At 50.9% G+C, this 66,950-nt stretch overlaps 2 protein-coding genes and 1 non-coding gene across 4 annotated transcripts; all 3 read left to right on the top strand.

The window, feature by feature from the left end:
• The first annotated feature begins 6,477 nt into the window (after positions 1-6,477).
• RPL18A (ribosomal protein L18a) lies at positions 6,478-10,017 on the top strand. Of its 2 annotated transcripts, none has more exons than XM_009193847.3 (5): positions 6,478-6,596; positions 8,002-8,181; positions 8,794-8,923; positions 9,618-9,727; positions 9,872-10,017. In XM_009193847.3, the coding sequence occupies exons 1-5, from the start codon at positions 6,579-6,581 to the stop codon at positions 9,962-9,964; spliced, it is 531 nt and encodes a 176-aa protein (XP_009192111.1). In that variant the 5' UTR covers positions 6,478-6,578; the 3' UTR covers positions 9,965-10,017. The 2 variants fall into 2 exon arrangements, with proteins under 2 accessions (XP_009192111.1, XP_021786576.1); XM_021930884.1 differs by lacking the exon at positions 6,478-6,596 and adding an exon at positions 6,958-7,093.
• Positions 9,285-9,417, top strand: LOC116271777. The gene has a single exon (XR_004180527.1). It is a non-coding gene; the product is annotated as a small nucleolar RNA SNORA68 (small nucleolar RNA).
• Positions 10,018-18,344: 8,327 nt separating the features above from the next.
• Positions 18,345-40,659, top strand: SLC5A5 (solute carrier family 5 member 5). Its single transcript, XM_003915152.5, has 15 exons — positions 18,345-19,040; positions 20,497-20,562; positions 20,850-20,901; positions 21,029-21,096; positions 22,690-22,844; positions 24,893-25,033; positions 25,133-25,262; positions 27,744-27,832; positions 28,837-28,949; positions 29,026-29,096; positions 30,363-30,449; positions 30,534-30,730; positions 34,703-34,827; positions 37,252-37,367; positions 40,168-40,659. The coding sequence occupies exons 1-15, from the start codon at positions 18,684-18,686 to the stop codon at positions 40,330-40,332; spliced, it is 1,932 nt and encodes a 643-aa protein (XP_003915201.1). The 5' UTR covers positions 18,345-18,683; the 3' UTR covers positions 40,333-40,659.
• Positions 40,660-66,950: the final 26,291 nt, after the last annotated feature.

Raw genomic sequence — 66,950 nt, 5'->3', positions numbered from 1 at the left:
AGAGAAAGAAAGAAAGAAAAGAAAAGAAAAGAAAAAAAAAGACAAGACAGACAAAAACAAGTAAAAAAGGCCCCAAAGAGATGCCTTGACCCTTCTACCATGTGAGGGCACAGTGAGAAGCCACCATCTATGAACTAGAATGTGGGACCTCAGCAGACACTGAATGTGCTTTGATCTTGGACTTCCCAGACTCCAGAACTGTGAGAAATAAATTTTTGTTGTTTGTAAATTTCTTTCTTCTTTTCTTTCTTTCTTTTTTTTTTTTTTTTTTTTTTTGAGACAGAGTCTCCCCGCCATTGCCCAGGCTGGAGTGCAGTGGCTCAATCTTGGCTCACTGCAACCTCCGCCTCCCGGGTTCCAGCAATTCTCCTGTCTCAGCCTCCTGAGTAGCTGGGACTACAGGTGCACACCACCACACCTGGCTAATTTTTTGTATTTTTAGTAGAGATGGGGTTTCACTTTGTTGGTCAGGCCGGTCTTGAACTCCTGACCTTGGGTGATCCACCCATCTCTCCAGACCTGGCCGAAACTCTTTTTTTTACAGATGGGATCTCACTATGTTGCCCAGGCTAGTCTTGAACTCCTGGCCTGAAATAATCTTCCCGTTTCAGCCTTCCGAGTCACTGGGATGACAGTGAGAGCCACCATGCCTGGCTCATTTTTCTTATGTATCTTGTTTTTCCCGTTTCCCCCATCCTTTTCCCTTTCAACTCTCCCAGGTCTGGGATTTTTGTTTGTCCCAGTCACAGCTGTGTCCCCTGTGCCATGTGTCCACACAGTAAGTACTCAATGAATGAATGAATGAAATGAATTCAGAGGAGGACTCTTGGGAGAGATGGGAGCAGGGATCAGGGACAATTGGAGGCAGAAGAGGACGAGGTGGAAGGTCAGGGCCTGGGCCGGGCACAGTGGCTCATTCCTGTAATTCCAGCACTTTGGGAGGTTGAGGCAGGCAGATCACTTGAGGTCAGGGGTTCCAGACCAGACTGGCCAACATAGTGAAACCCAACCTCTACTAAAAATACAAAAACTGGGCCGGGCACGGTGGCTCACACCTGTAATCCCAGCACTTTGGGAGGCTGAGGCAGGCAGATCATGAGGTCAGGAGATTGAAATCATCCTGACTAACACAGTGAAACCCCGTCTCTACTAAAAATACAAAAAATTAGCCAGATGTGGTGGCGGGCACTTGTAGTCCCAGCCACTCTGGAGGCTGAGGCAGGAGAATGGTGTGGACCTGGGAGGCAGAGCTTGCAGTGAGCGGAGATCGCGCCACTGCACTCCAGCCTGGGTGACAGAGCCGGACTCTGTCTCAAAAAAAAAAAAAACATAAAAAAACAAAAACTAGCCTGGTGTGGTGATGGGTACCTGTAATCCCAGGGACTCGGGATGCTGAGACACGAAAATTGCTGGAACTGGGGAGGCAGAGGTTGCAGTGAGCCGAGATCACGCCACTACACTCCAGCCTGGGTGACAGTGAGACTCTGTATTTAAAAAAAAAAAAAAGGCTGGGCACTGTGTCTCACGCCTGTAATCCCAGCACTTTGGGAGGCCCAGGTGGGCGGATTACCTGAGGTCTAGAGTTCGAGGCCAGCCTGACCAACATGGAGAAACCCCATCTCTACTGAAAAAACAAAATTAGCTGGACGTGGCGGTGCATGCCTGTAATCCCAGCTACTCGGGAGGCTGAGGCGGGAGAATCACTTGAACCCAGGAGGTAGAGGCTGCGGTGAGCCGAGATCACACCATTGCATTCCAGCCTGGGCAACAAGAGCAAAACTCGGTCAAGCAAAACTTGAGGCTCCATCTCAAAAAAAAACAAAACTAAAGAAAAATAATAAAGTTTTGAAACAAAGAGTCAGTACATCACAACCCGTGCCCTTCCCCACCCTGGCATGCCCTCCCTCTGCTCCAACCCAGGCCTTGAAGGCAGAAGCACCAGGCCCCAAGGCCAGGGCTGGGTCTCGGGGATCTCCCTCTCCTCTTCCTCCTCCCCATCCTCTCTAAATTCCTTTTCCTGCCCCTCTCCTGCTGTTCTAGGATCCAATTTGTGCTCCAGGCTGCGCTCTGCCCTTTCCAGGTTCTCCTTCCACCTGCTTGTAGCCTAACTAAGGCCAGAATGGTGAGTTCCAGCACAGAGGGAGGGACAGGGCCTCAACAGGGACAGGCTCCCCCGTCCAAACAATCATACGCCATTTAAATCTCACAACAACCCTAAAAGCTGGCGACTATTATTGGTCTCACTGTGTGGAAGGGGAAACTGAGGCCCAGAGCGGCGACGTGGCCAGCGAACCATCGGTGGGATTTGAACCTCATTGTATATCATTCTACCGACTCCCTCTTGGCCTCAGCTGGGCCACCGCAGATGGGACGTGGTTCTGCTGCCACCTGGTGGACATTCGCAGCAGCGCTGTTCGGATAGAGTCGCCTCTCACCTGACATCCTTCCTGCCCAGAAGACCCCAGCCAGAGGAGGGTTGACCTGCTCCTCTGGCCTCCCTGTCTCCCATCATACCCATCAGTTTTCCGAATTTTCACAGTCTAAGTGTCCATCAGGAAGGGACTGGGTAACTAACCACCTGTGTTACAGTTGGGCTAAAGATTTTAGTGCAAAAGTTAATTTGCCCACCTTACAAGAAATACCAATCTTTTTTTTTTTTTTGAGACAGAGTCTCACTCTATTGCCCAGGCTGGAGTGCAGTGGCGTGATCTCGGCTCACTGCAACCTCCGCCTCCCAGGCTCAAGCGATTCTCATGCCTCAGTCTCTCAAGTAGCTGGGACTACAGGCGCCTGCCACCACACCCAGCTAATTTTTGTATTTTTTAATAGAAGCAGGGTTTCACCATGATGGCCAGGCTGATCTCAAGCTCCTGACCTCAGGTGACCCACCCACCTAGGTCTCGAAAAGACCTGGGATTATAGGCGAGAGCCACCGCACCCGCCCAAAAGAAATTCTTTAGGCTGAAAACAAGCGACCCCAGACATTTATTCCAATCCATGCGAAAATCTGAAGAACACATACAAAGGTAATGTATGTAATTTTAAAAGATTGCATAAGGCCGGGTGCTTTGGCTCACACCTATAATCCCAACACTTCGGGAGGCTGAGGTAGGCGGATCAATTGAGCCCAGGAGTTTAAGACCAGCCTGGGCAACATAGAGAGACCCTGTCTCTACAAAAAATACAAAACTTGGTCGGGTGTGGTGGCTCATGCCTGTAATCCCAGCAGTTTGGGAGGCTGAGGCAGGTGGATCACGAGGTCAGGAGTTCAAGAAAACAAATACAAAACGTAGCTGGGTTTCATGGCACACGTCCTAACTACTCGGGAGGTCTGAGGTGGGAGAATCTCTTGAGCCTGGGAGTTTGAGGCTGCAGTGAACAGAGATCTCGCCACTGCACTCCAGCCTGGGCAACAGAGTGAGATCCTGTATTAAAAAAATAAAAGGCCGGGCGCGGTGGCTCAAGCCTGTAATCCCAGCACTTTGGGAGGCCGAGACGGGCGGATCACGAGGTCAGGAGATCGAGACCATCCTGGCTAACACAGTGAAACCCCGTCTCTACTAAAAAATACAAAAAAAATAGCCGGGCGAGGTGGCGGGCGCCTGTAGTCCCAGCTATAGGGAGGCTGAGGCAGGAGAATGGCGTAAACCTGGGAGGCGGAGCTTGCAGTGAGCTGAGATCCGGCCACTGCACTCCAGCCTGGGCGACAGTGCGAGACTCCCTCTCAAAAAAAAAAATAAATAAAAAATAAAAATAAAAAAAAATAAAAAATAAAAATAGGCCGGGCGCGGTGGCTCACGCCTGTAATCCCAGCACTTTGGGAGGCCGAGGCGGGCGGATCACAAGGTCAGGAGATCGAGACCACGGTGAAACCCCGTCTCTACTAAAAATACAAAAAAAAAATTAGCCGGGCGCGGTTGTGGGCGCCTGTAGTCCCAGCTACTCGGGAGGCTGAGGTAGGAGAATGGCGTGAACCCGGGAGGCGGAGCTTGCAGTGAGCCGAGATCGCGCCACTGCACTCCAGCTTGGGTGACAGAGCGAGACTCCGTCTCAAAAAAAAAAAAAAAAATAAATAAATAAATAAATAAATAAATAAAAATAAAATCTGCCAGCTACAGTGGCTCATGCCTGTAATCCCAGTATGTTGGGAGGCCACGACGGGCAGACCACTTGAGGTCAGGAGTTCAAGACCAGCCATAGCCAAAACAGAGAAACCCTGTCTCTACTAAAAATTAAAAATAAAATTAGCCAGGCATGGTGGCGCACACCTGTAATTTCAGCTACTTGGGAGGCTGAGGCAGGAGAATCATTTGATTCTGGCAGGCAGAGGTTGCAGTTAGCCAATATTGCGCCACTGCCCTCCAGCCTGGGTAGCAGAGCGAGACCCTGTCTCAAAATAAATAAAAATAAAATCTAGCATAAATGCAAATTTCTTCTACCTTTGCTTCTTAACACATTTAAAAAGCAATTGTACAAAACTATATATTGGCCAGGCCTGGTGGCTCATGTCTGTAATCCCAGCACTTTGGGAGGCCGAGGGGGTGGTTCACCTGAGGTCAGGAATTCGAGACCAGCCTAGCCAACATGGTAAAACCTGTCTCTACTAAAAATACAAAAAATTAGCCAGGCGTGGTGGTGCACGCCTGTAGTCCCAGCTACTCGGGAGGCTGAGGCAGAATTGCTTGAACCTGGGAGGTGGAGGTTGCAGTGCAACTCGCGCCACTGCACTCCAGCCTGGGCGACAGAGTTAGACTCCATCTCAAAACAACAACAACAAAAACTATATATTAATTGTATTGTTGGGTCTATAATACAGAGAAAGGTAATATGTTTGACATTAACAGCACAAAGGAGGTGAAGGGAGCCAAGCCATACTGGAATAAGAAAATCATTGGGCCGGGCGTGGTGGCTCACGCCTGTAATCCCAACACTTTGGGAGGCCACGGCAGGCGGATTACTTGAGGTCAGGAGTTCGAGACCAGCCGAACCAACATAGTGAAACCCCGTCTCTACTAAAAATACAAAAATTAGCCGGGCATGGTGGTGGGCACCTGTAATCCCAGCTACTCTGGAGGCTGAGGCGGGAGAATTGCTTGAACCCAGGAGGCAGAGGTTGTAGTGAGCCGAGATCTCACCACTGCACTGCAGCCTGAGGAACACGGTAAGACTCTGTCTCAAAAAAAAAAAAAAGTAAAGAAAAGAAAATCACACCCAGTAGTGACTTGAATCCACAAAACCAGATTCAGAGAACCTGAAATGCAAAATAAGAAAATGAAAATAAAAAATTGCATACTTGCTGTCCTTTTTCTTTCTTTTTTTCTTTTTGTTTTTTTCCGAGTCGGATCTCGCCCTGTCTCCCAGGCTGGAGTGCAATGGCGTGATCTCGGCTCACTGCAGCCTCCATCTCCCAGCTTCAAGCGATTCTCCTGCCTCAGCCTCCTGAGTAGCTATAATTACAGGCACCGGCCAGCACGCCTGGCTGATTTTTGTATTTTTAGTAGAGACGGGGTTTCGCCATGTTGGCCAGGCTGGTCTTGAACGCCTGACCTCGTGATCCACCCACCTCGGCCTCCGAAAGTGCTGGGATTACAGGCGTGAGCCACCGCACCTACCCGGCTTTTTTTTTTTTTTTTTTTTTTGAGACACAGTCTTACTCTGCCGCCTAGGCTGGAGTGCAAAGGCGCGATCTCAGCTCACTGCAACCTCTGGCTCCTGAATACAAACGATTCTCATGCCTCAGCCTCCTGCCTCTTTCCTCTTAATTTTACTTCACAGCCTTGTCATCAGGGAGTTGTTTGAGGCTCTTTTTTCATATCTGGTCTCCGTCCTCATCCCCAGGAGGGCTTCTTTCTGTCCGAGCCCCTCAAAGTGGGCAGCTGGATCTTGATCCATTCTCGCGTTCTCCGCGCGCTCTCCCCCAACCCCCGCTCCCCCAGGTTCTTTATGAACTGGAGGCAGGCAGACAGGGTTTGAAACCCACCTACTACGAAACACAAATCGGACCCCAAATAAAAACGGCATTCCAGCGCTTACTCAATATTCGTGCTGCAACATCGCTAGGAGAAAAACATATAATTTGTATTCCAGTTTTACAGATGAGAACCCTCAGGTATCTGGCTGGAGACCTCCGTAACACACCTCCCCGGAGGACGAGGCCAAGAGTGTGAAGCATCGGCATCTCATCGTAAACACCGCAGCCACCCGAGGTCCAGTTCAATGCTTAGGCATCTTGCAGGCGGCGCGCGCCCCCGCCCCTAGTTGCAGCCGGGACTGGCGGAGTGACTACAACTCCCGGCGTGCCGCGCGCGCCGACGCTCCGTTACGGTCGTGATGGAACAGGTGGTGCTTGCCTCGTTGCCTTCTGGGAAACGAAGTCTCGCTGTGAAGCGAGGACGAGCTTTGAGTAGTAGGTGGATCCGTAGCCAATGAAGACGCGGGTCGCGTTGAGTGCGGGGCAGAGAAGCCAATGGGCGTGCGGCATTGAGAGGGCGGGTCTTCCGGTAATGAAGGCCTGGTGAACGGCTGCGCGAAAGAGGGTACTTCCTTTTGCTGGTGGCTGGTAGAGCGGAGAGGACGCCATGAAGGCTTCTGGCACAGTAAGGCGAGCGCGACGCAGCAGGGGCCAAGAGATGGGGCACGGGCCCCATCGGGGGTCTGCAGAGGTGGCGTGGGTCGGGTTGGTGGCGCGCGCTCCTGTCGGTCCTGCTTGGCCGCGCGCCGCGTTCTCTTGTTGCAGTCAACATGGCGGCCATCGTGGGCGCCGCGTGGAGAGAGCGATGCGTGGCCTGGGCCAGCTCAGGGATCGCGGTGGCCCAAGGACCCCGGGTCTTCTTCCGGGGAATAAGTCGCGCAGTGTGGAGGCCCGAGCCCCGGCACCTCGTCAAGCCGCCAAGTTTCTGTTTTCTTGTCTGCAATGTGGACGTGGCGGTGGAGCAGTAGTATTTTCTTTTTCCCAGAATGGCTGTGAGAAGCAGATGAAAATTGCTGACAATGAGCCGAAACGGGGAGCGTGAGGCTTAACGCCGTGACACATACTGGATAGAACCAAACGGCGTTATGGCGCAGAGATAGAACCCGGACTCCCATGGAGTGGGTGTGTTATGTCCAGATCTCCAGCCTCAGTTTCCTTGCTGTTAAAGGGGCGGGCCCCATTGCCAGGGGCAAATGCCAGAGGCTACCAGGGCAGGAGAGTCTCAGAGCTGGTGGCGGGGCACAGGAAGACGAGAGGATGCCCCGGGCCCCAGATGCTTCCTGAACGTGTGGTGCCGAGGCCGGTGGGTCAGGTTCACAGTAAAAGTAGGAACTGAGTCTGCGATAATTTGTGACTATTTTTCATTGATACTAGTGAAAAGCTGACGAGTCAGTTACAGAGGTGGTTTCTTTATGCCATATCACAGAGCCTGGGCTTGACCAAAGATTCTCACCTCTGCATCTGTAAACCAGGAGCCTTCCCTGGGCCAAACGTTTGGATTGCAGTTGGGAAAAGGAGGCAGCCGCAGCTCGCATGGCGACAGTGCAGGGATCCCAGGACTGGGGAGAGACCTGAGGTCTTGTCCTAGTTCTGCCTGGAATGGGCTGTGAGATCCCATACTGGTCACTGCCTGTGGGCCTCGGGGTGAAAGAAGATGTTGGCTGGATGTTATTAGGTGCAGAGTGGCTGTTTGACGGGGACTGCAAAGCAGTTCAGGACTGCAGCATGAAGAAGGGAGACTGTGGATCTAACTAAGCCTCAGCTTTCCTGGTCTGAAACCCTTAGCCCAGGCAAAGGAGAAACAGGCAACTTAATCCTCCCTGGAGACCTCTCTCTCCTCAGTTCATTTTGTGGATAAAGCTGTGTTGGGGAGTGTGACCCACAGTCACCAGGAATCCACATGGAGGCCCTGGGGTGGCCCTGCCTCCTGCTGCCCGAATCTGTGGTCATCAGTTGCAGGCAAGGGAGTGAGGTGAATCTCCACAGTTACCGGGTATGCTGGCCTTAACCTCAGTCCTGTTTCCTTTCAGCTACGAGAGTACAAGGTGGTGGGTCGCTGTCTGCCCACCCCCAAATGCCACACACCACCCCTCTACCGCATGCGAATCTTTGCGCCTAATCATGTCGTCGCCAAGTCCCGCTTCTGGTACTTCGTATCTCAGTTAAAGAAGATGAAGAAGTCTTCAGGGGAGATTGTCTACTGTGGGCAGGTATGGGGAGGCTGGGGCCATGTGGGTCTGGAGTGGATTTGCGCCTCATGGGGCATAATGCATCTCAAGAATTAATCAGACATGGACCGGGCACGGTGGCTCACGCCTGTAATGCCAGCACATCAGACATCAGAGCCACGGGTCGTGTTTCTCTCTGGGTCATGGGACTGGAGCAGAGCTTATGTGCCATTTCCCTGACTAGAAAGCCAGGGATGCAGGGAGGGGGTGGGTGGCATGGTGGGATACCTTGGTTGGTGCTGTCTTCTCTGGGCCCTGTTTTATCAAGTGAGGAGAGGCTATGGCTATCCGGTCAGTGGTGGTAGCTAACTTGACCCAGACAGGTCCCAGGAGACCTGAGTTCAGGGACTGCATCTGGGGTGGGTTGGTCTCCGTGGAGGAAGCCTGGACTTCAGGCTGTTGGCATGGAAAGTTCCCTTACCTGGCAGGCTCCCCAAGGGTTCCTGAAGGTGGATGGGGCTGGGAAACTGAGGCACAACAGTCTGGCCATAGAGTAAGCCTAGAGGCTGGGGTGTGCTTTAGAGGCCGAGGGTTCAGTGAGGATGGGGCTAGGGCGGATCTGGCTCACCTCTCCCTGTGGCCTCTCCTCGGCAGGTGTTTGAGAAGTCCCCACTGCGGGTGAAGAACTTCGGAATCTGGTTGCGCTATGACTCCCGGAGCGGCACCCACAACATGTACCGGGAATACCGGGACCTGACCACTGCGGGCGCTGTCACCCAGTGCTGTAAGCTGTGCTTCCCGCCTCTGGTTTTAGATGCTCCTTGATTCCCTCACACTGAGGCAGGGCAAATGCCAAAGGCTACCAGGGCAGGAGAGACTCAGAGCTGGTGGCGGGGCACAGGAAGACGAGAGGATGCCCTGGGCCCCAGATGCCCTTTTCTGAGAGCCCTACCAGGCTCAGTTGTAAATCACATCGCATCCGGAAACTCCCATTTTGGGTCTGCACCTTGTTTAGACTGGGGTCCGCTTCACCACTGTCTTCTGGGACCCACTTATAACCGAGTTCAACCCCTGCCCACTGTTAAGAGCTGTCACTTTTTCCTTGGCTCACCCACCAGGGTCTGTGAGACCCCCACGCCTCCCTGATTGCACCTAAACCCAAGAATCACTGTTTCTTATAGCGGTGGTTTAAACAGAGGTGCAAACAGCAAGCGGATCTCGTCGCCTTTGGGGGGCTGTGGCTGTGCCCCTCAAAGTGAATTTGGAGGTTCTACAACTCTAGTGGCCAGTGCCTGCTGGGACCCAGGCCTTGGGCTATCTCGCTTCCTCCCTACCACCTTCCCGTGAGCCCTGAGCCCTCAGGCAGTTGCCGTGACCAACAGGATGTGCCAGGTCATTGGGCAGGCACTGAGCAGGAGGTTTGCTGAATGCCCAGAGCCCAGGCAACACCGTTACACTGCTCCTCCTCCTTTCCACAGACCGAGACATGGGTGCCCGGCACCGCGCCCGGGCCCACTCCATTCAGATCATGAAGGTGGAGGAGATCGCGGCCAGCAAGTGCCGTCGGCCGGCTGTCAAGCAGTTCCATGTAAGTGCCCTGGGGGACTCCCCTGGAGGGAAGTACCTGCTCTGACGCAGGAGCCCAGCGGGGGGCGGCTACGCCTCGGTGACCCCACAGGGATGGGGTGTTAAGAGACTTCTAACCTCCTCAACCTGCCTCCCCTCCTCACAGGACTCCAAGATCAAGTTCCCGCTGCCCCACCGGGTCCTGCGCCGTCAGCACAAGCCACGCTTCACCACCAAGAGGCCCAACACCTTCTTTTAGGTGCAGGGCTTTCGCCTGGGTATGCCCCAAATAAACTCAGGAATGCCCTGGTGCTCACCGCATGTTTTCTTTGCACACACTGCAGAGCTCAAAGGGATGCTATGAGAGGCCGGCCCAGTCACCTCCTGGGGCGCAGCTGAGCTGCTGTTTCTGTGTCCTAGGAGGGGTTTTCAGTGCAAACAAACCCTCGCATTCTCCTCTCCTGGAGTGGGCCCTCCAGGAGCCCCCACCCCTGAGCTCCCTCTTGCTTGGTCAGTTCTTAGCCCTGCTCATCCCTGGGCTATTAGCTTCAGGGGTACTGTCTGTCCTGGGCCCCTAAATCTGTCCCAACTGCCTTGTCAGACACAGGCCTCTGAGGCTTCCCTCCTGAGTCTGGACCAGGGAGAGTCTCCCTAGATAGTGGGATTGGGGGTCGCTCCCTGGGGATTCTCCTAAGTCCCCAAAGTTCTCAGAGTAGACACAAGAGGGCACCCAAGGGGCGCGCTCTGCTGCTTGGAGGCTGTTTTTCTCTTTGGCTGGTTGGGGGCCTCTTAGATGACACCCTAATCTTGCCCAAGGAGGTCAAGGACTCACCACAGGTACTTGTCTCCAGGAAACCGCTTCAGGCCTGGAAAATTCCAGGCATGACACTAATCCCATCCTGGCTGAGTCCGTCTTGTCAGGTGGAGGCTAAGCTGGCGTTGGAGAAGCTTGAGACACAGCCAAGAGCTCAGGCCCCCACCCATCCTTTGTTGTGTGACCTTGGGCAACCCTGTTCTGGGCCAGTCTTGATCTGGGACTTGCCGTCTTGATCTGAACATCAGGTTCCGCACTGATGTGGGAGGTGCTGCTGTGCAGTTGCTGCGGGCAGCCTGTGGGGCCCTCCTTTGTCCCAGGGAGCGCAGGATCAGGAGAAAGCCAGGACTTAGATAGCAGTTATGGCTTTTTGAAAGAGGGTCTTGCTCTGTCATCCTGACTAGAGTGCAGTGGAGAGATCATGGCCCACTGTAGCCTTGACCTCCTGGGCTCAAGTGATCCTCCTGCCTCAGCCTCCAAGTAGCTGGGACTAGAGGGGCACCACCACACTCAGGGCAAGGGCAGTCTTCCACATGTGGAGTTGCCGTGTGGTTTCCAGGAAACCAGGCCTTTTTCAGCCTCACCTGAGAGGCGCCCAGAGCCTGGGCAGGGCCAGCACACAAGCAACCATATGAGTAAGACCCAGGCCTGGGGACAGCCCTGCAGACCATAGAACCCTGTGGGTCCCCAACAACTGGTTCCTTCCCACGTTAGGGTCTTTGTACTTGCCTGGAATACCACGGATTCCCCCAGGCTGGCCTCACTGGAGTTTGTGAAACTGTTCATGGGTTCCTGGGACTGGGCTATATTTGATTTCTATCCCCCACTAGTTCTGAGGGCAGGGGCCATGTGTGTCACCCAGTGTATCCAGGAGGGACTCAACTTTCCTATGGTATCTTTTTTTATTTTGTAAAAGTTCTTTACATATGCGGGCAAAAGCTTGGAGAAAATCATGTTTTTCCAGAATTACTTTTGTTTTTGAGATGGACTCTCGCCGTGTTCCCCAGGCTGGAGTGCAGTGGCACGGTCTCGGCTCACTGCAATCTCTGCCTCCCAGGTTCAAGGGATTCTCCGGCCTCAGCCTCCAGAGTAGCTAGAATTACAGGTGCCTACCACCATGCCTGACTAATTTTTTGTATTTTTAGCACAGATGGGGTTTCACCATGTGGGCCAGGCTAGTCTGGAACTCCTGACCTTGTGATCCACCCGCCACGGCCTCCAAAGTGTTGGGATTACAGGCATGAGCCACCCTGCCTGGCCCAGGATATCTTTTGATGTTCCTCAGAGTATATTGGGTGGCGGGGAGGTGATAACTGGAAATTTCAAAATTTTGCCTGAATTTCATCTTTTGTGGTTTCTAGTACAAACTCTCCTTTCTTCGTAAGGGAATCTTCATACTTAAGTGCCACCCAGAAAAGAAAATACATTTTGTGGTCTCCATAGCAGTGGCCAGGTGTGGCTTGTGACTCAGCAGTTTGGAAGGCTGAGGTAGGAGGATCACTTGAGGCCAGGAGTTTGAGACCAGACTGGTAGACTTGCGAGACCCTGTCTTTACCAAGTAACATTAGCTGGCTGTAGTGCACACCTGTAGTCCCAGCTACTTGGGGGGGCCTGAGGTATGAGAACCACTTGAGCCTGGAGGTTGAGGCTGCAGTGAACCACCATCGTGCCACTGTACTCCAGCCTGGCAACAGGGCGAGACCAAACAAAACAAAAATACAGCAGTGATGGGCCATTTCCAAGAAAGAACGTGTCTGGCTGGTGTGTGGGCATGATGGCCAGTGCTCCAGCAGTCATTTTGGACCATGAAGAAGCAACACAGGAGCAGCGAGGGAGAAGGACCTCGGGTACCTGACCCTGTGCAATGCTGCCCCCCTCCCTAAGGCTTGACCCTTCTACCCCCTTGATTAGCACACGGGGAGGAAACATGAGTCCTGCTTAGGCTGTAATGGAGCTGCTCTGTTAGATGTGACCTTATCTTGAGCTGGGCCTGAAGCAGGGTGTGGCACTGTGAACTCAGGCCATAAGTGCCTGGAAGTCCCTGCCCACTCTGAGCCATTTCTTCCTGTATACAGTGAGGGCGGTGATCCCTCTAGGCTGCGGGGCAGGCGAGGTGATAATGAGTGAGTTGGAGGATGAGAGATCAGGAGAGTGGAAGGCTCAGGGCCCCACCAAAGCTCACTGCACACCTGCGTCTCCACCTCAGTCCCCTCCCTGTGCCTTGGAGCCCCTCCAGGGCTTCAACCACGTGGCAGCAGCCTGGGAACCAGTTGGGAGAGCTCTGCCCCAACCAGCTGAGACATGGAGGCCAATCCCATTGTTGAGGAGCCATTGACAGGATGAATGCACTTACAGAACACCAACCTGCCATCTACTCAGCCTGTGGGTAAATGTGCCCAGAAGCTCCTCTACCACCGAATTCGCCCACCCCCAGTGAATCACCATCCTTCCATTCAGTCACATTCCTCCACCATCCTACCAGCTACCTGTCCATCCATTCGTCCACTCAATCCACCCACCCCATTCATTCATCCATCCATCCACCCATCCACTCACCCATGCATTCATCCATCCATCCATCCACCCATCTACCCACCCACCCATCCATCCATCCACCTACCCACCCACTCATCCATCCATCCATTCACCCATCCACCCACCAGTCCACACATAAATATATCTATCCATGCATTCATCCATCCATCCATTTACCCACCCACCCATCTGTCATATCCAGTCCTCTACCCAAACTCCACGCACCCACCCTCACCCCACACACACCATCCTTCCATTCAGTCACATTCCTCCACCATCCTACCAGCTACCTGTCCATCCATTTGCCCACCCATCCACCCACCCACGCATTCATCCATCCATCCATCTACCCACCCACCCATTCATCCATCCACCCATTCACCCATCCATCCATCCATCCACCAACCTGTCCGTCCAACCATCCACCCCATCCTCCATCCAACTATCCACCATTCACTCCATTCCCACCTCCATGCAACCACCCATCAGTCCATACATACATACATCTATCCTTCCATTCATCCATCCATCCATTTACCCATCCACCCATCTGTCATATCCAATCCTCTACCCAAACTCCACGCGCCCGCCCTCACCCCACACACACCATCCCTTTGTTGCAGCCTCAATCGTCCTTGAGCCCCTACTTTGTGCAGGGGCGTGTGTTAATTCCGGTGTGGGTGCTTGAAGGAATAGACAGCCCCTGGTTCTTTCTCAGGAGGGAAAAGAGAGTCACAATCCCATGCAGAGGCTGGGTGTGGTGGTGGTGCGCCCGTAGGCCCAGCTACTTGGGAGTCCGAGGCAGGAGGATCACGTGAGCCCAGAAGATTGAGGTTGCAGTGAGCCATAACCTCCACTGCACTCCAGCCTGGGCAACAGAGTGAGCCCTTGCCTCAGAAAAACAAATACAAAAATAAACAAGAACTGCTCCTGGCTGTTGAGGAGAGGAGGTACAACACCAACCAGAGCGAAAGCCCTGGGGCTGGGCAGCAATGGGTCATTTCGCGTGGGTGTGAGTGGGGCCGATAAGGCAGAGGCTGGCCAGGGAGAGCCTGGATGTCTGCTGGGGTCTGGAGCAGGACAGGTCCTACCCAGGCTCATCCAGTTAACCCAAGGATAAGCAAGGGCAGGAATCCAGGAACTCCTCCCACCTCCTCAGGTGCCGAGGCGCTCCTGGGTCTTATTCCTGGGCTTGTCAAGGTGCCAGGTGTCACCTCGGTAGGGCTGTGATCCGTGGGGGAGCGACATTCAAAGCCTCCCCTCCCTGACCCGCCCTGCACCTCTGCTCCTGAGTCAGAACCAATGGGGACAAGGGCAGTGCCAAAGCAGGACAGACGAGTAGGGACCCCAAGAGACCCCAGCCCCAGTTCCTGCAACCAAGAGAGATTATGTAAGAATCACAGAATCTAAGACTCACAGTTGGGTATCAGGACTTAGAATTAGGGAATTTTTTTTTTTTTTTTTTTTTTTTTTGAGATAGAGTTTCACTCTTGCTGCCCAGGCTGGAGTGCAATGGCACGATCTCGGCTCACTGCAACCTCTGCCTCTCAGGTTCAAGCGATTCTCCTACTTCAACCTTCCGAGTAGCTGGGATCACACGTGCCCGCCAGCATGCCTGGTTAGTTTTTTGTGTTTTTAGTAGACATCATGTTGGCCAGGATTGGCTTGAACGCCTGACCTCAGGTGATCCACCTGCCTGGGTCTCCCAAAGTGTTGGGATTACAAGCGTGAATCACCGTGGCCATTTGAATTATGGAATCTTACAGACAGCAGCAGCAACAAGGAAAAATAGTTTGCATTTATTTATTTTTTTAGAGACAGGGTCTCCCTCTGTCGCCCAGGCTAAAGTGCAGTGGCGCAATCACCGTTCACTGCAGCCTCAACCTCCCCAGCTCAAGCAATCCTTCTGCTTAAGCCTCCTAAGTAGCTGGGACCACAGGGGCACACCACCAAACTCAGCTAATTTTTAAAAATTTTTGGCTGGGCACAGTGGCTCACACCTGTAATCCTAGCACTTTGGGAGGCAGAGTGGGGTGGATCACGTGAGGTCAGGAGTTCGAGACCAGCCTAGCCAACATGGTGAAACCCCTTCTCTACTAAAAATACTATATATATATATAGAGAGAGAGAGAGTACCATTGGGGTCTCACTATATTGCCCAGGCTGGTCTCCAACTCCTAGCCTCCAGCCTTCTTCCTGGCTTGGCCTCCCAAAGTGCTGAGATTACAGGCATGAGCCACTGAAACTGGCCTTTTTGCACTTGTTGAGTGCAGAGTTGAAGTTCAAGGACAGATTCTGGCTCCCCATGGCGTGGGTTCAAGTCCCACTGTGGCTCCTAGCTCGCAGAAGGAGAATTGATATCCAGGGCCACCCAGCAGGTCATGCTGCAGTCACAGCAGCTCACAACTTCTCACCCCAACCCCTGCTGCATCTCCCAGGGAACCAAGAGGCCCGGTACAGCTCCCCCACACTGCCGCCATTCTCCCATTCCTGCACATTCTGCTCACATTGTCTGCCGCGGCCTTAGGCCCTTCCCAACTCACATCCTGGGGTCCTGCTGCCCGCTCCTATGATTGGAATCACAGTCAAGGAAGGTGTGACCTGATTCTCCCCACTCTGCTGCTTTTCCTCTCCAGGCTCACAATTCCCTCCCCTAGGGCAGGAGATGGTCCCGCCCACTCTGCAGGGGCCCTCACTCCAGTCCTCCTTAGGAATTCCAAAGTGCGTTCTAAATGCACCCTCCTCTCCCCACCTGGCAGCCACCCCACTCCCGCCACTTGGATATGACCCATTTTTCAGAATCTAGAAATCTCATCGGACTTCTTACCTGCTCCAAACTCTCCTAGAGTTCCCCAGCACCCCCAGAATAAAATCCACACCCCTTACGAAGGCCCAGAAGATACCCCGTGATTGTCTGTCTCCGCTCGCCCCGTATCCAGGCTGGAATTCAGTGGTGTGATCACTGCTCACTGCAGCCTCCACCTCCCGGACTCTGGCGATCCTCCCACCTCAGCCTCCCAAAGTGCTGGGATTACAGGTGTGAGCCACAGCGCTGGTCTGAAATTAGTATTTATCTGCTGGTGAGGTTAGGGCCATCACCACCCTGGGGTGGGTCCACCTGGATCATGCTGTGTCCCCAGCACCTGGCGGAGGGCCCTGCATACAGTATGCACTCAATGAAGCGCCTCAGCCCAGGCCTCTGGCCACAGCCTGGACCCCCATGGTGGGAAGAAGAGAAGCTATGCCTTCCCAGAAGTTCCCTGGAGAGAAGGGGTCCATTTGCGTGTATTTGCATAATTTGCATATGTTCACATTGGTCGGCAGGGCTTTGCAAATAGGGGATCCCGCTGGGATCTCCCATTGATTGATTGATTGATTGATTGATTGAGACACAGTCTCTCTCTGTCACCAGGCTGGAGTGCAGTGGCACGATCGTGGCTCACTGCAACCTCCGCCTCCCAGGCTCAAGCGATTCTCCTGCCTCAGCCTCCTAGATTACAGGCGCCCTCCACCACGCCCGGCTAATTTTTGTATTTTTAGTAGAGAAGAGGTTTCACCATGTTAGCCAGACTGGTCTTGAATGGATCTCAAGAGATCCTTCCCCCTCGGCCCCCCAGAGTGCTGGGATTACAGGCGGGAGCTACCGCGCCTGGCCAGATCTCCCCTTTTCCAACCGGGTTTCCAGGAGGATGCCTGACCAGGGTGGAAGGAGAACTTGGTGCCCAACGCATTCTCCTGGCGAGGGCAGGAGGTATGCGTCAGCCGGCAACAGGTGCCCGTGTAGCAGCCTCAGTGTCACAGCCCCGGGAGGAGGGACAGGCCCACCTTGCACAGCGGAGGGGAGCAAGAGGACTGTCCGGGGGTTACGTGGGAACGCGTGGAGAAACGCTGGACCCAGCTGGAGCGGCCAGTGCAGGGTAGGCCAGAGGAGGCCACCAGGGGGCAACAGAGGATGGCGAGAAGCACTCGAACACAGCTCTTTTTTTTTTTGGAGACAGGGTCTTGCTGTACTGCCCAGGCTGGAGTGCAGTGCAGTTCTCGACCACAGCTCATTGCAGCCTCGGCCTCCCACGCTCAAGCGATCCTCCCTTGGATAAGTGACTCTCACCTCAGCCTCCTGAGTAGCTGGGATTACAGGCACGTGCCACCACGCCTTGCTAATTTTTGTGTTTTTCATACAGACAGGGTCTCACTATGTTGCTCAGGGTAGTCTCGAACTCTGGGACTCAAATGATCCTCCCACCTCAGCCTTCCAAAGTGCTGGGATTACAGACATAAGCCATCATGCCCAGCCTCTGATGCTGTTTCATTCAACCCCCAGGATTTCAGATTCCACCAGCTTATGGAGAAGGGAACCAAGTTTGAGATGCATGATCACCCAGAAAGTTGGAGGCTGAGCTGAGACTTGAACCCAGAGAGCAGAACCTCCAGAGGCCAAAGTCCTCCTGGGTCCCCCAGAGAAGGGCCCTGAGATGACAGCTCCTTGGTCCTCATGGTAGCATGATCCCCCTCAGTAGACTTTCTCCCACACCCAACCTTGGTTTATGAATGAAGCGGTAAATGAATAAAGGAATAAATGAATGAGGCACTTATCATGCACCAAGCTTTTGTTACCAGGTCCCAGTTATTCCTCTGAGGCAGGGTCTATTTTATTCTTGTTTACAGATGGGGAAACTGAGGCCCAGGGAGGAGCAAAGTCTTCCCCAAGTATGTACCCACTCAGGACTTGAGCTCTGAATGTCTCCCACCCAGCTAAGCCCAAGAGTGGGGTTCAGTGGTGCCCACCCCCTAAGGCTCTAGAGAAAGGGGGTAGGCCCATATGCCAGTTCAGGGTTGGTAAAGCCGGATAAGTTTTCTTTACGGGTCCCCTGAAACCCTGAAAGTGAACCCCAGTCCTGCATGAAAGTGAGCTCCCCATAGCTCAACGTATTCAAGCACAATGCGGCTTTGAGTGCTGAAGCAGGCTGTGCAGCCTTGGATAAGTGACATGCCCTCTCTAAGCCTCAATTTCTCCACCTGTCAACAGCAGTGACAGCTGTGATCAGGGGATCACAGTGCATGGGGATGGCTGAGTGCATGGGGATGGGGAGGCATTTGGGAGCCCTCCCCAATACCACCCCCTGCAGCCACCCAGGTAGCCTGTCCCGGCCTGTCTGTCCCAGTCCAGGGCGGAAAGGGTGCGGGTCCTGCCCGCCCCTAGGTCTGGAGGCGGAGTCGCGGTGACCTGGGAGCCCAATAAATCTGCAGTCCACAATCACGAGCTGCTCCCTAAGCCCCAAGGCGACCTCCAGCTGTCAGCGCTGAGCACAGCACCCAGGGAGAGGGACAGACAGCTGGCTGCATGGGACAGCGGAACCCAGAGTGAGAGGCGAGGTGGCCAGACAGACAGCAGGGGCAGACGCGGAGACAGCGGGGATAGGGAGGCGGACACGGACATCGACAACCCATAGATTCTTAACCCAGGGAGCCCCGGCCCCTCTCGTCGCTTCCCACCCCAGACGGAGCAGGGGCAGGCTGCCGAGCATCCTCCTACCCGTCCGCCCGGTCCTGCCTCCTCGGCTTCTGGCAGCTTCCCCGGCTTGAACACACACGGCGTCCGAGGACGCGCTGGGCCTCCGCACCCGCCCTCATGAAGGCCGTGGAGACCGGGGAACGGCCCACCTTCGGAGCCTGGGACTATGGGGTCTTTGCCCTCATGCTCCTGGTGTCCACTGGCATTGGTCTGTGGGTCGGGCTGGCTCGGGGCGGGCAGCGCAGCGCTGAGGACTTCTTCACCGGGGGCCGGCGCCTGGCGGCCCTGCCCGTGGGCCTGTCGTTGTCCGCCAGCTTCATGTCGGCGGTGCAGGTGCTAGGCGTGCCGTCGGAGGCCTATCGCTACGGCCTCAAGTTCCTCTGGATGTGCCTGGGCCAGCTTCTGAACTCGGTCCTCACCGCGCTGCTCTTCATGCCCGTCTTCTACCGCCTGGGCCTCACCAGCACCTACGAGGTACCGGACAGAGGCCCAGGGGCAGGACCCGCCCCACTGGCAGTGCTGGGACCCGGTGCGGGGGAGGCGCTGGGGCTTTGAGCCGCTGTGCAGGAGGAAGCGAATGGCACCTCGGTGCTTTAACGGAAGGGGCCCCTAGGCAGACACGTGGGGAGGTTTCTAGGAAAAGGCCCCAGGCGCCCGGAGAGGGGCAGGAGGGAGGAAGAGAGAGCCTGGCGTCCTGCTTCTTCGGTGGAAGCGCGCGAGGGGCGGGGCCCGGCTCCACCAGGTGTGTACTTATGTATGGACACACACCTGCCTCCCACCTGCCCGGGCGTGGAGACCCACGTTTGCGCGATAGAGGGGACTGCTGACGGCTCCGGGGTTCGAAACCCGGCTTCACTGCTTTCTTCTATCTTGGGCAAGGGGCGTGCCTCTGTTTGGGTTTCCCAGCTGTCAAATGGGCGAATTACAGGACCTCCCTTCAGGGGAGAGGGTAAAGCGATTAAAATCGTGGCTCACGCCTGTAATACCGGCACTTGTGGGAGGCCAAGGCCGGCGGATCATTTGAGGTCAGGAGTTCGAGACCAGCCTGGCCAACATGGTGAAACCCCGTCCCTACTAAAAATACAAAAATTAGCCGGATGTGGTGGTGGGCACCTGTAATCCCAGCTACTTGGGAGGCTGAGACAGGAGAACTGCTTGAACCCGGGAGGTTGCAGTGAGCCGATATCGCTCCATGCACTCCAGCCTGGGCGACAGAGCTAGACTCTTCTCTCAAAGGAAAAAAAAAAAAATTGTGGCAGGGCGCGGTGGCTCACGCCTGTAATCCCAGCACTTTGGGAGGCCGAGGTGGGTGGATCACGAGGTCAGGAGTTCAAGACCAGCCTGGCTAACATGGTGAAACCCCGTCTCTACTAAAAAGACAAAAATGAGCCGAGCGTGGTTGCGCGCGCCTGTAATCCTAGCTACTCAGGAGGCTGGGGCAGGAGAATTGCTTGAACCTGGGAGGTGAAGGTTGCAGTGAGCCGAGATCGTGCCACTGCACCCCAGCCTGGGCGACAGAGCGAGACTTCGTCTCAAAAAAAAAAAAAAAAAAAAAAAAAAAAAAAATCGTGACAGGTGTATCCTAGGCGGCCAACACCATTGGCCCCGGGCACTGTCTACACTGTGCGCTTGCGGGCCACGTTGGTGTCCGCTGAGCGGTGGCTGTTCCAGGAGCCCGCGCCCGTCAGGCGCAAGTGGGAGGGCGCGTGCACACGCATGGACCAGTCCTCCAGGTCCACGGGGTACGCACAGGCATGGGATGGCACCTGTAAACGGGTGTGTGCGTGCGACGGGGCCCCCACGTGCAAGAATCTGGCGAGCGCGGTTGGCTTCCGGAGGAACGGGCCCACCTAGAGAGCAGGCGAGGGACCCCAGAGGCCTCAGCTCCCGGGTAGGGACTGTCCAGGTGACCTCGAGTCCCTCCTTGCAGTATCTGGAGATGCGCTTCAGCCGCGCGGTGCGGCTCTGCGGGACGTTGCAGTACATTGTAGCCACGGTGAGTGGCCTCGGCCCCGCCCTCCGCGCAGGGTCCCGCGAGCGCCAGCCTTCACTAGCCCCGCCTCAACCATTCAAGACCCCGCGCAGACCCCGCCCCACGCTCCCGTTCTGACTCCGCCCCCACTAGTCCCGTCCCATCTACACCTAGCCTGACCCCGCCTCCACTCTGCTAGACCCGGTTTATCTGCCCCGCCCATATGCTGGGCCCACCCTTCTCCCTCCTCTCCCCATCCCCAACTCGCCCAGACGCCCTCCCCGTTCACCCGCTCCACACTCTGTCTACAGATGCTGTACACTGGCATCGTGATCTACGCACCGGCCCTCATCCTGAACCAAGGTGTGACTCTGGGAGATCAGGGGAGGGTGTCTGGGAGGAGAAAGGGAGGGAGAGGAGGACCCAAGACGCTGGGAACTAAGTTTGTGCCCCGCCCAGGGGCCTAACAGAGGGACCTCTTTTTGCATAGTGACCGGGCTGGACATCTGGGCGTCACTCCTATCCACCGGAATTATCTGCACCTTCTACACGGCTGTGGTGAGTGGCCCTGGGAACCTACTCCACACGGGGGATCGGGCCCACTGTGTCACTTGTGGGGAGACTCTGGGCTTGCCCCTTTCTCCCGAGGAAGCCTCTGTCCCAGCTGGGACCCAGTGTCCTCATCTTTATAGTGAAAAGTGAGCTGAAAAGCTTATTGCTGAGAATGTAGAGGTATAGTAGCTTCAGGTGTGGCTGGATTGAGGCACTCTGACCTCGTCCTCTGGGTCCCTCCCCCAGGCCCCATCAGCTGCAGGCTTCCACCTCTTCTGGCTTCCCGTCCAGCAGGAAGTGAGCTCCTGCTTCATCCTGGGGCTGGCTGAGGTCCCAGGGAGGGTTACCTTTGGCTGGCTCAGGTCTGACCTTGATAGTGATATTGTCATTATAGTGATAATAATAGTAATGGCGGCAGGGCACAATGGCTCAAGTCTGTAATCCCAGCACTTTGGGAAGCAGAGGCAGGCCGATCACCTGAGGTCAGGAGTTCAAGACCAGCCTGGCCAACACGGTGTAGTAGCACTTCTACTAAAAATACAAAAATTAGGTGGGCGCAGTGGCACATGCCTGTAATCTTAGCCTCTCAGAAGGCTGAGGCAGGAAAATCGCTTGAACCCGGGAGGCGGAGGTTGCGGTTCGCGGAGATTGCGCCATTGCACTCCAGCCTGGGCAATAGAGCTAGACTCCGTCTCAAAAAAGTAAAATAATAATAATAGTAATGGCAGCAGTCACTCACTGACGCTCATATATATCATGTCATGTTCCAAATCTTTTTCACTTATTAACTTGTTTAATTCCACTGAGCACAGTGGCTCATACCTGTAATCCCAGCACTTTGAGATGCCAAGGTGGGAGGATCACTTGAGGCCAAGGGTTCGAGACCAGCTTAGGCAACATAGTGAGACCCCCCCCATCTCTACAAAAAAAAATTTTTTTTTTTTTTTTTTTTTTTTGAGACGGAGTCTCGCTCTGCCGCCCAGGCTGGAGTGCAGTGGCCGGATCTCAGCTCACTGCAAGCTCCGCCTCCCGGGTTCACGCCATTCTCCGGCCTCAGCCTCCCGAGTAGCTGGGACTACAGGCACCCGCCACCTCGCCCGGCTAGTTTTTTGTATTTCTTAATAGAGACGGGGTTTCACCGTGTTAGCCAGGATGGTCTCGATCTCCTGACCTCGTGATTCGCCCGTCTCGGCCTCCCAAAGTGCTGGGATTACAGGCTTGAGCCACCGCGCCCGGCCAAAAAAAATTTTTTAAATTAATCGGGCATGTGGTGGTACCTGCTGTAGTTCCAGGTACTCTGCAGGCTGAGGCAGGAGGATCACTTGAGCCTAAGAGTTTCAGGTTGCAGTGAGCTGCGATCACACCACTGCACTCCAGCCTGGGCAATAGAGAGAAACCCTTTCTTTAAAAATAAAATAACTTACCTAATTCTTACAACAACACAGTAAGAAGGTATTATTATTAATCCCACTTTAGAGATGAGGAAACTGAGGAATAGAAAGGCATCAGTCCCAGGCACCACTGAAGGCCAGGTAGGGTTAGCCACGGCCAGGTCCCCCATCTAACCGTCCCTCTCCCTCTCTCTGTCCCATGCTGCAGGGCGGCATGAAGGCTGTGGTCTGGACTGATGTGTTCCAGGTCGTGGTGATGCTAAGTGGTTTCTGGGTTGTCCTGGCCCGCGGTGTCATGCTTGTGGGTGGGCCCCGCCAGGTGCTCACCCTGGCCCAGAACCATTCCCGGATCAACATAATGGAGTGAGTGAAAATGCAGAGGATACTGCAGCAGGATGGGGCTGGGACCAGCGTGGTGGCTCACGCTTGTAATCCCAGCACTTTGGGAGGCCGAGGCAGTCAAAGCACTGGAGCTCAGGAGTTCGAGACCAGCCTGGTCAACATGGTGAAACCCCATCTCTACAAAAATACAAAAATTAGCTGTGTGTGGTGGTGTGCATCTGTGGTCCCAGGTAGTCGGGAGGCTGAGGCTGGAGGGTTGCTTGAGCCCAGTAGGCCAAGGCTGCCGCGAGCTGAGATCACACTACCGCACTCCAGCCTGGATGAGGGAGCTAGACTCTGTCTCGGGAAAAAAAAAAAAAAGCAGGGGGGCGGCTGGGCGCGGTGGCTCATGCCTGTAATCCCAGCACTTTGGAAGGCCAAGGTGGGCAGATCATGAGGTCAAGAGATCAAGACCATCCTGGCCAACCTGGTGAAACTCCATTTCTACTAAAAATACAAAAATTAGCCGGGCATGTTGGTGGGCGCCTGTAATCCCAGCTACTCAGGAGGCTGAGGCACGAGAATTGCTTGAACCTGGGAGACGGAGGTTGCAGTAAGCCGAGATGGTGCCACTGCACTCCAGCCTGGTGACAGAGAGAGACTCGGTCTCAAAAAAAAAAACAAAAAAATTAGCAGGGCATGGTGGTGCATGCCTGTAATTCCAGCCGCTCGGGAGCCTGAGGCAGGAGAATCACTTGAACCCAGGAGGTGGAGGTTGCGGTGAGCTGAGATCACGCGCCATTGCACTCCAGCCTGGGTGACAAGAGTGAAACTCCATCTTTTTTTTTTTTTTTTTTTTGAGACGAGTTCTTCTGTCACCCAGGCTGGAGCGCAGTGGTCGATCTCAGTCACTGCAGCCCGGCCCCGGTTTACGCCATTCTCCTGCCTCAGCCTCCCGAAAGTAGCTGGGACTACAGGCTCACCACCCTCGGCCTCTCCGCTAGTTTTTGTATTTAATAGAGACGGGTTTCACCGTTAGCCAGGGATGGTCTCGATCTCCTGACCTCGCGGATCCGCCTGCCTCGCCTCCCAAAGTGCTGGGATTACAGGCTTGAGCCAATCACCGAAACTCCATCTTAAAAAACAAAGAGAGAGAATGCAGCTGGCCTCCATTTCTGTGCCCCTGGGATGGTGCCGGGTCGCCTCCCTTGCCCAGGAGGTCTTCTTTGCTGCTCTCTGCTCCTCCCCTCAGATCAGACTGGGAGCTAAAGCAGCTCTGAACTCTCAGCTGGGCAAAGAAAGAATGGTTCTTGAGTGCATAGATAGATGACTCAGTAAACAAACACATGAGGCCGGGCGCGGTGGCTCAAGCCTGTAATCCCAGCACTTTGGGAGGCCGAGACGGGCGAATCACGAGGTCAGGACATTGAGACCATCCTGGCTAACACGGCGAAACCCCGTCTCTACTAAAAAATACAAAAAAACTAGCCGGGCGAGGTGGCGGGTGCCTGTAGTCCCAGCTACTTGCGAGGCTGAGGCAGGAGAATGGCGTAAACCCCGGAGGCGGAGCTTGCAGTGAGCTGAGATCCGGCCACTGCACTCCAGCCTGGGCAACAGAGCGAGACTCTGTCTCAAACAAACAAACAAACAAACACAAAAACAAATACATGAATTTTCAATCTGGCAAATTCCTATGCATACGTCAAACCCACTCCATTTATTTTTTATTTATTTTTAATTTAATTAATTAAATTTTTTGTTGTTTTGAGATGGAGTCTTGTTCCGTCACCCAGGCTGGAGTGCAGTGGCGCGATCTCAGCTCACTGCAACCTCCACCTCCTGGGTTGAAGTGATTCTCCTGCCTCAGCCTCCCAAGTAGCTGGGATTACAGGCACCCGCCATTATTCTCAGGTGATCCATCCGCCTTGGCCTCCCAAAGTGCTGGGATTACAGGCATGAGCCACCGCGCCCGGCCAACAAAACCCACTACAAATATCCCCTATAAGGTCCAGAAGTGCTGTCTGGGGCCCTTGGGAGGGTGAAGTCAGCGTGACATCTCCACGTGACTAACTTGCCCTGTCCCCACCCAGCTTTAACCCTGACCCGAGGAGCCGCTATACATTCTGGACTTTCATGGTGGGTGGCACGTTGGTGTGGCTCTCCATGTATGGTGTGAACCAGGCACAGGTACAGCGCTACGTGGCTTGTCGCACAGAGAAGCAGGCCAAGCTGTGAGTGTTTGGGGGAGCAAGGTGGGGGTGTCTGGGACACGCTGTCCCCTCCACCAGCCTGAGGCTGTCCCCTAAGCCTTAGGCCACCTCTTCCCCCAGGGCCCTGCTCATCAACCAGGTGGGCCTGTTCCTGATCGTGTCCAGCGCTGCCTGCTGTGGCATCGTCATGTTCGTATTCTACACTGACTGCGACCCTCTCCTACTGGGGCGCATCTCTGCCCCAGATCAGGTGAGTCCCACCCAGGCTCCTGGTTGGCTCTGCACTCCCTCACTACCTTGGTGGGACTGAGGTCAAAGAGCATTTCTAGCAGAATGAATGGCCTGTGCAAAGGCCAAGAGGCAGGAAAGAGCTCAGAGGAGGCCAGGCGCAGCGGTTCACGCCTGTAATCCCAACACTTTGGGAGGCCGAGGCAGGTGGATCACCTGAGGTCAGGAGTTTGAGACCAGTCTGGCCAACGTGGTAAAACCCCATCTCTATTAAAAATATAAAAATTAGCTGGGTGTGGTGGCACACACCTGTAGTCCCAGCTACTCAGGAGGCTGAGGCAGAAGAATCACTTGAACTCAGGAGGCGGACGTTGCAATGAGGGGAGATCGCACCACTACACTCCAGCTTGGGCGAGAAAGTGAGACTCTGTCTCAAAAAAAAAAAAAAAAAAAAAAAAAAAAAAGAGCTCAGAGGAGGGGGATCTGTGAGGAGTGGGGAAGGTGAGTCTGGGAGGCAATGGACCGCCCTCAGTGGGTGTGAGCAGGAGAGGGCCACATTCAGATCCAGAGTTCCAGAGAGTTCCAGAGATTCCCTGCGAGATGCTCAGGAGGAGATGAAACCATGATGCAGACTGGGCGTGGTGGCTCATGCCTGTAATCCTAGCACTTTTGGAGGCCGAGACGGGCAGATCGCTTGAGGTTAGCAAGTGAAACCAACCTGGCCAACATGGTGAAACCCCCTCTCCACTAATACAAAAATTAACCAGACCTGGTTAATTTTTGCCTGTAATCCCAGCTACTCGGGAGGCTGAGGGAGGAGAATAGCTTGAACCCACGAGGTGGAGGTTGCAGTGAGCAGAGATCGCACCATTGCACTCCAGCCTGGGTGACAGACTCCATCTCAAACAACAACAACAACAACAACAACAAAAACAAAACAAAAACAAAACAAGGCCGGGTGCCGTGGCTCACGCCTGTAATCTCAGCACTTTGGGAGGCTGAGGCGGGGGGATCACCTGAGGTCGGGAGTTGGAGACCAGCCTGACCAACATGGAAACACCCTGTCCCTACTGGAAAATACAAAATTAGCAGGGCGTGGTGGTGCATGCCTGTAATCCCGACTACTCAGAAGGCTGAGGCAGGAGAATCGCTTGAACCCGGGAGGCGGAGGTTGTGGTGAGCCGAGATGGCGCCATTGCACTCCAGCCTGGGCAACAAGAAAGAAACTCCGTCTCAAACAAAAAACAAAACAAAACAAAACAAACCCACAAAAACAAAAACTGTGATCCAGCAGGAACGAATCATGTTGGTTATAATAATAATGGCCAGCTCTGGTCTCCCATGTCCCAAGTGTCTACTCTGTGCCTCTTGCTGTTCCTTTCACCAGCAGTTAGTTTCCCATCTAATCTTTCTTCTGAGAAAGGCAGGGCGGTCACAGCTCCCACTTTACAGATGAGGAAACTGAGGCTCGGGGGGGAAGTAACTGCCTGAGGTCAATGGGCAAGTCGGTGGGAGAAGTGCCAGGACCCATGCCTAGGTCACACCCCAAGTAGAGTTTTGACCATGGGGTTCAGAGTTAGCAGAGGGTACCGGGGACCACCCCATCTGCACTCCTCCCTGGTGATCAGATCCGGGACTGCTGGACTGTGTAACTTCAGGGAGGGACTGTGCCTCTCGGCCTCACAGTCTTCATCAGTAAAACGGGGATGACACAGGTCCCTGCTTCACAGGGATCCCAGGGCTCAGCACACAGTGGGGCTCAGGGACAATTCTCAGGTTCATGCAGTTGATCAACAAACACACATTACTGCCTGAGGAACATAGGAAGACCCCATCTTTAAACAACTTTTTTTTTTTTTTTTTTTGAGAGTCTGGCTCTGTTGTGCAGGCTGGAGTGCAGTGTCACGATCTCCGCTTACCTCTGCCTCTCGGATTCAGGCGACTCTCCTGCCTCAGTCTCCCAAGTAGCTGGGACTATAGGTGTGAACCACCACACCAGCTCCATCACACCCAGCTTAATTCTGTGTTTTGGGTAGAGATGAGGTTTCACCATGTTGGCCAGGCTGGTCTTGAACTCCTGAGCTCAAGTGATCCACCCGCCTCAGCATCCCAAAGTGTTGGGATTATAGGCGTGAGCCACTGTGCCCGGCCAGACCCCTATCTTTACACAAAAATTAAAAAAAATTAGCCAGGCATGGTGGCGCACACCTGTGGTCTCAGCTACTGGGTGGCTGAGGCAGGAGGATCGCTGGAGCCCAGGAGTTCTAGGCTGCAGTGAGCCACAATCGTGACACTGCACTCCAGCCTGGGCGACAGAGCAAGATCTTGTCTCAAAACAAAACAAAACAAAACAAAAACCACAAACAAAAACTAAATGCATATTAAATGCCGACTGTGAACCCCGTCTGTCCTGGGTGCTGGGGACGTGCAGCATCAGGACAGATAGAAGCCCCTGCCCTCGGGGTGCTGCTGTCTGGGAGACTGACCCCCCAGTTCTCCCCAGTACATGCCTCTGCTGGTGCTGGACATCTTCGAAGATCTGCCTGGAGTCCCTGGGCTCTTCCTGGCCTGTGCTTATAGTGGCACCCTCAGGTGAGCACCCCCGCTTGTTCATGGAGTGTTATTTCAGCCCCTGGGAGCCTCCTCATCCCGACCTGCCATCCCCCTGGGGCATGGAATGTTCTGGACCTGTCCGTCATTCCCAGTTCCTGCTTGATCCCTAGAAGACAGCTCAGGGAGGCGCTGGCAGAGAGCATGCCCTGGGCACAGGGACCCCAACTGCAGGGGTTTACCTTCTTATCACCTGTCATGGCCACGCCTGACTCTCCTCTCTTCTTCTTCCTTCTTTCCTTCCTTCCTCCCCCAGACAAATATTTATTGAACATCTACCATGTGGCAAGCACTGTTGTTCTTTTTTTTTTCCAGATGGAGTCTTGCTCTGTTACCTAGGGTGGAGTGCAGTGGTGCGATCTTGGCTCACTGCAAATTCCGCCTTCTGGGTTCAAGCGATTCTCCTGCCTCAGCCTCCCAAGTAGCTGGGATTACAGGGGCACGCCACCATGGCCGGCTAATTTTTGTATTTTTAGTAGAGATAGGGTTTTGCCATTTTGGCCAGGCTGGTCTCGAACTCCTGACCTCAGGTGATCCGCATGCCTTGGCCTCCCAAAGTGCTGGAATTGCAAGCGTGAGCCACCATGCCCAGCCCAGGTACTGTTGTTCTAAACCCTGGGGCACAGCCATGACCAAGCAGTCCCCTACTCCTGCCTTCCAAGGCCACACACTCAGGTGGTTTCCACTCTTCTGGGACTTCTGGTCACATGCTTTCACTGTCCCTTTTGCAAATCTCCCACATGTGACTATAGTCCCTCTGGAACCAGAACCTGCCTGTCTGTCCCACCTGCCCTTGGTCACAGTTGTCCTTGCTCCTATGGGGATGTCTCAGGTCTTCGGGGAGGGGAGGGGTGGATAGCTCCTTCACTTTTGCAGGACTGGGTTACCCCCACCTCTGCCCTCAGCTGGGTGAGGTCTGGCAGGCCAGATGGTGTGGATGGTCTCTCCATATGGCCTGAGGACCCCCCACCGCCTTCCTCACACAGCACAGCATCCACCAGCATCAATGCCATGGCTGCAGTCACTGTGGAAGACCTCATCAAACCTCGGCTACAGAACCTGGCACCCAGGAAACTCGTGATTATCTCCAAGGGGCTCTGTGAGTTTCAGGGAGACCTGGGTGGGAGGCCAGGGCAGTCCCTCCCCATTGACCATGCCACCCCCATTCACTACAGCACTCATCTACGGATCGGCCTGTCTCACTGTGGCGGCTCTGTCCTCGCTGCTTGGAGGAGGTGTCCTCCAGGTGAGACCCCACCTGCCCCCTGCCCTGGTCTCCCTGAGAGGCGGAGGCATCTTTCCCATTGAACTGAGGCTCAAAGAGGTCACATGTGGCCGCGGCAGAACTCTTTTTTTTTTTTTTTTTTTTTTTTTAGGCGAAGTCTCGCTCTGTCGCCCCGGCTGGAGTGCAGTGGCGCCATCTCGGCTCACTGCAAGCTCCACCTCCTGGGTTCACGCCATTCTCCTGCCTCAGCCTCCCAAGTAGCTGGGACTACAGGCGCCCACCACCACGCCGGCATTTTTTTGTATTTTTAGTTGAGACAGGGTTTCACCGTGGTAGCCAGGATGGTCTCGATCTCCTGACCTCAAGTGATCCACCTGCCTCTACCTCCCAAAGTGCTGGGTGTGAGCCACCATGACTGGTCTGGCTAATTTTTTTTTTTTTTTTTTTTTTTTTGAGATGGAGTTTCACTCTTGTTGCTCAGGCTGGAGTGCAATGGCACAATCTCTGCTCATTACAACCTCCACCTCCTGGATTCAAGCAATTCTCCTGCCTCAGCCTCCCTAGTAGCTGGGATTACAGGCGTGCACCACCACGCCCGGCTATTTTGTATTTTTAGTAGAGACGGGGCTTCTCCATGTTGGTCAGGCTGGTCTTGAACTCCCTACCCGAGGTGATCTGCCCGCCTCGGCCTCCCGAAGTGCTGGGATTACAAGCGTGAGCCACTGCGCCCAGTCTGGCTTGGCTAATTTTAAAACTTTTTTTAGAGACGGGGTCTCGCTTCGTGCCTAGGCTGGTCTTGAACTCCTGGCCTCGAGCAACCACCCGCCTCACCCTTCCAAGGCGCTGAGATTAAGAACTAGGTTCTATTTGATGCCAGAGGCCATCAGGGGACTTTTTGCAGCTGGCTGGCTTGGGGCGGAGGAATTGGGAAGTGGGGGGTGGCGGCGACCTTACGGAGGTTGCAGTGAGCCCAGATCGTGCCACTGCACTCCAACCTGGGCAGCAAAGTGAGACTCTGTCTAAAAAACAAAAAGAAGAAGAAAGGGCCTCCCTGGCTTGAGGGTGGGACTGCCACCCACAGGAGAAAATCAGTATCTTTGCCTCCAACCCAGGGGAGAGAGGCAGGAACGGGTGGGGGGTCCTCTTCCCTTTAGGGAAACTGAGACACAGAGGAGTCCTTGAGACCCACAGTGGCATTCCTGAGGTCTCGCTTTCCCAGCGGGTAAACTGAGGCCCGGAGGGGTGGGAGGGCTCCGCCTTCAGCCCCACTTCCACCTACTCTCCTAGGGCTCCTTCACAGTCATGGGAGTCATCAGCGGCCCCCTCCTTGGAGCCTTCATCTTGGGAATGTTCCTGCCAGCCTGCAACACCCCGGTGAGTGGGGGCGGTGGCGAGGGGCGGGGAGGGGGCGGGGCCAGACAGGCCCCTCCCCTTCCCTGACGCCGGCTCTGCCCCCAGGGAGTCCTCTCCGGACTGGGCGCCGGCTTGGCGCTGTCGTTGTGGGTGGCCTTGGGCGCCACACTGTACCCACCCAGCGAGCAGACCATGAGGGTCCTGCCGTCGTCGGCTGCCCGCTGCTTGGCTCTCTCAGTCAACGCCTCTGGCCTGCTGGACATGGCTCTCCTCCCTGCTAACGACTCCAGCAGGGGCCCCAGGTGAGCCGACTTGGGGTGGGGGGGACCCGATCCCGGGATGGTGTGATCTTGAAGGGAAACTTGCTTGCCCTGAACTCTGCCTAAGAAGCCTGATTAGTAAAATGCATTCCTGGTGGAGGGAATGGTAGGTGCAAAGGCCCTGAGGCCACAATCAGGCTAGTCCCAGTCCAACTGCACTGAGGTTAGGGTGCATTTAATGGGAGGAGAGATGGGTGGGAGATATGGTGCAGCCAGAGGAAGCTAGTACTTTTTTTGTTTTGTTTTTCTGAGACAGAGTCTTGCTGTGTTGTCCAGACTGGAGTGCAGTGGTGCAGTCTCAGCTCACTGCAGCTTCAAACTCTCGGGTTAAAGCAATCCTCCCAGCTTGAGGGCGGCCCAGAATTTGGTTTGATTCCAATTTTTATTGAGATAAATTAGCCATATAAAAGTGGCATTTAGGCCAGGTGGGCGCAGTGGCTCACACCTGTAATCCCAGCACTTTGGGAGGCCGAGGCAGGCGGATCACCTGAGGTTAGGAGTTCAAGACCAGCTTGATCAACATGGGAAAACCCTGTCTCTACTAAAAATACAAAACTTAGCCAAGCATGGTGGCAGGCGCCTGTAATCCCAGCTACTCAGGAGGCTGAGGCAGGAGAATTGCTTGAACCCAGGAGGTGGAGGTTGCAGTGAGCTGAGATCGCACCACTGCATTCCAGCCTGGGCAACAAAAATGAAACTCCATCTCAAATAAATAAATAAATAAAAGTGGCATTTAGTATATTTGTGCAACCATCACCACTATCTAACTCAAGAACGTTTTCTTTTTTTTTTTCTAATTTTGTATTTTTAGTAGAGACGGGATTTCACCATCTTGGCCAGGCTGGTCTCGAACTGCTGACCTCAGGTGATCCCCCCACCTCAGCCTCCCAAAGTGCTGGGATTACAGGTGTGAGCCACTGTGCCTGGCCCCAAAAACCTTTTCTTTTCTTTCTTTCTTTTTTTTTTCTGAGACAGGGTCTTGCTCTGTTGCCCAGGCTGCAGTCCAGTGGCGCAATCATAGCTCACTGCTGCCTCAACCTTCTGGGCTCAAGGAATCTTCCTACCTCAGCACCCCCTAGTTGCTGGGACCACAGGCACATACCGTCATGTCCTACTAGTTTTTATTTTTATTTTTTGTAAAGACAGGATCTGACTATGTTGCCCAGGCTGGTCTGGAATTCCTGGGCTCAAGTGATCTGCCCGCCTAAGCCTGGCAAAGTGCTGGGATTACAGGTGTGAGCACCCAGCCAACCAAGAACATTTTCTGTTTCATTTCTTTTTTTTTTGTTTTTTGGGTGGGTTTTTTTGCTTTTTGGTTTTTTGGAGACAGGGTCTCACTCTAACAGCCAGGCTGGAGTGCAATGGCACGATCACAGCTCACTGCACCTTTGACCTCCAGACTCCAATGATCCTCCAGCCTCAGCCTCCCAAGTAGCTGGGACTACAGGCATGCACCACCATGCCAGGCTAAATTTTTTGTATTTTTTATAGAGATGAGTTTTTGCCATGTTGCCCAGTCTCAAACTACTGGGCTCAAGTTATCTGCCTGCCTCTGCCTCCCAAAGTGCTGGGTTTACAGGTGTGAGGTACTGTGCCCGGCCACAAGAACATTTTTTTATCATTCCAGAAACAAGCCCTGTCCCCATCAGCAGTCACTTCGCACTTCCCCCGTTTCCCCAGCTCCTGGCAAGCACGAATCCACTTTCTGTTTCTATGAATTTGCCTGTTCTGGGCATTTCATGTAAATGGAATCATAAAATATGTGACCTTTTGTGTCTTAGCATAATACATATATATTTTTTGAGACAGTTTCACTTTGTCGCCCAGGCTGGAGTGCAGTGGCGTGATCTCGGCTCACTGCAACCTCCTCCCAGGTTCAAGCAATTCTCCCGTCTTGGCCTCCTGAGTAGCTGGGGTCACAGGTGTATGCCACCACGCTTGGGTAATTTTTGTATTTTTAGTAGAGATGGAGTTTCACCATATTGATCAGGCTGGTCTTGAACTCCTGACCTCAGGAGATCCACACAGCTTGACCTTCCAAAGTGCTGGGATTACAGCAGAGTACAGTGGAGCCACTGCACTCCAGTCTGGGTAAGAGAGTTGAGACTCCACGAAAAACAAACAAACAAGCAAACAAAAAGACCCAAAAACATTTGTGAACAAGTTTTGGTATGGACATATGTTTTAATTTCTCTTGGTATATACCTATGAGTGGAATTGCTGGGTCATACTGTAATTCTGTATTTAACTTTTTTTTTTTTTTTTTTGAGATGGAGTCTTGCTCTGTCACCCAGGCTGGAGTGCAGTGGTGTGATCTCGGTTCACTGCAACTTCTGCCTCCTAGGTTCAAGCGATTCTCCTGCTTCAGCCTCCCAAGTAGCTGGGATTACAGGTGCGCGCCACCACGCCTGGCTAATTTTTATATTTTTAGTAGAGAAGGGGTTTCACCATGTTGGTCAGGGTGGTCTCAAACCCCTGACCTCAGATAATCCACCTGCCTCGGCCTCCCAGAGTGTTAGGATTACAGGCCTGAGCCACCACGCCCGGCCTATGTTTAACTTTTTGAGGAACTACCAGAATGTTTTCCACAGCGGCCACATCATTTTACATTCCCACCAGCAACATATGAGGATTCTAACTTCTCCACGTCCTCGCCAATACTCATTATTCTGCATCCTAGTGGGTGTGAAGTGATACCTCACTGTGGTTTTGATTTGCATTTCCCTGATGAATAATGATGTTGAGCATCTTTTCATGTGCTTATTGGCCATTTGTGTATCTTCTTTGGAGAAATGTCTATTCAAACCCTTTGCCCATCCAGCCTGGGTAACAAAGAAAGACCCCATCTCTATAAAAATGAAAATGAAAACAGCTGGGCATGGTGGTGCACACTTGTAGTCCCAGCTACTTGGGAGGTTGAGGCAAAGAGGATCGCTTGAGCCTGGGAGGCTGAGGCTGCAGTGAGGCATGTTCCCACCACTGCACTCCATCCTGGGCAACAGAGCAAGACCCTGTCCCAAATTAAACAAAAACAAAAGCAAAAACACCCTTTGCCCATTTTTAAATTGGGTGATTTGTCTTTTTATTGTTGAGTTATAATTTACATATTTTTATATCTTTATATATTCTGGGTACAAGCCCCTGATCAGATGTATAATTTGCATGTGATATTTTCTCCCATTCTGTAGGCTGTCTTAATTCTCTCGATGGCATCCTTTGATGCACGGAAGTTTTTAATTCTTTTTGGGGGGTGGGGATGGAGTCTCACTCTGTCACCCAGGCTGGAGTGCAGTGGTGCGATTTCAGCTCACTGCAAACTCCACCTCCCAGGTTCAAGGGGTTCTCCCACCTCAGCCTCCTGAGTAGCTGTGACTACAGGTGCACACCACCATGCCAGGCTAATTTTTGTGTTTTTAGTAGAGATGGGGTTTCACCAAGTTAGCCAGCCTGGTTTCAAACTCCTGACCTCAGCCTGCCTCAGCCTCCCAAAGTGCTAGGATTACAGGCATGAGCCACCATGCCTGGCCAGAAGTTTTTAATTTTTGATGAAGTCCATTTGATTTATTTTTTCTCTGGTGGCTTTTGCTTTTGGTGTCATATCTAAGAAACAATTACTGTCACGAAGATTCCCACCTATGTTTTCTTCTGAGAGTTTAATTTGGTTTGATTTTGAGGGTGACAGGGAGCCACAGAGAGTGATGGGCAGCAGCAGGTGGTCTGAGCTACATTTTAGTAACGTGCCCTCTGACTGCGTGTGGAGGATGTCTAGGGTGGGCATGGGATACCTGGAGAGAAGGAGCGTTGCCTACTGCACAGGTCTGGACAGACAGTAGTGGAGGTCTGTGCTAGGTCATGGCAGTTGGGGGAAGGAAGTAAGGAGTGAGGTGGGAACAGCTTTTGAGCACAGGCAGGGGATAAAAGAGGAGGTTCAAGTCTGTCTGTCCCAACCTGCAGCTCAGGAATGGACGCCAGCCGACCCGCCTTAGCTGACAGCTTCTATGCCATTTCCTATCTCTATTATGGTGCCCTGGGCACGCTGACCACTGTGCTGTGTGGAGCCCTCATCAGCTGCCTGACAGGTAGGTAAACAGAGCCTGTGGCCTTAGAGGTCACCCCATTCATCTCTCTGTGTCAAGGCTCCACCCAGCAGGGAGGGGAGAAAGGACGCTCCCATTGGCTGAACTACCACTGCCTGTTGTACACATTTGCACATAATTATCATCATCATCATCATCATCATTTTTGAGATAGAGTCTCACTCTGTCACCCAGGCTGGAGTGCAGTGGTGTGATCTCAGTTCACCGCAACCACCACTTCCGAGATTCAAGTGATTCTCATGTCTCAGCCTCCCGAGTAGCTGGGATTACAAGGGTGTGCCACCATGCCTGGCTAATTTTGCATTTTTAGGAGAGATGGAGTTTCGCCATGTGTCTCGAACTCGTGGGCTCAAGTGATCCACCCACCTTGGCCTTCCAAAGTTCGGGATTACAGGTGTGAGCCACTGCACCTGGGCTGTACCTATTTTTTTAAAAGGAAAAAAAAAGTTTGTGAGGAAAAAAGAAGGGTGTATGTGTATATATATATGCACACACACACACACACTTTTATGTATATGTATACATAAAAGAAATGAATATATATAAAAATTATGAATGTATATATACATAAAATAAAGTGTGTATATATACATATATGTGTGTGTGTATATATAGTTCCTTTTAAAGAGACTGGGTCGGCTGGGTGCAGTGGCTCACGCCTGTAATCCCAGCACTTTGGGAGGCTGAGGTGGGTGGATCACCTGAGGGCAGGAGTTCGAGACCAGCCCGGCCAACATGGGCGTGGTGGCAGGAGCCTGTAATCCCAGTTACTTGGGAGGCTGAGGTAAGGGAATCACCTGATCCGGGGAGGTGGAGGTTGCAGTGAGCCAAGATCGCATCACTGCACTCCAGCCTGGGCGAGAGAGTGAGACTCCATCTAAGAAAGAGAGAAAGAGAGAAAGAAAGAGAGAGAGAGAGAGAGAGAAAGAGAGAAAGAAAGAAAGAAAGAAAGAAAGAAAGAAAGAAAGAAAGAAAGAAAGAAAGAGAGAAAAGAAAGAAAGAAAAGAGACGAGTCTCACTCTGTTACCCAGGCTGGAGTGCAGTGGCATGATCATGGCTCACTGCAACCTTGAACTCCTGAGCTGAAACGATCCTCCCGCCTCATCCTCCCAAGTAGCTGAGACTACAGGTGTGCGCCAACGTGCCTGGCTCACATTTACACCCTTTAAAGCTATGTCGCTTTCTTGACAACCCTGCACCTCTCAGAGCTTGCCCTATTTTGCAGAGACAGAAACTGAGGCATCGCCTGCAACTCCTCTCCCCCGTAAGATTAAGTCCTCAGTAGAGGATATGGGGATGGGGCGGGTGGCGCTATCCCTGGTGCTGAAATATCTTTTAAAGCTGCCGGTGACTCTGCACTTGTCAGGGAATTCTAAATTCCACGGGAAAGTAGAAGGAGACAAAGAGGGGAAAATCGGTAGTGATAACAGTACCTGCTCACACTTCTTGAGTCTCAGACTTCACATTCATCAGGCCTTTATCGAGTCCTCCTTTGTGCTGGGCGCTATTTTAGGCACTGGGGATGCAGCAGTGAATGGAACTGTGTGCTGAACCCTCCCAGCCATCCATTAATGTCTTTGTTTTGTTTTGTTTTGTTTTGTTTTTTGAAATGGAGTTTCACTCTGGTCGCCCAGACTGGAGTGCAATGGTGCGATGTTGGCTCACTGCAACCTCTGACTCCCAGGTTCAAGCAATTCTCCTACCTCAGTCTCCTGAGTAGCTGGGATTACAGGCACCCACCCCCACGCCTGGCTAATTTTTGTATTTTTAGTAGAAATGGGGTTTCACCATGTTGGCTAGGCTAGTCTCGAACTCCTGACATCAAGTGATCCCCTGCCTCGGCCTTCCAAAGTGCTGGGATTACAGGCGTGAGCCACTGTACCCAACACCATTGATGTTTTTGTTTTGTTTTGTTTTGTTTTAGAAACAGGGTCTTATACTCTGTCACCAAGCTGGAGTGCAGTGGCACAATGACGGCTCACTGCAGCCTTGACCTCTTGGGCTCAAGCAATCCTCCTGCCTGAGCCTCCTAAGTAGCTGAGACTAGAGGCACGCACCACCATGCCTGGCTAATTTTGTAATATTTTGTAGAGATGGGGTCTCACTATGTTGCCTAGGCTGGTCTCCAACTACTGGGCAACTCCAAGCAATCCTATCGCCTTAGACTCCCAAAGTGCGATTATAAGCATGAGCCACCATGCCTGGCCTCACTGATGTTTTATTACAACCTCACTGAATAGATGAGGAAACTGAGGCTCAGAGACTTGCCAGGGTCCCTCAGTGGGACTGGAGCCTGTTAGACTTCATAGTCCAGGGATCTTCTTTCTCTTTCCCAGGGCCTGGTCTCCAACCCCCATGACCCCTTCATTAAATACCTGGATTTCTCCATTTCTTCCCGCCTCTCAGGCCCCACCAAACGCAGCACCCTGGCCCCGGGATTGTTGTGGTGGGACCTCGCGCGGCAGACAGCATCAGTGGCCCCCAAGGAAGAAGTGGCCATCCTGGATGACAACTTGGTCAAGGTCAGTCTTAGGCTGGGTTCCCAGATCTAGAGGCAGCCAAGTGGCTTTGGGACATGACCATAGCTTAGGGGAGGGACATGGTACATTAGCACCTTTCTCCATCTCTTGTTATACCCAGTCAAAAGACTCTGTTGGGAGCTGATTCATCCTCAACAGTTTTTATTATCTCCCTTCACAAGGACTGAACAGAGTTTAATACTATTCCTTTTTGTTTGTTTGCTTGTTTTTTGAGACAGAGTCTCACTCTGTTGCCCAGGCTGGAGTGCAGTGGTGCAATCTTGGCTCACTGCAACTTCCACATCCCGAGTTCAAGCGATTCTCCTACCTCAGCCTCCTGAGTAGCTGGTACTACAAGCACATGCTACCGCGCCCAGCTAATTTTTGTGTTTTTAGTAGAGACGGGGTTTCACCATGTTGCCCAGGCTGGTCTCGAACTCCTGACCTCAAATGATCCACCCACCTTGTACTCCCAAAGTGCTGGGATGACAGGCGTGAGCCACCGAGCCCAGCCTCATCTTCAAGTTTTTATTATCTCCCTTCATAAGGACTGAACAAAGTTGAATACTATTCCTTTTTGTCGTTATCTGTTCTTACAGTGACTTCCAATCTTTGGCAGGTGAAACTGGTGTGCCGTTAGGGTATTGATGTAAAGTCTCTTCTTAAAATAAAATTACTTAATTCAAAAGTGAGTCAACTTGGGGGAAAACTCTTACATAAGAAACACAACAGATGGTAGACCGATTTTGGCTAAAACCGCGTGGTTGCTTTGTGAATTCCCAGAGTTTGGAAAATGCTGTCCCTGGGGGACCTGATCCCATGCCTACCCCTGTTTTGGAATCCCTGTTACATTCTCTCATTTACTGAGAACCTGCTGTGTACCCAGTCCTGCTCTGGGCTATGGTCGGAGGCCCCCACCCCACCCTCATCTAGCAGGGGCAGGTGAAAACTAAAAAGAGAAACATGTAGGGTCTGTCTCAGCATGTGATAAGCATTCAAAAGATAATACAACCAGATGCTGTCAGGCTGGGCACGGTAGCTCAAGCCTGTAATCCAAGCACTTTCGGAGGTTGAGGTGGGAAGATTGCTTGAGGCCAGGAGTTCAAGACCAGCCTGTTGAACATGGCTAAACCCGGTCTCTCCTAAAAACACAAAAATTAGCCGGGCATGGTGGCGTGTGCCTGTAATCCCAGCTACTTGGGAGGCTGAGGCAGGAGAACTGAGCACTTGAACCCAGGAGGTAGAGCTTGTAGTGAGCTGAGATCGTGCCACTGTATTCCAGCCTGGGTGACAGAGCAAGACTTTGTCAAAAAAGAAGGAAGGAAGGGAGGGAGGGAGGGAGGGAGGGAGGAAGGAAGGAAGGAAGGAGAAGCAAGGAAAGGAAAGAAAGAAGGAAGGAAGGAAAAAGAAGGAAGGAAAGGAAAGAAAGAGCCCGGTGTGGCGCCTCACCTCTGTAATCCCAGCACTTTGGGAGGCTGAGGCAGGTGGATCACCTGAGGTCAGGAGTTTGAGACCAGCCTGGCCAACATGGTGAAACCCCATCTCTACTAAAAATACAGAAAAATTAGCTGGGTGTGGTGGCAGGTGCCTGTGATTCCAGCTACTCGGAAGGCTGAGGCAGGAGAATCGATTGAACCCGGGAGGCAGAGGTTGCAGTGAGCAGAGATCGTGCCATTGCACTCCAGCCTGGGCAACAAGAGCCAGACACTGTCAGAAAGAAAGAAAAGCAGACGAGAGAGAGAGAGAGAGAGAGAGAGAGAGAGAGAGAGAGAGAGAAAGAACGTAAGAGAGCAAGTAAGCAAGCAAAAAAGAAAAACATGTGGGGTCTCAGCATGATAAACATTCAAAGGGTAATAAAACCGGATGCTGTGATGGGGAGCAACTTTAGCCAGGGAAGTCGGGGGTGGCCTCTTGGGAGAGATGACATTGATTAACCCTGAGTTAGGAGAAGGAACCAGCCACAGACAGGAACAACTTTGACTGAGAAGGGGATTGGGAGGGGAGGGGTTTAGCTGAAGGGGTTTAAAACTCCCTCCAGCTGCCCTAGAGAAGTATTTATCTTGTCTTTATTCCTCTTTTCTTTTCTCTTCTTTCCTTTCTTTTTTTTCTTTCTCTCTCTTTTTCTTTTAGTTTTTGTTCTTTATTATTTTATTTTTCTTTTTTTGTTGTCTTTGTTTTCTTTGTGTTTTTTTTCTTTTTCTTTTTTTGAGAGAGGGTCTCACTCTATTGCCCAGGCTGGAGCGCAGTGGAATGGCCATGGCTCACTGCAGCCCCAGCCTCCATGGCCTGAAAAATTCTCCTGTCTTTCAACCTCCTGAGTAGCTGGGATTACGAGCGTGCACCACCAAGCCTGGTTAATTTTTTTTATTTTTGGTAGAGATGGGGTTTTGCCCTGTTGGCCAGGCCGGTCTTAAACTCCTGGGTTCAAGTGATCTGCCCGCCTCGGCCTCCCAAAATGCTAGGATTACAGGGGTGAGCCACCGTGCCTGGCCAGAAATGTTTATTTTTTTGAAGGTGAATGAGCAGAGAAGCAGAGAGAGGAGGGAGGAACTATAGCAGGCATCTGAGAAAGCGTTGATGGCCTAGGCTGTAGGTGACATGTGAGTGGGAAAGAGAAGCACATGGAAATTTTGGAGGCAGAGGGGGCAGGACTAGCCTGTGCACTGAGCAAGGGGATAGTGTGCAATTCTGTGCATGCCCCGTCCCGCCAGGTCCTCAGTGGCCCCATCTGGGAGGTGAGCTGATACGTAACAGCGTGGGGACAGGGTCTCTGATGGGGTCTCTTTACCCCATTTTTCCCCAGGGTCCTGAAGAACTCCCTGCTGGAACCAAGGAGGCTCCTGGCTTCCTGCCCACCAACGAAGACCGTCTGTTTTTCCTGGGGCAGAAGGAGCTGGAGGGGGCTGGCTCCTGGACCCCCTGTGGTAGACATGATGGTGGTCGAGACCAGCGGGAGACAAACCTCTGAGGACAGAGCCAGCTGCTGACTGATACCCTGGGATGGAACCTCAGGATGGGTCAATCCCAGACCATGGGCCCACGGCCTCGGGCTGCGATTGGCTGGATTGCCTTGTATGCAAATGAGTTCAGGACTACAAGACCCTACCCCATGGGGAGCCCCTGCCTCCAGGAGGTCATATTTTAAATCCAGCCCCTTGCTTCAACCGTTCCTAGTATTAGATGCTGCAGCCCCGACGGCTCTCCCAAAATAAGGCTGGGTTTTTCTCTCTTTCTCTTTTTTTTTTTTTGAGATGGAGTTCTGCTCTGTCACCTAGGCTGGAGTACAGTGGTGTGATCTCGGCTCACTGCAACCTCTGCCTCCCAGGCTCAAGTGATTTTCCTGCTTCAGCCTCTTGAGTAGCTGGGATTACAGGCACCCACCACCATGCCCAGCTAACTTTTTGTATTTTTAGTAGAGATGGGGTTTCACCATATCACCCAGGCTGGTCTCGAACTCCTGACCTCAGGTGATCCACCCGCCTTGGCCTCCCAAAGTGCTGGGATTACAGATGTGAGCCACCAGGCCCAGCCAGAGCCACTGTGCCTGGCCTGTGTTTAACCTTAGCAAGCATTTTGCAAGTCTTCAGGCCCAACTTCCTGTGCCCCATTTCACAGGCAGAGAAACTGAGGCTCGGAGAGGAGGGCAATGACTTGGCCAAGGATACAATAGTAATCCAGGCATTCACCAAGAGTTGAACACCAACTCTCTCTCCTTTCTTTGTTCTTTCCTTTTTTTTTTTTTTTTTTTTTTTTTGAGACTGAGTCTCGCTCTGTTGCCCAGGCTGGAGTGCAGTGGCGCGATCTCGGCTCACTGCAAGCTCTGCCTCCCAGGTTCACGCCATTCTCCTGCCTCAGCCTCCTGAGTAGCTGGGACTACAGGCGCCCGCCACCGCGCCCGGCTAGTTTTTTTTGTATTTTTTTAGCACAGACGGGGTTTCACCGGGTTAGCCAGGATGGTCTCGATCTCCTGACCTCGTGATCCACCCGTCTCGGCCTCCCAAAGTGCTGGGATTACAGGCTTGAGCCACCGTGCCCGGCCTGTTCTTTCTTTTCTTTTCTTTTTTTGAGACAGAGTCTCGCTCTGTCACCCAGGCTGGATGCAGTGGCGCAATCTGCTCACTGCAACCTCCGCCTCACGGGTTCAAGTGATTCTCCTGCCTCAGCAACCTGAGTACCTGGGATTACAGTGAGCGCCACCACGCCCGGGTAATTTTTGTAATTTTGTGTTTTTGTAGAGATGGGGTTTTGCCATGTCAGCCAGGCTGGTCTCAAACTCCTTATCTCAGGTGATCCTCCTGCTTTGGCCTCCCAAAGGGCTGGGATTAGAGGGGTGAGCCACTGTGCCCCTCCTCTTTCTTCTTTATTTTCTTCCTGGGATTAGAGAGGGGATAATTCAGACCCCACATGGCCTCCAACCTTGGCCCACACACCTGCCATGGCTCCCATCACCCTGAGCCTGCTGGCGTCCCCTCCTCACCTGACAATGGAGGCTCTCGAATTAGGTTGCGTCCCCTCAAAAGTCATGTCCACCCAGAACCTCAGACCATGAGCTTACTTGGAAATAGGGTCTTTGCAGGTGTAACTGGTTAAATTAAAAGAGGTCTTACCGGAGGAGGATGGATGAATCCAGTGACTGGTTCTTCATATGAAGTAGAGAAGAGATGCAGAGAAACACCTGGGGAAGATTCCACGTGGAGACAGAGGCAGAGTTTGGATCAATGCGTCTACGAGTCAGAGAACCCAAGGATTACCAGCAACAACCAGGAATCAGGAGACGGGGCATGGGATGCATTATTTCTTAGAGCCTTTAGAGGGAACATGGCCCTACTGACACCTTGATATCAGACTTTGGCTGCCAAAACTGTCAGAGAATAAATTTCTGTTGTTTGATGCCACCAGGCCTATAGCAATTTGTTACAGCAGCCACAGGAGCTCATACACACTTTTTTTTTTTTTTTTTTTTGAGACACAGTCTCACTCTGCTGCCCAGACTGGAGTGCAGTGCCACGATCTTGGCTCACTACAACCTCTGCCTCCCGGGTTCTCCTTCCTCAGCTTCCCGAGGAGCTGGGATTACAGGCATGCGCCACCATGCCCGGCTGACTTTTGTATTTTTAGTAGAGACGGGGTTTCACCATGTTGGTCAGACTAGTCTCGAACTCCTGACCTCAAGTGATCTGCCTGCCTCGGCTTCCCAAAGTGCTGGGATTACAGGCGTGAGCCACCACACCTGGCCTCATACTTACCTTCTGATCCTGCTTCTGTCTACCCCTTGGAGGCCTGGTCCTCTGTGCCTGTTGTTGGGATTGGACACCTTTAGATTTGAACTTAAAACTGGCCATTACAACTTTACAATCAATGACTGGACGAGGGTGGTATCTCACACCTGTAATCCCAGCACTTTGGGAGGCTGAGGCAGGAGGATTGCTCAAGACCAGGAGTTTGAGACCAGCCTGGGCAATATAGCGAGACCCCATCTCTATAGAAAAATTTCAAAATTAGCCAGGTGAGGTGGCGCATGCCCATAGTCCCAGCTACTTGCTAGGCTGAGGTGAGACGATTGCTTGAGCCCAAGACGTCGAGGGTGCAGTGAGCTGTGATTGCACCACTGCACTCCAGCCTGGGGGACAGCAAGATCCTGTCAGTACTTTTTAAAAGTATTTGTGGGGATATATACAGATGCTCCTCGAGGTGGTTATGTCCAAGTAAACCCATCATAAGGTGAAAATATCACACACCATCAAAGTATTTAACACACCTAACCTAGTGAACACGGTAGCTCAGCCTAACCTACCTTAAACATGCCAGAAACACTTACCTTAAGCCCAGTGTGGTGGCTCACACCTGTAATCCCAGCACTTTGGGAGGCCGAGGCTCTCAGATTGCTTGAGCCCAGGAGTTTGACACCAGCCTTGGCAATGTGGTGAGACATTGGCTCTACAAAAAACACAAAAAAAAAAAAAAAAAAAAAAAAAAAAAATAGCTGGGCGTGGAGGTATGCGTCGGTGGTCCCAGCTACTTGGGAGGCTGAGGTGGGAGGATTGCTTGGGCCTATGAGGGCAGAGGTTGCAGTGAGCTGAGACCTCGCCACTGCACTCCAGCCTAGGTGACAGAGCGAGACCCCATCTCAAAAAAACAAACAAGAAAACACTTGCTTTAGCCTACAGTTGGGCTATCATCTCACACAAAGCCTATTTTGTAATAAGCTGCTGCATACCTCATGTAATTTATTGAATACTATACCGAAGTAAGGTTTCTACTGAACACAGATCACTTTTGCAGCATCATAAACCTGAAAAATCATAAGTCAAACGATCAAAAGTCAGTGATCATCTCTACTTTTGTAAGCAGACAGGGAGGGCCTCCAGGTCTACAGGAATTTTTTTTTTTTTTTGAGACGGAGTCTTGCTCTGTCACCCAGGCTGGAGTGCAATGGCGTGATCTCTGCTCACTGCAACCTCTGCCTCCCGGGCTCAAGTGATTCTCCTGCCTCAGCCTCCCAAGTAGCTGGGACTACAGGTATGTGCCACCACTGCACACACTACCATGCCTGGTTGATTTTGTATTTTTAGTGGAGACAGGGTTTCACCATGTTGGCCAGGCTGGTCTCAAACTCCTGACCTCCAGTCATCTGCCCACCTTGGCCTCCCAAAATATTGGGATTACAGGCATGAGCCATTGCGCCTGGCCAGGGATTCAGGAATTCTTTTTTTAATGTTTCTTTTTTCTTTTTCTTTTTCTTTTTTTTTTTTTTTCCAGATGGAGTCTTGCTCTGTCACCCAGGCTAAAGTGCAGTGGCATAATCTCAGCTCACTGCAGCCTCTGCCTTCCAGACTCAAGTGATTTTCCTGCCTCAGCCTCCCTAGTAGCTGGGAATACAGGCATGCACCACCACACCCAGCTAGTTTTTGTATTTTTAGTAGAGACGGGGTTTTGCCATGTTGGCTAGGCTGGTCTCGAACTGCTGACCTCAAGTGATCCACCAGCCTCAGCCTCCCAAAGTGCTGGGATTACAGGCATGAGCCACCACACCCAACCTGGACTACAGGAATTTAACCAGCTTGAACATATGAGCCTGTTTTACAGCCCCCTGCCCCATAGCTTTTTTCCAAACCCCATGTAGAATGAGGTCACCTGGCTGGCTGGAACCAGTTTATGACAGACCTCAGCAACTTATAGATGAAGTGGTAAACTCTAATTCTTACCATGCTATAGTTTCCACTCCAGTCCAGGGGAGGTGGCTCACACCTGAAATCCCAGTGCTTTGGGAGGCTGAGGAGGCAGGATCACCTGAGGTCAGGAGTTCGAGACCAACGTGGCCAATATGGTGAAACCCCATCTCTACTAAAGATGCAAAAATTAGCCGGGTGTGGTGACGCATGTCTATAATTCCAGCTACTCGGGAGGCTGAGGCAGGAGAATCACTTGAACCCGGGAGGCAGAGGTTGCAGTGAGCCAAGATCGCACCACTGCACTCCAGCCTGGGCGACAGAGTTAGACTCTGTCTCAATAAATAAATAAACAAATAAACAAACAAACAAACAAATAAATAAGTAAAATAAAGTTTCCACGCTGGGAGGAACTACAGCTCAATGCCTTCACAATGCGACCTATGTGCTGGCGTGATGGCTCCTTGCGTCTGCGCCACTGCGACACTTTCTATGCATGCAATGATGTACCCTCTCCCCTCTCCATTGCCCCAGAAAACCCTCCTGTCACTTTCCCTCTTGGGGACACTGCAGTGGAAAAAACAGCAAAGCCCACTCCTGATTCTTTGCTTACTTGGGACAAGTAATGAAATCCCTATTGATCAAAACCTGCATTCTTTTGGAGAGTTGTTTGTTACTAGGCAAATGAGCCCCCTTTTTCTTGGGTAACATTTTCATTTTTCTTGGGGTAAGTATCTAGAAGTAAAATGGCTGGATCTGAGAGTAGATATATGTTTGACTTTGTAAGAAACTGCAAGCCAGGCACAGTGGCTCTTGCTTATAATCCCAGCACTTAGGGAGGCTGAGGCAGGAGGATTGCTTGAGCCTAGGAGTTTGAGGCCAGCCTGGGCAACATGGAGAAACCTTGTCTCTAGAAAAAAAAAAAATAGCTAGGCATGATGGCATGCATCTGTAGTCCCACCTACTTGGGAGGCTGAGACTCCAACCTGGGCAACACAGCAAGACCCTGTCTCAAAAAAAAAAAAAAAAAAAAAAGGCTGGAGTGCAGTGGTGCAATCACAGCTCACTGCAGCCTCCACCTCCTGGGTTCAAGCGATTCTCGTACCTCAGCCTCCTGAGTAGCTGGGATTACAGGCACACACTACCATGCCTGGCTAATTTTTGTATTTTTGTAGAGATAGGGTTTCACCATGTTGATCAGGCTGATCTGGAACTCCTGACTTCAAGTTATCTGCCTGCTTCAGCCTCCCAAACTGCTGAGATTACAGTCATGAGCCACTGCACCTGATCACAAAAAAGGGGAAATTTACAGTTTCATTTTGGGTTAATTTTTGTATATGATGTAAGGATCTGATATGATTCAGCTTTGTGTTCCCACCCAAATCTCATCTTGAATTGTACTCCCATAATTCTCACGTATTGTGAGAGGGATCCAATGGGAGATAATTGAATCACGGGGGCAATTTCTCCCATACTGTTCTTGCTCTTAGTGAATAAGTTTCACGAGATCTGATAGTTTTTGTTTTGTTTTTGAGACAGAGTCTCGCTCTTTTGCCCAGGCTGGAGTGCAGTGACATGATCTCAGCTCACTGTAACTTCTGCCTCTTGGGTTCAAGCGATTCTCCTGCCTCAGCCTCCCAAGTAGCTGGGACTACAGGTGCCTGCCACCACGCCCATCTGATTTTTTGTATTTTAGTAGAGACAGGGTTTCACTGTATTGCCCAGGCTGGTCTCGGACTCCTGAGCTCAGGCAATCTGCCCGCCTCGGCCTCCCAAAGTGCTAGGATTACAGGCATGAGCCACCACACCAGGCCGAGATCTGATGGCTTTATCAGGGGTTTCCGCTTTTATCTTCCTCATTTTCTCTTGCCACCACCATGTAAGAAATGCTTTTCACCTCCTGCCGTGATTCTGAGGCCTCCCCAGCCATGGGGAACTGCCAGTCCGATTAAACCTCTTTTTCTCTCAGTCTTGGACATGTCTTTATCAGCAGTGTGAACACAGACTAATACAGTAAATTGGTACTGGGAGTGGGGCATTCCTGAAAAGATACCTGAAAATGTGGAAGTGACTTTGGAACTGGGTAACAGGCAGAGGTTGGAACAGTTTGGAAGTCTCAGAAAAAGACAGGAAAATGTGGGAGAGTTTGGAACTTCCTAGAGACTTGTTGAATAGCTTTGCCCAAAACGCTGGTAGTGATATGAACAATAAGGTCCAGACTGAGGTGGTCTCAGATGGAGATGAGGAACATGTTGGGAACTGGAGCAAAGGTGACTGTTGTTATGTTTTAACAAAGACACTGGCAGCATTTTGCCCCCGACCTAGAGATCTGTGGAACTTTGAACTCGAGAGAGATGATTTGGGGTATCTGGTGGAAGAAGTTTCTTAGCAGCAAAGCATTCAAGAGGTGACTTAGGTGCTGTTAAAAGCATTCAGTTTTAAAAGGGGAACATCACACACCGGGGCCTATTATGAGGAGGGGGGAGTGGGGAGGGATGGCATTGGGAGTTATACCTGATGTAAATGACAAGTTGATGGGTGCAGCACACCAACATGGCACAAGTATACATATGTAACAAACCTGCATGTTGTGCACATGTACCCTAGAACTTAAAGTATAATAATGAAAAAAAAAGAATACTACTTTGTGGGAAGGAAAAAAAGCATTCAGTTTTAAAAGGGAAACAGAGTATAAAAGTTTGAAAAATTTGCAGCCTGACAATGTGATAGAAAAGAAAAGTCCATTTTCTAAGGAGAAATTCAAGCCGGCTGTAGAAATTTGCATAAGTAATGAGGAACCGAATGTTATTCCCCAAGACAATGGGGGAAATGTCTTCAGGGCATGTCAGAGATCTTCACAGCAGCCCCTCCCATCACAGGGCTGGAGGCCTAGGAGGAAAAAGTGGTTTTGTGGCCTGGGCCCTGGGTCCCCAAACTATGTGCAGTCTAGGGACTTGGTGTCCTGCATCCCAGCTGCTCCAGCCATGGCTGAAAAAGGCCAATGCAGAGCTCAGGCCATGGCTTCAGATGGTGCAAGCCCCAAGCCTTTGCAGCTTCCACATGGCGTTGAGACTGTGGGTGCACAGAAGTCAAGAATCAAGGTTTGGGAACCTCCACATAGATTTCAGAAGATGTATGGAGATGCCTGGATGCCCAGGCAGAAGTTTGCTGTAAGGGTGGTACTCTCATGGAGAACCTCTGCTAGGGCAGTGTGGAAGGGAAATGTGGGGTCAGAGCCCCTATGCAGAGTCCCTACTGGGGTACTACCTAGTGGAGCTGTGAGAAGAGGGCCACCATCCTCCAGACACCAGAATGGTAGATCCACATTTTCATATATTGCTTGCACAATATACCTGGAAAAGCCACAGACACTCAACATCAACCCATGAAAGCAGCCGGGAGGCAGGCTGTACCCTGCAAAGTCACAGGGACGGAGCTGCCCAAGATCATGGGAACCCACCTCTTGCATCAGCATGACCTGGATGTGAGACATGAAGTCAAAGGAGATAATTTTGGAGCTTCAGGAGTTGACTGCCCCACCGGATTTCAGACTTGCATGGGGCCTGTCACCCCTTTGTTTTGTCCAATTTCTCCCATTTGGAATGGTTGTATTTACCCAAGGTCTGTACTCCCATTTTATCTAGGAAATAACTAGCTTGCTTTTGATTTTACAGGCTCATAGGCAGAAGGGACTTTCTTGTCTCAGATGAGACTTTGGACTGTGGACTTTTGAGTTAATGCTGAAACGAGTTAAGATATTGGGGGACTGTTGGGAAGACACGATTGGTTTTGAAATGTGAGGATATGAGATTTGGCAGGGGGCCAGGGACAGAATGATATGATTTGGCTCTGTGTCCCCACCCAAATCTCATCTTGATTTGTACTCCCATAATTCCCACGTGTTGCAGGAGGGACCTGGTGGGAGATAATTGAATCATGGGGGTGGTTTCCCCCTTACTGTTCTCGTGGTAGTAAGTCTCACGAGATCTGATGGTTTTATCAAGGGTTTCCGCTTTTGTGTCTTCCTCATTTTCTCTTGCCACTGTCATGTAAAGAAGTGCTTTTGCCTCCTGCCATGATTCTGAGGCCTCCCCAGCCATGTGGAACTGTAAGTCCAATTAAACCTCTTTTTCTTCCCAGCCTCAGGTATGTCTTTACTAGCAGCATGAAAATGGACTAATACAGGGTCCAACGTCATCATTTTTCTGTAGATATCCAGTTTTCAGCACAATTTGTTGTGTTTAATAGTCTTGGCATCCTTGTCAAAAATCACCTCACCATGTATTAAGGGTTTATTTCTGGGCTCTCCATGTCTTTTATTGATCTATATGTCTGTCTATATAATTTTGACCTCAAGGTTGCTTGAGATGAATTTAAGAATGGATTTTTCTCTTTCTGAAAAAAAATCGAGATTTTGATAGGATTGCATTCAACCAACAGATCACTGTGGGTACTATAGCCATCTTAACACTATTAAGTCTTCCAATCCATGAACATGGGATGTCTTTCTAGTATTTTTGTCTTTAATTTATTTCAGTAATGTTTTACAGTTTTCAGTGTACAAGTCTTTCACCTCCTTGGCTAAGTTTTTCTTACGTTTTTATTCTTTTGGATGCTACCATAAGTGGAATTTTTTCTTATAGTGAGCTGCAATCTTGCAGTGAGCCTCAGTTGTGCCACTTCTGTTTTTTTTTTTTTTTTTTTTTCTTTTCTAAAGCAAATAGCCAGACAGAGTTTACCATTTTTACTTTTAAAAACCCAACCTTGGCCGGGTGCAGTGGCTCATGCCTGTAATTCCAGCACTCTGGGAGGCTGAGTAGGTGGATCACTTGAGGCCAAGAGTTCAAGACCAGCCTGGCCAACATGGTGAAACCCCATCTCTACTAAAAATATAAAAATTAGCTGGGCACCTATAATCTCAGCTACTTGGGAGGCTGAGGTGGGAGGATCACTTGAACCCAGGAGGTGGAGGCTACAGTGAGCCGAGATTGTACTACTGCATTCCAGCCTGGGTGATAGAGTGAGACTCCATTTCAAAAAAAAAAAAAAAAAACCCACCTAACCTTAACACTACATATTTTTATTTTTACTTTTTAAAGACAAATTCTCACTCTCTCACTGTCTCTCAGACTAGAGTGCAGTGGCCCGAACTCACTGCAGCCATGAACCTCTGGGTTTAAGTGATCCTCCCACCTCAGCCTTCCAAGTAAGTGGGACTACAAGCATGCACCATCACACCTGGCTGAATTTTAAAATTTTTTGTAGAGATGGGGCCCCACTATGTTACCCAGGCTGGTCTCGAACTCTTGGGCTCAAGTGATCTTCCTGTGTCATTCTCCCAAAGTGCTGAGATTATAGGCGAGAGCCGCCACACCCGACCTCATATGCCTTTTTCACATCCTGGGGTGAGGCATGTCTCTGCATGCCTAGAACTTAGTAGTAATCCTCCATGTTGTAACAGATGGTGGGACCAGGTCCAAGAATGCAGGCAGCCAGTGGTGGGAAGCAGGGGAGGCTGAAGGTGACCCCCGGTATCCTCTGGGCTCCTGCAGGGTTGTGCTGGTGGCGATAGTGGTGGAGGTTCTTTGTGCTTTCGTTTTTCTCCTTTCTCCAACAACAAACTGGAATTGGTTTCTTTTTACGTTGTTGTTGTAGAGAGGGTCCCTGTCACAGAGGCTGGGATGCAGTGGTATGATCATAGCTCACTGCAGCCTCAACCTCCAGGGCTCAAGTAATCCTCCAACCTCAGTGTCCTGAGTAGCTGTGACTACAGAAAGCACCAGCATGCCTGGCTAATCCTAAAATTTTTTGTAGAGATGGCATCTTGCTATGTTACCCAGGCTGGTCTTGAACTCCTGGGCTCAAGTGGTCCTCCTGTCTCAGCTTCCCAAAGTGTTGGAATATCAGATGTGAGCCACTGTGCCTGCCCTGTTTGCCTAATTTCCTTTTCAGATTGTTCATTGTTAGTGGTGTAGAAATACAATTGATTTTTTTTTTTTTTTTTTTTTTTTCTGGAGATGGAGTCTCTCTCTGTGGCCCAGGCTAGAGTAGAGTGCAGTGGTATGATCTCGGCTCACTGCAACCTCCGCCTCCCGGTTTCAAGCAATTCTCCTGCCTCAGCCTCCTGAGTAGCTGGGACTACAGGCGCGCACCACTATGCCCAGCTAATTTTTGTATTTTTAGTAAAGACGGGGTTTCCCCACGTTGGCCAGGATGGTCTCGATCTCTTGACCTCATGATCCACCCGCCTCAGCCTCCCAAAGTGCTAGGATTACAGGCATGAGCCACCGCGCCTAGCCAATAAAATTGATTTTTTGGTTTCGTATTCTGCAAATTTGCTCTATTTGCTTATTTTAACAGGTTTCTGTGGACGTGTTTGTAACTTCTGGGATACTCTATGTATAAGATCATGTCATCTGCAAACAGGGATCATTTTATTTCTTCTTTTCCAATTTGGATGCAGAAATTTTCAATTTTTGTTTCATACCTAATCACGTTGGCTAAAACTTCATATATATATATGATATATATATTCTTCATATAGAAAACTTCATATATATGTATATATTCTTCATATATAAAACTTTACTTTTTTAAGACAAATTATATATATATTAAGATGGAGTATAGGTCTGTCACCTAGGCTGGAGTGCATGGTGTGATCTTGGCTCACTACAACCTCCACCTCCCATATTCAAGCAATCCTCCTGCCTCGGCCTTCCCGAGTAGCTGGGATTACAGGCATGTGCCACCATGCGTGGCTAATTTTTGTATTTTCAGTAGAGATGGAGTTTCACCATGTTGGCCAGGCTGGTCTCAAACTCCTGACCTCAAGTGATTCACTCACCTTGGCCTCCCAAATTACTGAGATTACAGGCATAAGCCATCACACCTGGCCTGTAGGATGTTTAGCAACATCTCTGGCTTCATCCCACTAGGTGCCAGTAGCACCAGCATCCCCTCTAGTGACAATCAAAATTGTTTCTAGACATGGCCAATGTTCCCTGGGGCCTGGGATGGAGTAGGAGAGCAGAATCATCCTTGCTTGAGGATCATTATTCTGTGCTAAAAAAGAATCAAGAAGGATATGTAGAGTTCCCTTTTCCATAATATATATTTATTATTTTTTAATTTTTTCGAGACGGAGTCTTGCTCTGTTGCCCAGGCTGGAGTGCAGTGGCACAATCTTGGCTCACTGCAACCTCCGCCTCCTGGGTTCAAGCAATTCTCCTGCCTTACCCTCCCGAGTAGCTGGGATTACAGGCGCATGCCACCACACCCAGCTAATTTTTGTACTTTTAGTAAAGATGGATTTTCAACATGTTGCCGGGCTGGTCTCCAACTCCTGACCTTGTGATCCGCCTGTCTCAGCTTCCCAAAGTGCTGGGATTACAGGTGTCAGCCACCATACTTGGCCTATATTTAATTTTTTTTTTTCCTCCCCGAGATGGAGTTTCGCTCTTACTGCCCCGGTTGGAGTGGAATGGTGCGATCTCAGCTCACTGCAACCTCCACCTCCTGGGTTCAAGCGATTCTCCTGCCTCAGCCTCCCAAGTAGTTGAAATTACAGGTGTCCGCCATCACACCTGGCTAATTTTTTGTATTTTTAGTAGAGATGGAGTTTCATCATGTTGCCCGGGCTGGTCTCAAACTGCTGACCTCAGGTGATCCACCCACCTCGCCCTCCCAAAGTGCTGAGGTTGTAGGCATGAGTCACCGTGCCTGGCCTATATTTAATATTTAAAGTGATTCATTTTTATAGCCAGAAAATAATGTTTTGAAATTATTGGCCAGGTACACTGGCTCATGCTTGTAATACAAAAATATAAAAGCTAGCCAGCTGTGGGGGCTTGTACCCATAGTCCCAGCTACTTGGGAGGACCACTTGAGCCCAGGAGGGGGAGGTTGCAGTGAGCCAAGATCATGCTACTACACTCCAGCCTGGGCAGCAGAGTGAGAACTTTTCTCAAAAAGAAAGAAAAAAAGAAATTATTTACATTTATTGAGCATACAATACGTGCCAAGAAGTTTACCCATATTAAAAGTATTGATGGCCGGGCGTGGTGGCTCACGCCTGTAATCCCAGCACTTTGGGAGGCCAAGGCGGGCAGATCCTGAGGTCAGGAGATCAAGACCATCTTGGCTAACACGGTGAAACCCCGTCTCTACTAAAAATACAAAAAATTAGTTGGGTGTGGTGGTGGGTGCCTGTAGTCCCAGCTATTCAGGAGGCTGAGGCAGGAGAATGGCGTGAACCCAGGAGGCGGAGCTTGCAGTGAGGCGAGAGGGCGCCACTGCACTCCAGCCTGGGCAGCAGAGTGAGACTCCGTCTCAAAAAAAAAAAAAAGTATTGATGTTTGCCAGGCGTGGTGGCTCACGCCTGTAATCCCAGCACATTGGGAGGCCGAGGCAGGTGGATCACCTGAGGTCAGGAGTTCAAGACCAACCTGACCAACATGGAGAAACCCCATCTCTACTTAAAAAATAAATAAATAAATAAATTAGCTGGGTATGGTGGCACATGCCTGCAGGCCCAGCTACTCAGGAGGCCAAAGCAGGAGAATCGCTTGAACCCGGGAGGCGGAGGCTGCGGTGGGCCAAGATTGTGCCATCGCACTTCAGCCTGGGCAATAAGAGTGAAACTACATCTCAAAAAAAAAAAAGTTTTTGTTTTGCTTTGCTTTTGAGAGGGAGTCTCGCTCTGTCACCCAGGCTGGAGTGCAGTGGAGCAATCTCGGCTCACTGCAAACTCCACCTCCCAGGTTCATGCCATTTTCCTGCCTCAGCCTCCCGAGTAGCTGGGATTACAGGCACCTGCCACCACGCCCAGCTAATTTTTTGTATTTTTAGTATAGACGAGGTTTCACCGTGTTCAGGATGGTCTCGATCTCGTGACCTTGTGATCCACCCGCCTCGGCCTCCCAAAGTGCTGGGATTACAGGCGTGAGCCACTGCTCCAGGCAAAAAAAAAAAAAGTATTGATGTTTATTGCTGGATTTGGTGGCTCATGCCTATAATCCCAGGGCTTTCAAAGCCTGAGGCAGGAGGATCGCTTGAGGCCAGGAATTTGAAACCAACTGGAAAAATATAGTGAGACCTCCATCTCTAAAAATAAAAAAATTAATCAGGCAGGGTGGTGTGTACCTATAGTTCTAGCTACTCAGGAGGCAGAGGAAGAAGGATTGCTTGAGCCCAAGAGTTCTAGGCTGCAAGGAGCTATGACCATGCCACTGCACTCTAGCCTGGGTAACAGAGTGGAACTTGTCTCTTAAAAAAAATGTATTGGGCTGGGCGTGGTGGCTCACGCCTGTAATCCCAGCACTTTGGGAGGCCGAGGCAGGTGGATCACGAGGTCAGGAGTTCAAGACCAGCATGACCAACATGGTGAAACGCTGTCTCTACTAAATAATACAAAAATTAGCCGGGTGTGGTGGCACACGCCTGTAATTCCAGCTACTCAGGAGGCTGAGGCAGGAGAATCACTTGAACCCAGAGGCGGAGGTTGCAGTGAGCCAAGATTGCCAAGATTGCACCACTGCACTCCAGCCTGGGTGACAGACTGAGACTCTGTCTCAAAAAAAACTCCAAAACCCTCCTTGCACCCCAGTCTGCCCTAGATAGAGATCATGCCACTGCACTCCAGCCTGGGTGACAGAGCGAGACTCTGTCTCAATAAATAAATAAATAAATAAATAAATAAATCCCCATGGTTAATCTATATTGGTCTTGCTTTTAGCATCTTCCTCAGTTCTATTCATTTTGTTTATTTATTCTTTTTCATTTTCTGTAGATGGTCATATCATCCAGTCTCAATTCTTTTTCTTATCTTATTGCATTGGCCAGCACCTCCCACATAAGTGTTAAATATTAGCCATGATTTGAGGCATTCCTGCCTCATCCTAAAATATGTTGTGCATCCTGTTTTACCATCTTTTTTGTTTTGTGTGTGTGGTGGGGGACAGAGTCTTGCTATGTCACCCAGGCTAGGGTGCAATGGCACGATCTCAGCTCACTGCAACCTTTGCCTCCCAGGTTCAAGTGATTCTCCTGCCTCAGCCTCCTGAGTAGCTGAGATTACAGGCACACGCCACCACACCTGGGTAATTTTTGTGTTTTTGGTAGAGGCGGGGTTTTATGATGTTGGCCAGGCTGGTCTCGAACTCCTGACCTCAGGTGATCTGCCTGCCTCTGCCTCCCAAAGTGCTGGGATTACATGCATGAGCCACTGCACCCAGCTCTGTTTTACCATCTAACAGGCTGCAGGAGGTGATCCTTTCTAATCACTATCGATGGCGATTAGAACTTTTAAGAAAAATTCTAAGAACTTTAAAAAAAAAAAAAAAAAAAAAGGAAAGTGGTTTCTGAATGTTATCCATAGTTTTTCCATGGTGAAATGATCACGTGGAATTTTTCTCCTTTTATTTTTTCATTAAATAAATGAAGCGTTCTAAAGCTGAACTTTCCTTGTCTCTTTGGAATAAGACCCTGCATACTCCTAGTATAGTGTCTTTTAAAGCACAGCTGAACTCAATTTGCTAATGTTTTATTTAGCATTTTTGCATGCACCAAGATCCCTGACCTCTTCCCGGCAGCTCAGTACCCTGCTGCTGAGCCGATTCCACAGGAATCCTGGAACCTCTGCATAAGGTCAACTGGGTGACTTCAACCGAGCAGCTCCAGAGGCCTCCTCCCAGAATCTTCTCTTCCTCCGGTCAACCCTGCTGCCTACCCCAGCACCCTGGGCAGTGCCCTTGCCTCCTTTTCCTCCTCGCCCTCTGAGCCCTATCCTGCAGCCCTGTTGAATGTTCTCCTAAATGACTGTGAGGTGGGGCCCCTCCTCTTTAGGTCCACAGGCTTGTCTCTGTCTCCCCTGCTGATCTTGGTATCTGTAGCTTAAGCTAATACTGAGGCCCCGAATTCCTGTTCTTTCTGGTACAGCGGGAGAGTTGTCAAGAAGCCAGGCAGAGTAGAGGACAAGACCAGGCAGGAAGCAGGTAAGTTTCCACTGGAACGACTCCACTTGCCTCCTACCCAGGCCCAGGGCTGTGTCAGCTTCAGGTGTGGCTGGCTCCAGGCCCACCTGGGGCACAGCATGGCAAGGATGGAGGGTCTCCCCTACATTCTATCCTCCCCAGAGCCAGGTCTCAGACTGGGGCTGGGATTGAGGATCATCCCAAAACTGGTGGCTCTCAGGAGGTAGCTCACCTCATGCCACCTACCCCACCAGGATGGAATCTTTTTTTTTTTTTTTTTTAGACAGACTCTTGCTCTGTCACCCAGGCTGGAGTGCAGTAGCATAATTTTGGCTCACTGCAACCACTGCCTCCCGGGTTCAAGCGATTCTCCTGCCTCAGCCTCCCGAGTAGCTGGGATTACAGGTTCCCGCCATCGCGCCCAGCTAATTTTCATATTTTTAGTAGAGACAGGGTTTCGCCATGTTGGCCAGTCTGGTCTTGAGCTCCTGACCTCAAGTGATCTGCCCACCTCGGCCTTCCAAAGTGCTCGGATTATAGGCATGAGCCACTGTGCCCGGCCTAAGGATGGAATCTTAATGAAATTGCTGTGTGGCCTGCAGCCAGTTGCTGCCCCTCTCTGGGTCATCTACATTGCTTTCTCCAAGTCCTGACCTGGCAATGGATTGTTGAAGGAGCTGATCAAATCCACAGTTGCACCAGCAATGCAGAGCCCTCAAACATGAAAAAAAAAAAAAAAAAATGTAGAGAGGAAGACTTTTTTTTTTCCCTTAGAAAAATGAGCTGGGTGCAGTGCTTCATACCTGTAATCTCACCACTTTGGGAGGCAGGATGATCATCTGAGCCCAGGAGTTTGAGACCAGCCTGGGCAACATGGTGAAACTGCATCTCTACAAAAAAGACAAATACTAGCCTGGTGTGGTGATGCATGCCTGTGGTCCCAGCTACACAGGAGGCTGAGGTGGGAGGATCACCTGAGCCTGGGAAGTCGAGGCTGCAGTGAGTCGTGATCATGCCACTGCACTTCAGCCTGGGTGACGGGAGTGAGACCCTGCCTCAAACATCTAAAAAAAGAAAAAAAAAAGAATATTAGATTACAAAATTCACATTACTGTGAAAATTGCTTTTGTCCTTCCAAAACAAATCATAAAAATGTTTCCTGGTGAATACATATAAATCTTGTTAAATCTTCTTTTGAATACACATAAATATTATTAAATCTTCTTTTAATTTATTTTTTTAAATTTGGTTTTTCTTTTCTTTTTTTTAAATCACAAAATAATTTCAAAAGCCAATTTATCCTGAAGGCCTTGTTATGAAAATCTGCAGCCCCCCGTGGCTCTCATGTTTGACGAAATCAAGAAAAACATCAACACAATCGTTGCAGAAATGTGACCAATGCGGTTGCTTTGCGGCTGAATATTGGTTTTATTTCAAAACACATTGTAAGAGAAACAAACAAAACACACACCCCACTCAACACTACACTTCTGACACCAGATGTGTGGGTTGTTTTTATTTTTTCCACATAGCAAGCAATTTTCCAGTGGACACCAGCTGGGATTCCTCTGATGCAATTTGGTTCTGATGCTATCTACTCAGACGCAGCATCAGATCCCACAGGTTAAGGGTTCAATTCCACAAAACAGCCCCACCTTGAGACACAATGGTCTCTGTAGAGTGGGGTACCCCACCCTTGCAACCTGCAGATGCGTTCATCAACTCGGAAGCTCTTCAAACCCCATCTTTTGGGGATTTTTATGGAGGCCTCATTGTGAAGGCATGATTGATTATTAACTCAGTTTCCAGCTCCCCTCCAGTCTCCAGAGAAAGGGGGTGGGGCTGAAAGCTCCAGGCTTCTAATCACGGCTTGGTCTTTTTGGTCCCCACCCAGGAACCCACAAAGAGTCATCTTTTTAGAACCAAAGACGCTCTTGTCACCCAGGAAATTCTAGGGGATTTAGGAGCTCTGTGTCAGATATTCCCATCACTCTGTGTCAGGAACTGGGGTCAAAAGACCAAATATTATTTATTTATATTTTATTATTATTTTGAGATGGAGTCTCGCTCTGTTGCCCAGGCTGGAGTGCAGTGGTGCGATCTCAGCTCATTGCAGCCTCTGCCTCCTGGGTTCAAGCGATTCTCCTGCCTCAGCCTCCCAAGTAGCTGGGATTACAGAGGTGTGCTGCAGGCCTGGCTAATTTTTGTATTTTTAGTAGAGATGGGGTTTTGCTATGTTGGCCAGCCTGGTCTCAAACTCCTGGCCTCAAGTGATCTGCCCACTTCCGCCTCCCAAAGTGCTGGGATTACAGGCATGAGCCACCCTGCCCAGACTATTTATTTTTATTTTTAAACATTTTTAGAAAGAGAATCTTGCTCTGTTGCCCAGGGTGGAGTGCAGTGGGGAGATCTTGATTCACTGCAGCCTCAAACTCTCAGGCTCAATCCATCCTCCCACCTCAGCCTCCCAAGTAGCTGGGACTACAGGCACACACCACCATACCCAGCTAATTTTTTATCTTTTGTAGAGACAGCAACTCACTAAGTTGCCCAGGCTGGTCTTGAACTCTTGTGCTGAAGCAATCCTCCTGCTTCAGCTTCCCAAAGTGCTGGGATTATAGGCATGAGCCACCATGCCCAGCCCCATGCCCTGTTTTTCACTGGTGCATATTTTCTACCGGAAATGAGAGTTTTAGGTATGAATGAAGACTAGTCTGTGTGAAAACTTGTAATTGTGCTTTTGAAAAAAGATCTCCAGGTCTTCACAAAACTTTGTATTCCCTGAGGATGCCCCACTGCAAATGCCTGTGAAGCTAGAGTGCCAGACACTGAAGCCTGAGGCTGGGGGACACAGAGGCTACCAGCTTGCTTGGACCTCTGCAATCTGTCAAACAAATTGGCGTGGGGACCACTGGAGGACCCGAATCTCCCTCTTCTCTGGGCAGTGGGGCTTATGCATGCTGGCCTTGGACCTGCTGAAGACTCTTCCAGCCCCAATGCTGTTCTCTGAATTCATGGGGAGCAGAGGTGTTGGGACTGAGTCCTGCTGGAGACTCCAGAAACACTGACGTTTCTTGTTTGGTCCTGGGGGTAGGTAACAACGGCAGTTTCTTTTTTCTTTATTTTCTTTCTTTCTTTCTTTTTTTTTTTTTTTTTGGTGGAGTCTTGCTCTGTCACTTGGGCTGGAGTGCAGTGGTGAGATCTCAGCTCACTGCAACCTCCACCCCCTGGGTTCAAGCGATTCTCCTGCCTCAGCCTCCTGAGTAACTGGGACTGCAGGCATGCACCCACATGCCCAGCTAATTTTTTTATTTTTAGTAGAGACAGTATTTCTCCATGTTGGTCAGGTTAATCTTGAACTCCCGACCTAAGGTGATCCACCTGCCTCGGCCTCCCAAAGTGCTGGGATTACAGGTGTAAGCCACCACACCTGGCCAACAATTTATTTTTAGTCACTTGTGCACTATCCTCGGTGGCTCCTGCCTAGATTATTCTAAGAATTTCACCATTTGGACAGCTATTAGCCAGCTTTGGTTGGTCATGTGGGTCACCACTGCATTCAACTCAGTCCTAGCCTGATCTTCAGTTTCCAATAATATCATAATGTCATTGAGATAGTATATTAATACACTTAAGATCTGCATCACGTCCAAATCCCACTTGTGACACCAAAAGTAAGAAGAAAACATAAATTATTTTTTTTCTGCTCACACATCACTCAACACAACATTTCTTTCTTTTTCTTCTTTTCGTTTTTCTTTATTCAGATGGAGTCTCATTCTGTCACCCAGGCTGAAGTGCAATGGCATGATCTCCGCTCACTGCAACCCTCTGCCTTGCGCGTTCAAACGATTCTCCTGCCTTGGCCTCCTGTGTAGCTGGGACTACAGGCGTGCGCCACCACGCCCAGCTGACTTGTTATTTTTAGTAGAGATGGAGTTTCACCATGTTGCCCAGGCTGGTCTCGAACTCCTGACCTCAGGTGATCTGCCAGCCTCAGACTCCCAAAGTACTGGGATTACAGGCATGAGCCACTGTGCCCGGCCTTAACACAACATTTCTGACACTAGATGTATGGGAACTTTTCCAAACATCAAGTAATTCTCCAGCAGACACCAACTGGGTGGGGTTTTTTTTGTTTGGGTGGTTTTTTGTCTTTTTATTTTTTAGCTGGGTGTTTTTAAATTCAATTTAGTTCAGAAGCTATCTACCTGAACATAGTATCAGATTCCACAGGTTAAGGGCTCAGTCCCACAAGACGGTCCCTACTGCAGATGCCATCTGCAAACAGTAGGTTTTCACCTGTACTTCTAATGCACTGGCTATAAATCAAGACTCCCTTAGGCTGGGCACAGAGTCCCTTCCTGTAATCCCAGCACTTTGGGAAGCCAAGTTGGGAGGATCACTCGAGCTCACGAGTTTGAGACCAGCCTGGGCAACATGGTGAAACCCTGTCTTTACAACAAATACAAAAAATTAGCTGGGCATAGTGGTGCGCGCCTGTGGTCCCAGTTACTCAGATGGCTGGAATGGGAGAATTGCTTGAGCCCAGGAGGTGGAGGTTGCTGTGAGCTGAGATTGCATCCTTGTACTCCAGCCTGGGCAACAGAGCAAGACTTCATCTTAAAAAAAAAAAAATTGGTAGCCAGCCGCAGTGGCTCATGCCTGTAATCCCAGCACTTTGGGAGGCCAAGGCGGGCAGATCACCTGAGGTCAGGAATTCAAAACCCATCTCTACTAAAAATACAAAAGTTAGCCAAGCGTGGTGGTATTTTCGTGCCTGTTAATCCCAGCTACTTGGGAGGCTGAGACACAAAAAGAACACCTGAACCTGAGGCAGAGGTTACAGTGAGTCAAATCATGCCATATTGCACTCCAGCCTGGGCAACAAAGAGCAAAACCGGTCTTAAAAAAAAAAAAAAAAAAAAAAAAAAACTTTGGGTAAAAAGCATTATTTTTTAAAAAGGGGGGCATGGCCAGGTGCAGTGGCTCACACCTGTAATCCCAGCACTTTGGGAGGCCAAGGTGGGAGAATCAGTCAAGCTCAGGAATTCAAGACCAGATTGCACAACGTGGTGAGACCCTGTCTCTATGAAAAATACAAAAAAAAAAGCCAGCTGTTGGAGGCACCCACCTGAGATCCCTGCTACATAGGAGGCTGAGGTGGGAGGACTACTTGAGTCTGGGAGGTTGACGTTGCAGTAAGCCAAGATCACCCCTGCACTCCAGCCTGGGTGACAGAACAAGACCCTGCTTAAAAAAATATATATATATATATGGTGGCTAGGCGCAGTGGCTCACACCTGTAATCTCAGCACTTTGGGAGTCTGAAGCAGGTGATCACCTGAAGTCAAGAGTTCGAGATCAGCCTGGCCAACATAGTGAAACCCCGTCTCTACTAAAAATACAAAAAATTAGCCAGGCATGGTGACACACATCTGTAATCCCAGCTACTTGGGAGGCTGAGACAGGAGAATTGCTTGAACCCGGGTGGTGGAGGTTGCAGTGAGCCGAGATTGCACCGTTGTGCTCCAGCCTGGGCAACAAGAGTGAAACTCCGTCTCAAAAAAAAAAAAAAAGAAAAAGAAAAAGAAAAAAGAAAAATAATAATAGCTGCGCGTGGTGGCTCACGCCTATAATCCAAGCACTTTGGGAGCCCAAAGCGGGTGGATCACCTGAAGTCAGGAGTTCAAGACCAGCCTGACCAACATGGAGAAACCCCGTCTCTACCAAAAATACAAAATTAGCTGGGTGTGGTGACACATGCCTGTAATCCCAGCTACTTGGGAGGCTGAGGCAGAAGAATTGCTCGAACCTGGGAGGTGAAGGTTGCAGTGAGCTAAGATCGCACCACTGTACTCCAGCCTGGGCAACAAGAGCGAAACTCCATCTCAAAATAATAATAATAGTAATAATAATAATAATAATAAAAAGATGCAGGTGAACAGCCAGATGAGGAGATACCTAGAGCAGGATCTGGAGGGAGACAGGAGCTCCTGCCTCCATGGAGTGGGGTCCACCACCCTCCTGGTACGTGGAAGTGTTTACCAATGTGGAAGCTCTTCAAACTCTGTTGTTGAGGGATTTTTTTTTTTTTTTTTTTTTGAGGCGGAGTCTCGCTCTGTCACCCAGGCTGGAGTACAGTGGTGTGATCTCGGCTCACTGCAAGCTCCGCCTCCCGGGTTCACACCGTTCTCCTGCCTCAGCCTTCCGAGTAGCTGGGACTACAGGCGCCCGCCACCACGCCCGGCTAATCTTTTGTATTTTTAGTAGAGACGGGGTTTCACCAGGTTAGCCGGGATGGTCTCAATCACCTGACCTCATGATCTACCCGCCTCGGCCTCCCAAAGTGCTGGGATTACAGACGTGAGCCACGGCGCCCGGCCGAGGGATTTTTATGGAAGCTTTGTTACGAAGCCATGATCGGTTAATAACTCCATTTCCAGGCCCTCTTCCCTTTCCAGAGAAATGGGGTGAGGCGGAAAGCTCCAGGCTTATAAGCATGGCTTGATCTTCTTGACCCCCGACCCAGGAACCTCCCAAGCATCACCTCATTAGAACAAAAGACACTCATGTCACCCAGGAAGTTTGAAACTCTGCATCAGATGTTCCCATCAGTCAGGAGATTACAAAGATCTCAGGAGCTCTGTGTCAGGAACTGGGGCAAAGACCAAATATTTATCTTGCCATAAATTATAATATCGGCCGGGCACAGTGACTCACACCTGTAATCTCAGCCCTTTGGGAGGCTGAGGTGGGTGGATCACCTGAGGTCAGGAGTTTGAGACCAGTCTGGCCAACATGCAGAAACCCCGTCTCTACTAAAAATACAAAAATTATCTGGGCGTGGTGGTGCACACCTGTAATCCCAGCTACTCCAGAGGCTGAGGCACGAGGATTGCTTGAACCCGGGAGTTGGAGGTTGCAGTGAGCCAAGATCCCACCACTGCACTCCAGCCTGGGCAACAGGCTGCCTAAAAACAAGACAAAACAAAACAAAACAAGTGTGCCCTTGGCCGGATGTGTGGCCAGAGTAAAGACTCAAGCCTCAGTTGCTGATGGGGAGCAAGATTGATGCAGGGAAAGAGGCACCAGATTGGCAGTTACCAGAAAAAAGGGAAAACACACCCAGGGTGGACACAGGCTGCGGGAAGCCCACAGATTCCAGTCTACTGGGGCAAAGGGTCAAGTCCACAAAGCAAACAGAGGTTTTGTGTCTCTGAGGGGCTTGGCTGCATGTTAAGGCCGAGTTCCTGCCCCAGCCCACACCGGCCCAGCCATCCTGCACGGAAGCACAGGCTGTTTGCTGAATTTAAGCCTTGCCCAAACATTTGTGTTTTTGAGACAAGATGCTTGAAGGTGCCTCATGCCCTCTAGCCAGGTCAGAGCTCACAGCTGTGGCAGAGGAGGACCAGCCTGGACAACATGGTGAAACCACATCTCCACTAGAAATACAAAAATTACCTGGGCGTGGTGGCACACACCTGTCGTCCCAGCTACTTGGGAGGCTGAGACAGGAGAATTGCTTGAGCCCAGGAGGCGGAGGTTGCAGTGAGCCAAGATCGCGCCACTGCACTCCAGCCTGGGGGACAGAACATGACTCTGTCTCAAAAATAAATAAATAAAAATACAAAAATTAGCCAGGCATGGTGGCGGGTGCCCTTAGTCCCAGCTACTCAGGAGACTGAGACAGGAGAATTGCTTGAACCCGGGAGGCGGAGGTTGCCGTGAGCCGAGATCGGGCCACTGCACTGCAGCCTGGGAGACAGAGCAAGACTCTGTCTAAAAACAACAACAACAACAACAACCACAACCAAGAAGAAACTTGTGAAGCTACCTCGTTCTGGATTTCTTCTTAATGCTAGATAAATAAGCAAAAGGGCCAGTGGTGGTAGCTCACGCCTGTAATCCCAGCACTTTGGGAGGCCAAGGCAGGCAGATCACTTGAGGTCAGCAGTTTGAGGCCAGCCTGACCAACATGGTGAAACCCCGTTTCTGCTAAAAATACAAAAAATTAGTGGTGCATCCTGTTATCCCAGCTACTCAGGAGGCTGAAGCAAGAGAATTGCTTCAACCCAAGAAGCAGAGCTTGCAGTGAGCCGAGATCGCGCCACTGCACTCCAGCCTGGGCGACAGAGTGAGACTCCGTCTCAAAAAAAAAGTTTTTCTTTGGCAGGTGTGGTGGCTTATGGCCTGGAATCCACTGCTTTCTGAGGCCAAGGCAGGAGGATCCCTTGAGGCTAGGAGTTCAAGACCAGCATGGACAACATAGTAAAGCCCCATTTCTACAAAAAAAAAAAAAATCATTTTTTCTTTAAATGAGCTGGGTGTGCTGCACGTGCCTATAGTCTCAGCTACTCAGGAGGCAGGGAGGAGACTGGTTTCAGAATGATTCAAGCAGATTACGTTTATTGTGCACTTTATTATTATTATTATATGTATGTTTTTCGAGACAGAGTTTCGCTCTTGTTGACCAGGCTGGAGGGAAATTCGCAATCTCGGCTCACTGCAACCTCCACCTCCCAGGTTCAAGCAATTCTCCTGCCTCAGCCTCCCAAGTAGCCAGGACTATAGAAGCTTGCCACCATGCCCAGCTCATTTTTGTATTTTTAGGGGAGACGGACTTTCATCATGTTGGCCAGGCTGTTCTCAAACTCCTGACCTCATGATCCGCCTGCCTTGGCCTCCCAAAGTACTGGGATTACAGGCGTGAGCCACTGCACCAGGCCTATTTCTGTTATTATTACATTGTAATAATACAACTGACCATAATGTAGAAACAGTGGGAGCTCTGAGCTTTATTTTCTGCAACTAGATAGTCCTATCTGGCAGTGATGGGAGACAGTAACAGATCATCAGGCATTAGATTCTCTCTATCTCTCTCTTTTTTTTTTTTTTTTTTGAGACAGTCTCACTCCGTTGCCTAGGCTGGAGTGCAGTGGTGGGATCTCAGCTCATTTCAACCTCCACCTCCCACGTTCAAGTGATTCTCATGCCTCAGCCTCCCGAGTAGCTGAGATTACAGGTACGTGCCACCACACCCGGCTAATTTTTGTATTTTTAGTAGAGATGGGGTTTGCCTTGTTGGCCAGACCGTCTCAAACTCCTGACGTCAAGTGATCTGCCTGCCTCGGCCTCCCAAAGTGCTGGGATTACAGGCGTGAGCCACCGCGCACGGCAGCTTCCTTCCTTTTTATGAGGACATCTGGAGAGTCTTGAGTCTGTGACCCAACGCTGTGAGCCCTGTCCATGATCTGACCCCAGGACTCCCTGCCTGGAGTCTCAGAGTTGGAGAAAAACCTTTGATCAGATAAAGGCATAAAAATATTTCCCAGAAATTCCCACAGCATCCTTCTTCTTAGGGCTCATTGGTCAGAACTGGGTCCTGGGCCACCTCTACCTGCAGAGGCGGCTGGGAAACTGGAGAATAGGAAGCCATTGTCTTTTAAATCTAATTTCAGAAGTGATGGCTCCTTGCTTGTATTGTATAATAGTGATCAAAAGGCAGTCAGTAAAGGCTGGGCATGGTGGCTCACACCTGTAATCCCAGCACTTTGGGAAGCCAAGGCAGGTGAATCCCTTGAGGTCAGGAGTTCAAGACCAGCCTGGCCAACATAGTGAAACCCCATCTCCACTAAAAATACAAAAATTAGCCAGGTGTGGTGGTGGGCGCCTGTAATCCCAGCTACTTGGGAGGCTGAGGCAGGAGAATTGTTTGAACCTGGGAGGCAGAGGTTGCAGTGAGCCAAGATCGCCATTACAGTCCAGCCTGGGTGACAGAATGAGACCCTATCTCAAAAAAAAAAAAAAGGCAATCAGCACACATTCAAAGAGAGGGAACTCTACAAAAGAAAGAATGCCAGGAGGTGGGGATCATTGCAAACCATCTTAAAGGCTTCCCCCATGGCCAAGTGCACTGGCTCATGCCTGTAATCCTAGTGCTTTGAGAGTACGAGGCAAGAGGATTGCTTGAGTCCAGGAGTTCAAGACCAGCCTGGGCAACACAGAGTGATCCCATCCCCACCTCAAAACAAACAAACAAAAAACAAAGAAAAGAAAAATTTAGCTGGGCATTGTGGCCCATGTCTTTGGTCCCAGCTACTCGGGAGGCTAAGGCAGGAGGGGATTGTTTCCTGAGCTCTCAGGGAGTTTGAGAATACAGTGAGCTGGTGATAGGCGCTTTCACTGGAGGACCCAGCCTGGCACAAAGCAAGACCCTGTCTCAATAAATAAATAAATGAGTGAGCTGCACAGCAATCCCTTAAGGGAAGGAGTTTTCTTTTCTTTTCTTTTTCTTCTTTTTTTTTTTTTGAGACAGAGTCTTACTCTGTTGCCAGGTTGGAATGCAATGACATGATCTCAGCTCACTGCAACCTCCGCCTCCTGGGTTCAAGCAATTCTCCTGCCTCAGCCTCCCAAGTAACTAGGACTATAGGCAAGCACCACCACGCCCGGTTAATTTTTGTATTTTTAGTAGAGACGGGGTTTCACCATGTTGTCCAGGATGGTCTCAATCTCCTGACCTCATGATCTGCCCACCTTGGCCTCCCAAAGTGCTGGGATTACAGGCATGAGAAACTGTGCCTGGCCGGGGAAGGGGTTTTCTAAGGTCAGTTAAACAGTTCCTGCAGTGGCTGAGGTGTCCCTAAGAATACATTGACTATTACGATCAGGATAATCCCAATATTTGTTTCCACTCTTGATGGGCTGGGCTTCCCGATAGGGTTGCAGTGACTTCAGCAGAAGCAGTTTGTGGACATAGGATTAAGATCCAATTTTGAAAGATGAAGGTTGGAATTAAGTATGTGAAGAAAACGTACATGCTAGGAGATTTACATTATAGAAGTAAATCTATGACATGAGGTTCCTGAGGCTGATGTAACCTAGCTCCACAAACTAGGTGGCTTAAAACAGCAGAAAAGGCTTGATGTGATGGCATACACCTGTAATCCCAGCACTTTGGGAGGCCAAGGCAGGAGGATTGCTTGAGCCAAGGAGTTCAAGACCAACCTGGGTCACATGGCGAAACCCTGTATCTAAAAAATAACAAAAAGTTAGCCAGGTATGGTGATGCACACCTGTAGTCCCAGCTACTAGAGAAGCTGAAATGGGAGGACTGCTTGAGCCCAGGAGGTGGAGGTTGCAGTGAGCTGAGATCATGCAACTGCATTCCCGACTGGGTGACAGAACAAGACCCTGTCTCAACAATAACAATAAGCCGGGTAACGGTGGCTCACCGTAATCCCAGCACCTTTGGGAGGCCGAGAGGCGGTGGGATCACAAGGTCAGAGATCGAGACCATCCTGGCTATCACGGTGGTCCCCCGCCTCACTAAAAATACAAAAATTAGCCGGGCGCTGCGGCTGGTGCCTGTAGTCCCAGCTACTCAGGAGGCTTATGCAGGAGAATGGTGAACCCGGGAGGCTAAGCTTGCAGTGAGCCGA

The sequence above is a fragment of the Papio anubis genome, chromosome 20, assembly GCF_008728515.1.
Source record: "Papio anubis isolate 15944 chromosome 20, Panubis1.0, whole genome shotgun sequence".
In the NCBI taxonomy this organism is placed as follows: domain Eukaryota; kingdom Metazoa; phylum Chordata; class Mammalia; order Primates; family Cercopithecidae; genus Papio; species Papio anubis.
The sequence above is the reverse complement of the archived record's forward strand: the minus strand, read 5'-3'. Positions and strand labels throughout refer to the sequence as shown.

Bases quoted from the DNA above. Each gene is read 5' to 3' on its own strand.
- RPL18A (XM_009193847.3), top strand. The intron at 8,924-9,617 runs GTAAGCTGTGCT...TCCTTTCCACAG, and splicing joins GGGCGCTGTCACCCAGTGCT to ACCGAGACATGGGTGCCCGG. The intron at 9,728-9,871 runs GTAAGTGCCCTG...CCCTCCTCACAG, and splicing joins CGGCTGTCAAGCAGTTCCAT to GACTCCAAGATCAAGTTCCC.
- SLC5A5 (XM_003915152.5), top strand. From the start codon at position 18,684: ATGAAGGCCGTGGAGACCGGGGAACGGCCCACCTTCGGAGCCTGGGAC. The intron at 20,902-21,028 runs GTGTGACTCTGG...CTTTTTGCATAG, and splicing joins GGCCCTCATCCTGAACCAAG to TGACCGGGCTGGACATCTGG. The intron at 25,034-25,132 runs GTGAGTGTTTGG...CTCTTCCCCCAG, and splicing joins ACAGAGAAGCAGGCCAAGCT to GGCCCTGCTCATCAACCAGG.